The sequence below is a fragment of the Staurois parvus genome, unplaced genomic scaffold, assembly GCF_062004578.1.
Source record: "Staurois parvus isolate SC_StPar_1 unplaced genomic scaffold, SC_StPar_1.0 ptg003520l, whole genome shotgun sequence".
NCBI classification, from domain to species: Eukaryota; Metazoa; Chordata; class Amphibia; order Anura; family Ranidae; genus Staurois; species Staurois parvus.
In genome coordinates, this window is record NW_028321316.1 from 1 (window position 1) to 50,886 (window position 50,886).

General features: G+C 42.9%; 1 protein-coding gene across 1 annotated transcript; it reads right to left on the reverse strand.

The window, feature by feature from the left end:
• Positions 1–13,238: 13,238 nt before the first annotated feature.
• On the reverse strand, positions 13,239–27,743 carry LOC149427753 (tartrate-resistant acid phosphatase type 5-like). Its single transcript, XM_089667703.1, has 4 exons — positions 27,468–27,743; positions 23,291–23,418; positions 19,805–20,150; positions 13,239–15,956 (listed from the first exon to the last, which is right to left on the reverse strand). Exons 1-4 carry the CDS (start codon positions 27,738–27,740, stop codon positions 15,717–15,719), a joined length of 987 nt encoding a protein of 328 aa, XP_089523829.1. The 5' UTR covers positions 27,741–27,743; the 3' UTR covers positions 13,239–15,716.
• Positions 27,744–50,886: the final 23,143 nt, after the last annotated feature.

Below are 50,886 nucleotides of genomic sequence, written 5' to 3' on the forward strand. Positions count from 1 at the left end.
ACGGCGCACCCCCCCCCCCATCCTTGGGAGTCAGCCGGAGGAACGGCGCACCCCCCCCCCCCATCCTTGGGAGTCAGCCGGAGGAACGGCGCACCCCCCCCCCCCATCCTTGGGAGTCAGCCGGAGGAACGGCGCACCCCCCCCCCCCATCCTTGGGAGTCAGCCGGAGGAACGGCGCACCCCCCCCCCCATCCTTGGGAGTCAGCCGGAGGAACGGCGCACCCCCCCCCCATCCTTGGGAGTCAGCCGGAGGAACGGCGCACCCCCCCCCCCATCCTTGGGAGTCAGCCGGAGGAACGGCGCACCCCCCCCCATCCTTGGGAGTCAGCCGGAGAAACGGCGCACCCCCCCCCCCCATCCTTGGGAGTCAGCCGGAGAAACGGCGCACCCCCCCCCCATCCTTGGGAGTCAGCCGGAGGAACGGCGCACCCCCCCCCATCCTTGGGAGTCAGCCGGAGGAACGGCGCACCCCCCCCCCCCATCCTTGGGAGTCAGCCGGAGGAACGGCGCACCCCCCCCCCATCCTTGGGAGTCAGCCGGAGGAACGGCGCACCCCCCCCCCATCCTTGGGAGTCAGCCGGAGGAACATTGTTGAGTCGGTGGGGAGGACATGAATATCAGTGGGAAAAAATAGGTCCTCAAGTTCCAGATAAAAGCTAGCAAAGGGCCACATCTGGCCCTGGGGCCACAGTTTGGAGTCCACCGCATTACATTAAAATGACATTAAAGACATGCCAACCCCAGCGCAGCAAGACTTGAGCCTCCAATACACGACCCCCCACCCACGGAGGTCACGCACACTTACATGTACTGCAATAACCATGAAACTGTACTGGAGACGGCCAGCTTGGCACGGATCACATCTCAGATCCCACCACAATCAGCTCCGCAATGAAACGAGGGCGGCAGGAGGTAAAGAGACAAAGCGACAGGCTCCCATTTCTGTCCAGCTGAAAATGCCAGGAGCCTGGCTGCATCTGCCTTCAGTGCGGAGTCACTGATGGGGAACAAGCATGTGGCCAGTGAAGGCAGAACACCGGCATATTCATTCTGAAGGTCCTGAAGCCATTGGATCAGCAGACAACTAGAGGAGATCAGCACTAGAGGCCTGATCAGGTCATTAATAGGACATAAAGCAGGAGGCTGCCGGTGATCTGGCAGGAAATCCACCATCTGCCCAATGATGACCATTACTACACACAGGGGGGAGGGGAGAGCTGCCATCTCCCTGCTGGATCCAAGGTAGCAGATGGTTGCTATAGGCAACAGCCACTCTTCCCCTCATAGATTAGGCCTCAATGTCCCCCCATGACAGTGATAAGTGGACCCGACACTGAGCGGTCACATCACGGCCTATACAGACCACCTTCTCCCATTACTTACCTTCTTTTTCCCGCCGCACTACCTCCTCCTCGCCGAGCTGCTCGCTGCACCGTGTGACCGGAAATCTCCCCTCTCTCCGCACACACTTCCTGTTTCAGCTCATCCCGCCTCTTCTGTTTTAGGATTGGACAGCCTAGGAGAATAGAATCATTGGTCCCGAAGCGACGCCAATCACAGAAAGAGGGTGGGGCGGGATCTGCAGAGAGGGGATGTGGGGCGGTCGCTGATTGGCTGACCGGGGTTGGGTCCAAAACTCCGGCGTTGCTGGTTGCTAAGGGAGGCCTGGAGAGCGAGGCTGGAGAGAGGAACACGTGTCTGTGTGTGTGGTGGGGGGAGGGGAGGATCATTTATGGATCATACCCATCCTATGGCTGCAGTCATTGTATACTCACTGGGCAGATGTGGAACACATGGAGGCCATCATCTGTGTACGTGTCCTGCTCACTGACTGGCAGGCATTCATAACACACGTCCAACCAAAACATGTTTTTATTTACATTTGTGGATTGAGTGGGGAGGAGACTCAGTGAGAGGAAGGGATGAACCACGGGTGGTGCTTAATGCAGTCTGGGGGGATCTGTCCCTACTTCCTGATGGGCAGGAAAGTACCCATTGGGGAGAATGCCCATAGTTCCTGTCAGGAATGGACGTACCCAATGGGGAGAATGCCCCTCAGTTCCTGTCAGGAATGGACGTACCCAATGGGGAGAATGCCCCTCAGTTCCTGTCAGGAATGGACATACCCAATGGGGAAAATGTCCCTCAGTTCCTGTCAGGAATGGACGTACCCAATGGGGAAAATGCCCTCAGTTCCTGTCAGGAATGGACGTACCCAATGGGGAGAATGCCCCTCAGTCCCTGTCAGGAATGGACGTACCCAATGGGGAGAATGCCCCTCAGTCCCTGTCAGGAATGGATATACCCATTGGGGAGAATGCCACTAGTTCCTGTCAGAAATGGACGTACCCATTGGGGAGAATGCCCCTCAGTTCCTGTCAGGAAGGGACATACCCATTGGGGAGAATTCCCCTCAGTTCCTGTCATTAATAGATGTACTCATTGGGGAGAATTCTCCTCAGTTCCTGTCAGGAATGGACGTACCCATTGGGTAGAATGCCCCTCAGTTTCTGTCAGGAATGGACGTACCCATTGGGGAGAATGCCTCTCAGTTCCTGTCAGGAATGGACGTACCCATTGGGGAGAATGCCTCTCAGTTCCTGTCAGGAATGGACGTACCCATTGGGGAGAATGCCCCCCAGTTCCTGTCAGGAATGGACGTACCCAATGGGGAAAATGTCCCTCAGTTCCTGTCAGGAATGGACGTACCCAATGGGGAAAATGCCCTCAGTTCCTGTCAGGAATGGACGTACCCAATGGGGAGAATGCCCCTCAGTCCCTGTCAGGAATGGACGTACCCAATGGGGAGAATGCCCCTCAGTCCCTGTCAGGAATGGATATACCCATTGGGGAGAATGCCACTAGTTCCTGTCAGAAATGGACGTACCCATTGGGGAGAATGCCCCTAGTTCCTGTCAGGAATGGATGTACCCATTGGGGAGAATGCCCCTCAGTTCCTGTCAGGAATGGACATACCCATTGGGGAGAATTCCCCTCAGTTCCTGTCATTAATAGATGTACTCATTGGGGAGAATTCTCCTCAGTTCCTGTCAGGAATGGACGTACCCATTGGGTAGAATGCCCCTCAGTTTCTGTCAGGAATGGACGTACCCATTGGGGAGAATGCCTCTCAGTTCCTGTCAGGAATGGACGTACCCATTGGGGAGAATGCCTCTCAGTTCCTGTCAGGAATGGACGTACCCATTGGGGAGAATGCCCCCCAGTTCCTGTCAGGAATGGACGTACCCAATGGGGAAAATGTCCCTCAGTTCCTGTCAGGAATGGACGTACCCAATGGGGAAAATGCCCTCAGTTCCTGTCAGGAATGGACGTACCCAATGGGGAGAATGCCCCTCAGTCCCTGTCAGGAATGGACGTACCCAATGGGGAGAATGCCCCTCAGTCCCTGTCAGGAATGGATATACCCATTGGGGAGAATGCCACTAGTTCCTGTCAGAAATGGACGTACCCATTGGGGAGAATGCCCCTCAGTTCCTGTCAGGAATGGATGTACCCATTGGGGAGAATGCCCCTAGTTCCTGTCAGGAATGGATGTACCCATTGGGGAGAATGCCCCTCAGTTCCTGTCAGGAATGGACATACCCATTGGGGAGAATTCCCCTCAGTTCCTGTCATTAATAGATGTACTCATTGGGGAGAATTCTCCTCAGTTCCTGTCAGGAATGGACGTACCCATTGGGTAGAATGCCCCTCAGTTTCTGTCAGGAATGGACGTACCCATTGGGGAGAATGCCTCTCAGTTCCTGTCAGGAATGGACGTACCCATTGGGTAGAATGCCCCTCAGTCCGTGTCAGGAATGGACGTACCCATTGGGGAGAATGCCTCTCAGTTCCTGTCAGGAATGGACGTACCCATTGGGGAGAATGCCTCTCAGTTCCTGTCAGGAATGGACGTACCCATTGGGGAGAATGCCCCCCAGTTCCTGTCAGGAATGGACGTACCCAATGGGGAGAATGCCCCTCAGTCCCTGTCAGGAATGGACGTACCCAATGGGGAGAATGCCCCTCAGTCCCTGTCAGGAATGGATATACCCATTGGGGAGAATGCCACTAGTTCCTGTCAGAAATGGACGTACCCATTGGGGAGAATGCCCCTCAGTTCCTGTCAGGAATGGATGTACCCATTGGGGAGAATGCCCCTAGTTCCTGTCAGGAATGGATGTACCCATTGGGGAGAATGCCCCTCAGTTCCTGTCAGGAATGGACATACCCATTGGGGAGAATTCCCCTCAGTTCCTGTCATTAATAGATGTACTCATTGGGGAGAATTCTCCTCAGTTCCTGTCAGGAATGGACGTACCCATTGGGTAGAATGCCCCTCAGTTTCTGTCAGGAATGGACGTACCCATTGGGGAGAATGCCTCTCAGTTCCTGTCAGGAATGGACGTACCCATTGGGTAGAATGCCCCTCAGTCCGTGTCAGGAATGGACGTACCCATTGGGGAGAATGCCTCTCAGTTCCTGTCAGGAATGGACGTACCCATTGGGGAGAATGCCTCTCAGTTCCTGTCAGGAATGGACGTACCCATTGGGGAGAATGCCCCCCAGTTCCTGTCAGGAATGGACGTACCCATTGGGGAGAATACCTCCACTTCCTCACCAGGCAGGAACGTATCCATTGAGGAGATTTTCTCTCACTTCACATTGGGAAAGAAATTAAGCTACTGGGGAGAATGCCATTGGAGAAAGTCTTCTCAATTCCTTTTGGGAAAGAAAAGTACCCACTGGGGAGATTAACCCTCACTTCCTATCTGGGAAGGAACATACTCACTGGGGAGATTTTCCCTCACTTACCAATTGGAGGGAGGCTTCTAAATTCCTGTTGGAATTCCTGATTTTCCCTCAATTCCGATCTGGGCAGGAAAATACTCACTGGGGAAATTTTCCCACACTTCCTGTCTGGGCAGGAACGTACCCATTGGAGAGAGTCTTCCTAATTCCTGTTGGGGAAGAAAAGTACCCATTGGGTTGATTTTCACTTCCTGTCTGGGAAGGAACATACCCATTGGAGAGAATACCCCTCACTTCCTGTCTGGACAGGAATGTTCCCATTGGAGAGAGTCTTCTCAGTTCCTCTCGGGGAAAAAAGTACCCATTGGGGAGATTTTCTCTCACTTCCTGTCTAGGAAGGAACATACTGAGGAAAATCCCCCTCACTTCCTGTCTGAGCAAGAACGTTCCCATTGAGGAGAATCTTCTCAGTTACTGTTGGAGAAGAAAAGTACCCGTTGGGTAGATTTTCTCTCACTTCCTGTCTGGGAAGGCCCATTGGAGAGAATACCCCTCACTTCCTGTCTGGACAGGAATGTACCTATTGGAGAGAATCTTCTCAGCTCCTGTTAGGGAAGAAAAGTGCCCATTGGGGAGATTTTCCCTCACTTCCTATCTGGGCAGGAACATACTCACTGGGGAGATTTTCTCTAACTTCCTGTCTGGGAAAGAATGTACCCACTGGGGAGAATCTTCTCAGCTCCTGTTGGAGAAGAAAAGTACCCATTGGGGAGATATCCCTTCACTTCCTGTCTGGGCAGGAACATACTCACTGGGGAGATTTTCCCTCACTTCCTGTCTGGGCAAGAATGTACCCACTGGGGAGAATCTTCTCTGTTCCTGTTGAAGACGAAAAGTACTCATTGGGGAGAATACTCCTCACTTCCTGTTTAGGCAGGAATGTATCCATTGGAGAGAGTTTTCTCAGTTCCTGTTGGAGAAGAAAAGTACCCATTGGGTAGATTTTCCCACACTTCCTGTCTGGTAAGGAACATACCCATTGGGGAGAGTACCCCTCACTTCCTGTCTGGGCAAGAATGTACCCATTGGGGAGAATCTTCTCAGTTCCTGTTGAAGAAGAAAATACCCATTGGGGAGATTTTCCCTCACATCCTATCTGGGAAGGAACATACCCATTGGGCAGAGAACCCCTCATTCAGGAAAGGAACATACCAATTGGGCAGAGTACCCCTCACTCGGGAAAGGAACATACCCATTGGGCAGAGTACCCCTCACTCGGGAAAGGAACATACCCATTGGGCAGGAAGGGATAGCACGCCACAGTGGAGTACATACACAGTACACCCACCTGATGACATCATTACATCATACCACCAATGTCATCATGCCGACTTGTTTATCAGGTGACTGCTCTTGGTGGGAGATAAAAGGGGAGAGGTGTACTTATGTACTTTGTCTCTCTCTCTCTCTTTCCCCTGGTAGATGGCTGGCAGAAAGATGGTCCTTTTTAATGGGCCAACCTCATCCTGAGGATGTCTTCTCTGATGCTGAGGAACAGAAGAGATAATTAGAAGGGACGCTGCATGGTACCTGCAGGTGAGATGTTTCACATCCACGGGAAAACAGTCACCTCACTGTAGTGTATGGGAGTGTTCAACTGTTTCATCTCTTTGTTGTAGTGGTCCCCTGTACCAGGTACCCACCCAGGGGTCACTGATACTCTGTTACTGATATCTTACTAAGTAACCCTTTAGGACCCGGTATATGAGGTTTGGAATTTAACCATAGAAGATGGGTAAATAATTTACATGTACTGTATATTTGGAACCAGGGGCGGACTGACCATTTGGAAACTCGGGCACTGCCCGAGGGCCCAGGGTCAGTAGGGGGCCCAATGAGATGCTCCTGGTACCTTTTTCATAGGCTTTTTTGAGTTTGGGCAAGGACACAGGGGCCCCATGATCACCTATTGCCCGGGGGCCCCATGAGTTGTCAGTCCACCCCTGTTTGGAACTTACATGATACACGGTCTCTATTTTTCCATAAGATTATTCCTATCTTCTGAACTATATATATACAGGTGTACCACGGTTTACAAATTTAATGCGTTCTCTGGGGAGTTTCGCATTGCGAAAAATTCGTAAACTGATACGCGGTTTCCCATAAAAATGCATTGAAAACCAATCCATTCCAGAGGTCAGAAAAAAGTTAAAAAAAAAAAGTCTTTTATCTGTTCAAGTCTTTATAGAGTGCACATTAAAGGCATAAATACTGTACAGAGACATCATTAAAAAAAAATTTGTAAATTCATTGAAAACCAATTAATCCGCTACGGAGGTTAGAAAAAAGTAAAAAAAAAAGTCTTATCTGTTCAAAACTCTTTATAAAGTGCACTTTAACCACTTCCTGTCCAGCGCATGTACATAAACGGCCGGACAGGAGAAGTGCAGGAGCGGGTGGCCGTTTATAAACATCCTCTCGCTTCCCTGAACACCAATCCCTGTACGGGACCTCTGTGTGAGGTCTCGATCATGTGATCACTGATTGGCCAGTGATCACATGAATAGTAGTAAGCAAGATGTCACACATCATTGCTTACTATGTGTGAAATCTGTGAATGATCACAAAGGTCACATGGTACAAGGCTATTTCCAACAGCCTTGTACAATGTGACAAGCTGTGACCAATCACAGCTCACATAGTATTTCTCAATGGCTGCAAGAATGCAGCCAGAGAGAAGGAGAAATGATTGCTTTTACAGCCTTTATGGGTGTAAAAGCAATCAGTGTAAAAAAAAAAAAATCTTCATCACCCCCCACAAGTTGTACAGTGTCACTATGGTGACACTGTATTGCTAGGGTAACGGTATGTTAAAAAAAAAACCCATAAATAATAATATTAAAAAAAATAAATTATAATTTTTGGTTATAAACTAATTTGGGTTATTTTTTTTTTTTTACTAAAAAGATAGCTGAATAAATTTTGGCCAATATTTATGAAGAAAGATTATTTATTTGCAAAATGTTATAAGAAAAACACTTTTTTTCAAAGTTTTTGGACTTTTTCATTTATATAGCAAAAAAATAAAAATCCCAGTGGTGAATAAATACCACCAAAATAAAGTTTTATCTGTCTCAAAAAAATGCTAAAAAATTCACATGGGTACAGTGTTGCATTGTCATTCAAAGTGTGATAGCGCTTAAAGCTGAAAATTGGCCTGGACAGGAAGGGGGTGAAAGTGTCTGGACTTGAAGTGGTTAAAGTTCAAATTTTACATGCATAAAAAAACTAAGTCACTTTTATTTATTTGGTGTTAATTATATGCATATCGTAAATTTCTATTTTTCTTAGGCCCCTTTCACACGGGTGTCCCTTATGTCCGTTTTTCATCTGTCCGTATACAGATGAAAAAACGGACACCCATGTACAGTATTTCTATGGCCTAGCGGATGTAAACGGATGGCCATCTGTTTATGTCCACATCCGCTAACATCCGTTTTTTTTTTCAATGGAAAAAACCCCCAATTTTTCTTCCATTACAAAAAAACAGAAGGGATGAAAAATGTATGTAAAAGGACAAAAACGGATATAAACTGATGTGAACTGATTTGTTTTTTTCTTGGAAAAAAACATGACTGAACTGATGAAAAAAAACGGACTGCCCGTGTGAAAAGGGTCTTACTTCTATTGGTGGAATTTGGTCTTTATGAATGGGATATAGAGTGAATATAGAGTACCCAGAGTGAACTATTGCCTTTGAACTTCCAATGAAATTGCTATAACTTATTACCGCTTTTGCAGTCTGTTTTTTTACAGAACATGCGGCTCAAAAACCGCACCAAAAACTTACCATGCGTGTTTGACACATTTTCCATTGATTTCAATGTGGAGGTACGTTTTTGGTGCGCTTTTTACCACACCAAACCGGCACCAAAATTGCATCAAGCAGGATTTTAAAAAAAAGCACCTGACCTGCAACCGATCTGTGTGAAGAGTTCCATAGAAATACATGGCCACACATTTTTCTTCCACTTTTTTTCAAAAGTGGAAGAAAAACAGATCAGTGTGAAAGCAGCCTGAACAAGCTGAAGTTAGAAGCCGATTGGCTGCAATGCACAGTTGCACCAGATTGTAAGGGCTCTAATTTTAGTAAATTTTCCTGTTCAACAGCTTGATGTGCAGTTACTTGTGGACAGCTGCAGCACCTTTCAGCTGTGCAGGCCATACATGGGTCGAATTTCAAACAAATTTTCTTTCGAGAATCGTAACTAAGAATTTTCATTCGAATTTCACACCGTTAATGAGTCACAGCATCAGCCGATTTTCATGTGGCAATCCAATTCGAGTGTTCGGGCATGCTGGAAATTTTTTGAAAAATGAACATATACAATGATGGGAGAATCATGTGAGAAATATAATTGAAAAAGAAATAAGCGCGAGCTGTGATCTGAAAAGAAAAGAAGATTCCCAGCCACAAAAATGTTTTTCTTTAGCAACATGAGGTGAAATTGAAGGCTTGGGTGGTCGAAATTCAAAATCAATGGTGGCACCAATGATTACAAAGTGCATGAAATTTCCGACTTTCTAAAGAAAATTTGTTTAGAATTCGACCCATGTATGGCCGGCATTGGTCATTGGTTTGTACAGGCTTCCTGGCCATGGCTGATCGCAAACATCTGTGATCCAGATATAGATTTACCCCTGGTTCACATATCGCGTTCCTGCATGCTCAAGAGCCCTTTCATTTGAATGGACTCCCGTGCCCCGGGACACGCAGAGAAGAAGTCCCTGCACTTCTTCTAAAAACGCAGCCCACACGGGAGCCTCGGTTCCCAGTCCGGTTGCGATTTCCATACATACATGCATACATATACACACCTCAAAAAAATTAAAGGAACACTTTGAAATCACATCAGATCCCAATGGGGAAATCTCATGCTGGATATCTATATTGATATGGACTGGGTAATGTGTTAGAAACGTAAAGATGCCCCATCGTTAGATGGAAATTAAAATTATCAACCTACAGAATTCAAAGACACCCCGAAAATCAAAGTGAAAAAATGATACAGCAGGCTAGTCCATTTTGCTGAAATTTTATTGCTGCAACTCAGAATGGTCCTCAGTAGTTTGTATGGCCCCATATGCTTGTATGCATGTCTGACAACGTTGGGGGAGGCTCCTAATGAGACCACGGATGGTGTCCTGGGGGATTTCATCCCAGACCTGGACCAGGGCATCACTGAGCTCCTGAACAGTCTGAGGTGCAACCTGGCGGCGTCGGATGGACTGAAACATAACGCAGAGGTGTTCTTTTAGATTTAGGTCAGGGGAGCGTGGGGACAATTTATTGGTATCAATTCCTTCATCCTCCAGGAACTGCCTGCATACTCTCCCCACATGAGGCCAGGCATTGTCATGCACCAGGAGGAACCCAGGACCCATTGCCCAGTGTAGGATCTGACAATGGGTCCAAGGATTACATCCCGATACCTAATGGCAGTCAGGGTGCCATTGTTTAGCCTGTACAGGTCTGTGCTGCCCTCCATGGATATGCCTCCCCAGACCATCACTGACCCACCACCAAAACAGTCATGCTGAACGATGTTACAGGCAGCATAATGTTCTCCACGGCTTCTCCGGACCCTTTCACGTCTGTCACATGTGCTCAGGGTGAACCTGCTCTCATGTGTGAAAAGCACAGGGCGCCAGTGGAGGACCTGCCAATTCTGGTGTCTAGTGGCAAATGTCAATAGAGCTCTATGGTGCCAGGCAGTGATCACAGGGCCCACTAGAGGACGTCGGGCCCTCAGGCCACCCTCATGAAGTCTGTCTCTGATTGTTTGGTCAGAGACATTCACACCAGTGGCCTGCTGGAGGTCATTTTGTAGGGCTCTGGCAGTGCTCATCCTGTTTCTCCTTGCACAAAGGAGCAGATACCGGTCCTGCTGATGGGTTAAGGACCTTCTACGGCCCTGTCCAGCTCTCCTAGAGTAACTGCCTGTCTCCTGGAATCTCCTCCATGCTCTTGAGACTGTGCTGGGAGACACAGCAAACCTTCTGGCAATGGCACGTATTGATGTGCCATCTTGGAGGAGTTGGACTGCCTGTGCAACCTCTGTAGGGTCCAGGTATGGCCTCATGTGACCAGTAGTGACACTGACCCTAGCCAAATGCAAACTAGTGAAAAACAGTCAGAAAAAATGAGTAGGGAAAAAAATGTGAGTGGCCTCCACCTGTAAAACCATGCCTGTTTTGGGTGTCATTGTTGCCCATCTAGTGCAGCTGTTGTTAATTTCATTAACACCAAAGCAGCTGAAACCGATTAACAACCCCTTTTGCTACTTAACCACTTCCCGACCGGCCGTTGCATATAAACGGCCAGGCGGTGGCAGTGCAGGGTCGGGTGGCCATTTATAAACGGCCTCCCCGCACCCTGCTTGTGCGCGCTCCCTCGGAGCGCGCAGCACCGCGATCCGGTGCCCGCTGTGTCCTCCGGACACAGTGAAACACCGATCGTCGGACGGGACCTCTGTACGAGCTCCCGATCATGTGATCACTGATTGGCCAATCAGTGATCACATGCAAAGTAGTAAGCAAGATGTCACTTGTGACATCATTGCTTACTACGTGTGAAATCTGTGAATGATCACAGAGGTCACATGATACAAGGCTATTCACAACAGCCTTGTACCATGTGACAAGCTGTGACCAATCACAGCTCACTCAGTACTTCTCAATGAGTGCAAGAATGCAGCCAGAGAGAAAGAGAAATTATTTCTTTTATATCCTATATGGGTGTAAAAGCAATCAGTGTAAAAAAAAATCATCACCCCCCACACGTAGTACAGTGTCACCATGGTGACACTGTCCTGCTAGGGCGACGGTATGTAAAAAATAAAAAATATAAAAAATTTAAATAAAAATGTAAAAAAAAATGTTTAAAAATTATAATTTTTGGTTATAAACTAATTTGGATTTTTTTTTTACTAAAAAGATAACGCAATAAATTTTGGCAAAGATTTATGATGAAATATTATTTATTTGCAAAATTTTATTAAAAAAAACACTTTTCAAAATTTTGGGATTTTTTCATTTAAATAGCAAAAAAAATAAAAATCCCAGCGGTGAATAAATACCACCAAAATAAAGCTTTATCGGTCTCAAAAAAATGGTAAAAAAAGTAATTTGGGTACAGTGTTGCATGACCGCGCAATTGTCAAAGTGTGATAGCGTTGAAAGCTGAAAATTGCCCTGGTCAGGAAGGGGGTAAAAGTGTCCGGTCTGGAAGTGGTTAACTGACCAGATCAATATCCAAGGAGTTTAATTGACTTGATGCTATACTCTGCTCAAAAAAATTAAAGGAGCACTTTTTAATCAGAGTATAGCATCAAGTCAATTAAACTCCTGGGATATTGATCTGGTCAGTTAACCACTTCTGGACCGGACACTTTTACCCCCTTCCTGACCAGGGCAATTTTCAGCTTTCAGCGCTATCACACTTTGAATGACAATTGCGCGGTCATGCAACACTGTACCCAAATGAAATATATACACACTGCTCAAAAAAATTAAAGGAGCACTTTTTATATATTTTATTTGGGTACAGTGTTGCATGACTGTGCAATTGCCAGTTAAAATAGTACAGTGCTAAATAGCAAAAAATGCCCTGCTCATAAAGGGAGTAAAACCTTCCGAAGGTGAAGTGGTTAAAATACTACGCTATTGAAGACGTTTTTTCCCCTTTATATATTTATGTGAATGATCCAGTTGATAGCAAGAGATGATGGAGGAATTATGTACTTGGAGCACCAGGGACCTATGGATAGACACAAGCGCTTTAGAACAGTCATGTAACGGAGGGGCGGAAGTTTTGGAAGTTACAGTCTGCTGAAAAGGTGTCTCACTTTCCCAAATGATGACATCACAATTATTTAGTGGATTTCTGCTATCATTTTTTTAATATCACAATAGTTGGACTTTTTGTGGACATTAGATTACTGTTTCAAGGAAATTTCTGATTTCTATGTTAGATTTTAGAGTAGCGTCATGATCTAAACTATCAGAGTTGCAGTGGTTTGCACACGTAATTTTATTTGCATTAGTTCCTTGACTGGCTTTTACCCACTTTTTGTAGGTCAATAAATGGACTTTAGTCTGCGGACTTTACCGTGTTGATGGCTTTCCTTTGTTGGAATTTCATTTGAGCCGAGCTTGCAGGAGCTACGAGTCAGAGCACCGCTGGTCATTATTCCTCTGGGGGATGTAGTGCTGCTCATTTTTTCTTTCCTTCTTAGCACCTTAGTGTGGTATGGCAAATATGAAAACCTGGGGGTTGGATTATCTGCTGACAAGGTCACTCTACCCTGATCTTGTTTGGGAAAATAACAGTGACCGTTGCTTGTACCGCATGCAAAAGGTGTTCGGCGCTAACTTGGTTGCAAACACACTATCCTCAAACCAAGCATGAGACACAATTTATAAACTCCGATGTTCTTAAATCCTTTACTTCATTGCTTAATCAACAAAATGAACTAATCATTTACAGACCCATTATTATATTTTAACAAATCTTTCAGATCTGCAAGTTTATTACAAAAAAACATAGAACATCATTTAAAAACAAAAGCCATCAGAGGTTTGCAAAACACACAAAAATAAACAAAAGATTTGCCAGTCAAACAGCCCTTAAAATTGTTATGAAATTAGAATAGCACTTAGGAAAAAAAAACATTAAAAGAATAATTAAAAGCAAAACTTTTTTTTTTTTTTTAAATTTATTTAGCATTGGATATAGTGGAAAGGGATTAGAACCACTGTGTGCCTCTGTTAGGGAGATTCACCCTATCTATCCGGTTTACCATCATCGCTGAGAGTGAAAGTGAAAGAAATTCCCAGATATTGGATTCCCACCAGAACAGGAATAGAGGGGAAAATCTTCCAATGGGGACAGTAGTTTTGATGACCCTGGTCACAACCAGGGAATTCCTCACTTTGAAGGAATTTCCTCTGACTTCCCATTTCAGCTATGGGACAGGAACTGAGGGGAAATCTCCCCAATAGGACACAGATGGGGAAATAGAATCTGACAGGGGTTAAAACCCTCTCTTACAAATCCAATCCATTTTGAAATGAAAACAAAGGTTTTGCCTTTAGTTCTACTTTAAATCTGATTGAAATGTAATAATTTGAAAGTTTAATTTAAGTTTTTAAAAAAGGTATCTATTGCCTGAAGATCATGGAGATGGACATTTATGAGTCAGATGAACAGAAAATGCAGCTATTATATAAACCGAAACTAGCAACAGAAATGTAAGTATGATGGTCTGATGCCCAATAAGGCCACAAGTTCCAAGTGGGCCAACTAACTACATTATTCTGTTGGGAGACATCATATTTTCTAAAATGGATGTCAATACAGCATTGATTCTGTGAACTTGAAAATGGAATCTGCGAGTAAAGAAATATGGGGGCCGTCGTTGCCGAGATACATTTTAAATCCTTAAAAATTTTACAGCATGTTTGTTCCAGGTCTATTACTCAAAAAAGTTGAAGCTAAACTTAGCCATTCAACTAGTATTTTCAGAAATAGGCCATCAATGGCATGCCCCATACTTCTCTCATGATAGTAGAGCTCTGGAAGGAGGAGGGTTTGTGAGGTAGATTCTGCATTTGGTTCTTCAAGCAATGAAGATTTCAGGTTATTGGAGGTCTTCCCAAGTTCTGAAGATGCTTCACTCCACCTTGTTTACATGACAGGATTAGAAGGGCAAGTCAAAACCTTTGCAAACTTAACAGGCTTGCCACCAGTTTTCCGCCATGTTATTCTACATTAACTAGTGCTGGTGTTCCTCCTGCATCATAGAACATTACAGTAGGTGGTAACTAATGTCCCATTAGCTGAACGTTCATGGTAATATACAAATAAGACAAGGCCTAACATCCTAAGGGAACCTTTCAAGAATGCTACTGGAAGAAGGCAGGATATAGTCTATGGCTCCAAAGCATGGAGTTCATATGAAAAGGCAAGCTTAATTCTTCCTGTTGAACTGTGCGGTTCCCAAACTACATGGGTTCATCCAATGTCTCCACCTACTCAAATGTTCACATAATTTTCAGTACATTTGAATTTCCAATAAAAACATTGAATAACATACGATTTCATATACTAAGTGCACCTTGGACTTAAACTGCCCCTGAAGACAAGGAGCCTGCCCCAGGAGCTTAAAATGCACTGTGCCCTTTGTTAAAATGCAAATGCAATACTTGGTAGGCCTTTTCTGTCACCTATGAAGGATGTGTCAAAATACCCACAATGTTTATATTCCTACTTCAAGGCTTATTTATAGGATACGGACTTCAACAAGACGGCCAATGAGCCTTCTTCTTGAGGACAACTAAAGTGATAATCTCTTTAGTTGTCCTCAAAGAAGAAGGCTTGGTGGCCATTTTGTTGTGGTCTATGAGCTAGAAAGGGACTGCAGTGGTGTGAGAATTTCTGTGACAGCAGAAATCGCTCTGCACATGCAGTTTATTTATTGCATTCTGTGATACTGAGTGTGAGCACCCAATGTCTGCCATTTCCTTGAAATAAGCCAGGATTTAATAAGGAATATAAACATTGGGAGTATTTTATGTAGGGTTCATGGGTGACAGTAAAGACCTGCAGGTATGGCATTTACATCTGCAGTATATTTTAAACTATTAGGGTTTGATGTCTGCATGGGCCAATTTATGTAAAAGGTAAATTTAAAAATACAGTATATGATCCATTTAGATTTTTGACACATGCCTAGATTTTTTTTTAACATGAAAAACAGTCTGATCTTCTTGGGATTCGATTGAATCAACATTTGAAAGAAGGGACTCCAAGTAACGCACTCTGCAGTAATGCATACACATAGAATCATTTGATCCAAAAAGAATGCCATTATGTAAACAATGTTTCTCTACAGCAGCTAAGGTTACAGCTTCCGTGGATGGAGGGTGGTTTGGAAAAGACTTTTGCCTCCAGACTGTATGTAGGTTATATTCAATTCTTTAGCGGTAACCTTCATGTAGACAAAACTTCCCAAAGGTTCCTCTTCGCCTTGGAAAAAACGCAAGTAGCCCATGGGAACGGCTTCCTTGTGCTTCCGTGAATTTTCTAAGAAGTTTCCAGCCCCACTCAGCACATATCCAATACCAACGTCATCCTGCAGATACTGAAGCACAAGAACATAGAACAAGAATATAGATATAGTGAAAAGGTTTTGGTGACTTGCTGATCTTATTTAAAAAGTCCTACTCTGGGATCAGTGTAATCCCCATCCCCCTTTCTGCGATTGCTGGAATAAAATATATATATATATATATATATATATATATATATATATATATATATAAACAAATGCATATTTATATATACAGTATCTCACAGAAGTGACTCCACCCCTCACATTTTTGTAAATATTTTATTCTATCTTTTCATGTGACAACACTGAAGAAATGACACTTTGCCGCAATGTAAATTAGTGAGTGTACAGTTTGTATAACATGTAAATTTGCTGTCCCCTCAAAATAACTCAACACACAGCCATTAATGTCTAAACCGCTGGCAACAAAAGGGAGTCCACCCCTAAGTGAAAATGTCCAAATTGGGCCCAATTAGTCATTTTAGTGTTACAAGGTCTCAGGTGTGAATGGGGAGCAGGTATGTTAAATTTGGTGCTATCGCTCTTACTCTCTCATAATGGTCACTGGAAGTTCAACATGACACCTCATGGCAAACAACTCTTTGAGGATCTAAAAAAAAAAAAAGAACTGTTGCTCTACATAAAGATGGTCTAGGCTATAAGAAGATTGCCAAGACCCTGAAACTGAGCTGCAGCATGGTGGCCAAGACCATACAGCGGTTTAACAGGACAGGTTCCACTCAGAACACGCCTCGCCATGGTCGACCAATAAAGTTGAGTGCATGTGCTCAGCGTCATATCCAGAGGTTGTCTTTGGGAAATAGATGTATGAGTACTGCCAGCATTGCTGCAGAGGTTGAAGGGGTGGGGGGGTCAGCCTGTCAGTGCTCAGACCTTACACTGCACACTGCATCAAATTGGTCTGCATGGCTATTGTCTCAGAAGGAAGCCTCTTCTCAAGATGATGCACAACAAAGCCCACAGTTTGCTGAAGACACGCAGACCAAGGACATGGATTACTGGAACCATGTCCTGTGGTCTGATGACTCCAAGATAAACTGATTTGGTTCAGATGGTGTCAGGCGTGTGTGGTGGCAACCAGGTGAGGAGTACAAAGACTTGCCTACAGTCAAGCATGGTGGTGGGAGTGTCAAGGTCTGGGGCTGCATGAGTGCTGCCGGCACGGAGGAGTTACAGTTAATTGAGGGAACCATGAATGCCAACATGCACTGTGACACACTGAAGCAGAGCATGATCCCCTCCCTTCAGAGACTGGGCCGCAGAGCAGTATTCCAACATGATAACGACCCCAAACACACCTCCAAGACAACCACTGCCTTGCTAAAGAAGCTGAGGGTAAAGGTGATGGACTGGCCAAGCATGTCTCCAGACCTAAACCCTATTGAGCATCTGTGGGGCATCCTCAAACAGAAGGTGGAAGAGCACACGGTCTCTAACATCCACCAGCTCCATGATGTCATCATGGAGGAGTAAAAGAGGGCTCCAGTGGCAACCTGTGAAGCTCTGGTGAACTCCATGCCCAAGAGGGTTAAGGCAGTGCTGGAAAATAATGGCAGTCACACAAAATATTGACACTTTGGGCCCAATTTGGACATTTTCACTTAGGAGTGTACTCACTTGTTGCCAGCGGGTTCGACATTAATGGCTGTGTAATTTTGAGGGGACAGCAAATTTACATGTTATACAAGCTGTACACGCACTAATTTACATTGCGGCAAAGTGTTATTTCTTCAGTGTTGTCACATGAAAAGATAGAATAAAATATTTACAAAAATGTGAGGGGTGGACTCACTTCTGTGAGATACTTTATACACACATACCAAGTAAGGTTAATAATATAACTTAGACTACAAAATCTTCAGTTCTACTCAAACTGTTGTGGAGTGTATTCATTTTTGCATCAGCCAAAGTACTACATTTAGTATTTTTTATGACCTCCATGATTTTTACTACAGCACCAAGTCTTCTAGGCATGGAATGAAAAATTTGGCGACATATTGCAACATTATTTTTTTCCCCATTCTTCAAGAACGACCTCTTTTAGAGCCTGGATGCTGGATGAAGGTGATGCTCAACTTGTCTCTTCAGAATTCCCCATAGGTGTTTGATTGGGTTCAGATCAGGAGACATACTTGGCCACTGAATCACTTTCACCATGTTCTTCTTCAGAAATGTAACAGTGGCCTTAGATGTGTGTTTTGGATTATTCACATGTTGGAAAAGTGCACGACGACCAAGGGCACGGAGTGATGCTAACATCTCGTCTTTCAATATAGAGCAGTACATCTGTGAATTCATGATACCATCAATGATATGCAGTTCCCTGGCGCCAGCAGCACTCATGCAGCCCCACAGAAGGACACTGCCACCATGTTTCACTGTAGGCGCCATGCATTTTACTTTGTGCTCCTCAACGCCATACAGTTTTGAAGCCATTAGTTCCACACAGGGGCGGACTGACAACTCATGGGGTCCCCGGGCCATAGGGGATCATGGGGCCCCTGTGTCCTTGCCCAAACGCAAAAAAGCCTATGGAAAAGGTACCAGGGGCATCTCATGGGGCCCCCTATTGACCCCGGGCCCTCGGGCAGTGCCCGAGTTTCCAAATGGTCAGTCCGCCCCTGGTTCCACAAACCTTTATCCTGGTCTCATCACTCCAGAGAACAGAGTCCCAGAGTCTTTTTCAGCATGGGCCCTGGCAAATTCTAGGCGGGCTATTTTGTGCATGGGCTTTAGGAGAGGCTTCCTTCTTGGACGACACCCATGCATGCCATTCCTTTGCAGTGTACGCTGTATTGTGTCATGGGAAACAATCACCCCAGTTTGGCTTTCAACTTCTTTAGCTAACTGCAGTAAACTTGCATGGCGATTTTCTTCAACCCTTCTCATCAGAAGACGCTCCTGTCGAGGTGTTAACTTCCGTGGATGGCCTGGACGTCTCTGTGAGATGGTTGTAGTTCCAACTTTGTTAACGTTTTGTATAACTTTTGTTATAGTATTCTGACTGATAAGTAAAGCTTTGCTGATCTTCTTGTAGCCTTCACCTTTCTTGTGTAAATAAAATTATTTTCTTTCTCAGACCTTGTGAAGTTTCTCTTCCATGTGGTGCCATTGCTGACAGCATGAAATGGGAGGGGTTTTCTTTGTTAAGTAACTCCCTTTTATAATCAACTGTCTGTTGGACGCCTGTTTAATGAATAATTAGACTCACCTGTCGTTGAATTCTTGTTAATTCTGATTTTGTTGCCTAAAATTTAGCTTTGCTCCTAAGCCTTACATTGGGGTGTATTCATTTTTGCAACATGGTCTTGAAATAATTTGTTAGGAAAAATACTTGTGTGCGTGCAAATTAACAAATCTTGCTTGCAATCAATGGCCCATATTTGCGGGAGTATTTTGTAGTATAGGGTCCTATAGAAAATGTTAATTCTGAAAGGAAAGTTGAAGGAATTACTAAAAAGGCAATTAAAAATATGTCTATCATTAGTTTCTCAATATTCTTGGGAAATTAGAGGTGTGAGAGAGCCCCAGGAAATCAGAGTATTTATATTGTAAATCACTGTGCAAACTATTGGCACTATATAAATCCTGTATAGAAATAGAATAATGGCTTGTTAAACAAACAGAACATAACCATGCATCCCCATATCAGCCAAGTACAACCTGCTTATGTCTTGACTTCAGTTGTCTGCGCTAAAGAGGGCAATAAGGTATTTAAATACATATTTTTATTTAAAATCTGGCATCAAAGCTCGGACGTTGTTTATGAAATCTGCACGTTATGTCTTTACTGGAGTATATCTTTAAAATTATAAAAGGGAAGAAATTCTCCTTTTCACACACCCATTTACCCTTACCTGCATGTTATGGTCATGTCCACACAGATAAGCTGTCACGTTGTATTTCCTAAGCAGTGGCTCCACATGGTGCAGAAGGCAGTGGGTAGGGCCATGTTCAGCGATGGACCATACCGGGTAATGCCCCACCACCAGTAAGTACTCCTCCTTGGCTGTCTCCAGTTTCTTTGTGAGCCAAGCAAGCTGTTCATTGGCCAACATTGGGTTTGCAGCACCTAGCGGCTGACCTCCATGGAAGTCATCAGAGTTGCCACACAAGACTATGGTGTCCAGCATTAAGAGACGCACAGACATGTTGGTGGTTGGAATCTTGAAGACTAGGTCATAGTACAAGTCTGGGAATCTCCTGTACAGAGAGAAGGAAAATGTTAATCAATGTATTCGGGAACTGTGAGGGGTGCCGTTTCATTGCAGAGCACTTCTGGACACAAGGGTCAGCCTGTGATACAGTGGCAAAGCTAGACATTCTTTCACCCAGGGCAAAGAATCAGTTTGGCGCCCCCCACCTGAGAGAGTTCTCCATCCACACACACCCAGCCCTCTACGCAGAGATTGAAGATCATGTGTAATAAATAAATAAATACATAAATAAGTCCTAAGATGATAATAATAATACACAAAGTTTTGGTAATAGTGACTCGCTGCACATGTAGCATAGAGACCTACATAATCGCCATATAGGTCAGGTTTGAATTATTATTATTACATCGAGTTTATATAGCGCCAAAGGGTTTGCTCAGCGCTCTACAATATAGGGGGGACAATACATGGCACAGTACAATAATAACAAACAACGTACGAGGGGTAAGAGGGCCCTACTCTTTCGAGCTTACAATCTAGGAGGGAGGGGGTAGTGGTACAGTAGGAAGTGGCTGAGGGGAATGAAGTGGTGGGAGGAATGAGGGAGAATGGCCGTTAGGTGAGGGTGGGGTAGGCTTCCCTGAAGAGATGGGTTTTGAGGGAGCGCCTGAATGTGAGGAGGGAAGGCGACAGTCTGATGGATTGGGGCAGTGAGTTCCAGAGGATGGGGGAGGACCTGGAGAAGTCTTGCAGTCGTGCATGGGAGGAGGAGACCAGGGAGCAGGATAGAAGGAGGTCCTGTGAGAATGATGCCACTTTAAGCCTTACATCCATAGGAGAGGCACCACCTGAAAAATAAGTGAGCCAAGAAATGGGTTTTAACCACATCATATGACGTCCTTGGGTTGAAGTGGTTATACCGGGAGGATGCCTGCTGCAGGCATCCTCTCAGTATCAAAATTTTTTGCCACAGATTTCCTGTTAGGCAGAAGTGATCAAAGTGGCCGAACAGCCCCTTGATCACTTCTGCAGGTGGCAGAATGGTGTCCCTCCCGCCACCACCTTTCCCAAGCTTTCCCGTCTGATTGCAGAGCTCAGGACTGCTGTGTCCAGTGGTGATGGTGGAACTAATGTTGTTCCTCCCTCTCTGTGGTCCTGGAAACTGTTAGCAATGAGCCTTTAATCACTTCCGGTTTTGGTTATTTGTTTACTTGCCTGTTAGTGGCCAGGTAAGCAGTTGATCAGACATTGGAGACCAGAGGAAGAGATATGGGGTCTAACAGACAAATACTGTGTGACAAAGAATTGCAAATTGCACCACCTTTATTCTCTAGGACCTCTGCCAAAAATAAATAAAATACTAATAAATATATATATGTAATATGTTTGGGGGTTCTGCGTAGTTTTCTACCAAAATACATGTTTTTACATGTAGGAAAGAAATGTCAGAATTGGCCTGGTGGAGAACTGGTTAATGAGGCCTGCTTCTGTGTGTTGTTGTTCTTTCATGGCGGCACCCCTCCTAATCCGTTGTGGAGGTGCGGCTTGAAATAGCCTTACTGTACAGTCACGGTTGGCTTATTAAAGGCCCGGTGGGCTTTTTTTCTTTTGTGGCGGTGCTGCTTCTAATCTGCCACAGAGGTGAGGAATAAATGAAGAGATTTCAAGCCTCACTTCTGGCTCAGATTAGGAGGGGCACTGCCGGGTAAGAAAAAGTGAATTATTAAAGTCCCGAGCTGGGCTCTCCTCTTTTGTAGCATTCGCCGCCCCTCCTAATCCACTGCAGAGGTGAGGCTTGAAATCACTTAGGATTGTAAAAGACTTGGCAGACCTTTTGGTGCCCCAAAGACAGAAATAATGTGCCATGTTTAGTGCACCGCGGTGAACAATGGGTGTGACCAAACTGTGTTAACAGTGGGACTTAAAGGGGCATGGTGAAATAAAACAAAGCATTCTTATACCAATAAAATATGCTAAAATGAATAAAACAAAATGTCCTTGCAAAAATATGAACTTAGCCTGCCTTAATGGTGCACGGTGTCAGTAGGGCAGAGGAATGTGTCAGTAGGGCAGAGGACGGTGTCAGTAGGGCAGAGGACGGTGTCAGTAGGGCAGAGGACGGTGTCAGTAGGGCAGAGGACGGTGTCAGTAGGGCAGAGGACGGTGTCAGTAGGGCAGAGGACGGTGTCAGTAGGGCAGAGGACGGTGTCAGTAGGGCAGAGGACGGTGTCAGTAGGGCAGAGGACGGTGTCAGTAGGGCAGAGGACGGTGTCAGTAGGGCAGAGGACGGTGACAGTAGTTTATTTTTTTACATTTTTTTTTTTTCTTTTTAAACTACCGTATGTTTAGAAGCCCTTTTTGGGGGCTTTGGGGAAATATCAGGGATCTAAAAACAGACCAATGATGTCTCACTTTTGATTCAGAGAAAAAGTGACTGGGGACAGAGATTACCCAGTCCCCTCCTCTGCAGCCTTAGATGCACTGGACAGTGAATAGGAAAAGTGCTCTATGCTGAGCGGCTTCCCATTCATTCACAAACTGAACCATAGTAAACAGTGTTTACTATGCTTCGGTTATGAAGGAACACAATGAGTGATCGGTACTAATTACTCTCTATGTTCATTCAGAAAAGGATGGGGCCAATAAATGAAACATTTACCAGCCCCTTCCCCCGCTCTCCATTCTGAAAACCCCCCCGCAGCAGCCGGTGGGAGATCTGGGGGGGGGGGCACCTGCACTGTGGGGGGTGGCAGAAAGAGGAGAGGAGGGGCGGTTTACTAGAACCAGCTGTATTTTTCTCCTGCAGAAGCTGAATGCTGGCTTTCAGCAGCTGCAGGAAGAAAACAACCTATCAGTTCTCGTAAATGCCGCCCCTCCTGTCCTGGTGTGCCAGGGAGGCCGCATGGGTCCCCTGGAGCATGGGTATGATGGCACCCCTCTCGATGTGGCGCCTAGGACACATGCCCCCATAGTGTCGGCCCTGCTGTGACACCAGACTTTATTAACAGATGGTGCTGCACTCATAGTCTGAAACTACACCCTTGGAAATGTTCTCTCATAAAAGTGACAAATCTAAGAAGATAAGACACATACCACTATCTACAACAACCCCATCCTTACAATTCTCACTGCCATGTATACATATCAGATCCCTACCCAAAAACTGCACCATACAGTGGGCATTACCATCGAGAAGATATTTTGGAGTACGCCAACTGAGCCGTGATGTTCCCATAGTGGTCATGGTTTCCAGCGACAACATACCAGGGGACGTTGCGTAGGGACTCTGCATCAAACACCGACTCAAAGCTGGTCTGTAAAACAGAACATAGGGAGCTGAGAGGCCCACTGGACAAAACACAAACAATGCACTGACTACAATGCAAACCACTTACAGTGTATCCCCAGTCATTTTGTAGGCTGGTTTTAGATGAGGTTGCATCAAGTAAACAAATTCCAAACTTTCCATGTTTTACAAGTGCATGCGTCCGCGATAATTGCCAAAAACTACAGTGCCCAAAAATTCCCATGGGCAACACTTTAAAAGCTTTTGCAGCTCATCGTTTGAGTTGACTAGGAGCTCTTGTGCTAGAGTTATTGTTCTCACTCTGACGTTCATGGCGATAGTCACACGTGTGGTTTGACGGCGGTTTACATATGTGTGCACACCCTGGGCTAACGTTGGCATTTGCACAGGTGTGCAGGACAACGGGGTTACAACTATATATTTATTTTAATATATTATAATTTTATTTTTTTAAAGTTTTTTCATTTTAAGTTTTTTATTTTTACTTGATTGTAATCCCATACGTGATAGCATTGGGCAGGTGACAGGTACTCTTTATGGAGACATTAGGGGTCTAATAGACCCCAATGTCTCCCCATACCTCTCACCATCTAATGAAGCACAGATCAGCTTGGTTAGATGTGTCATCTAGTTGTACTGCACAGGAAATGGTGTATCTGAAATCAGAAGCGATATCACTTCTGGTTTCTCTGTTTGCTGTGAGACCAAGGCACATCCATGTCTTGATCCCACATGCACTGTCCCTTCCCTAACCGGTGGGGGGGGTACTGCGCTGCCGGCTCTGTGAAAGTGATCAGTGGCTATGGAGTTGCAGCCATCAGCTTGTACTTAAAAGGTTCACTCTTTGGACGTATGTAGTATGTCCAAAGAGCTGAACCGGTCATGGTAAAAAACAATCCTTCTGCTTTTAGATCCACTTTACGATTGGGAAACTCATTAACCAGTTGCCGCTTGTCCCTCCTGGTGGACACCACATGGCTTCCTTTCAGGAACACGCATTGCGCATGCCCGGAGGGCCGCGCTGTGGCTCGATCTGTCACCAGCCGTGTACCTTGGACACGGTCGATGACAGATCTGTATACTGGCCCCGTTTCCAGTACCATGTGACCTGCTGTGACCAATCACAGCAGGTCACATGACAGTTGTATACAATGGATGGCTTCCTTCCATGCCATCCATTGTATACAAGTGTGTCTAGCTGTGAATGGTCACAGCGATCACATGCACAAGCTGGGCCAATCACAGCCCAGCTGTGTCACGTGATTAGCAGTGGCCAAATCACAGCTAAGCACAAAAAAAAAAAAACCTGAATGAATCGATTTCATTCAGGTAAATGCTTGCTTATAGCAAAGTAATTACTTGCTACTGGTATAAGCAAATTGTGTAAAAAAAAAAAATACTGATCACTTCCCCAAAGTAGTACAATGTTACTATGGTAACATTATACTACTTTGGTCATAGTGAAATATGAAAATATATATATATATATATATATATATATATATATATATATATATATATATATATATATATATATATATATATATCTCTATCTTAGAAAAAAAGAGAAAAAAAAAATCAATAAAAAATTAAAAATAATAAAAAAAAAATCTATTTTTTATTTTCGTACTGTCACCAGTGTCCCTGACCACCTCCATGCCAGTTATATGATGATGCTGTACTGCACTGGTGACAGTATGTAAAAAAAAAAAAAAAAAAAAAGTGAAAATCGTTTTTTTAATTTCTTCATTTTCCAACAGAACCAATTGAGTACTGACGTGATACTTTTTTTATTTGCAGGAACACTTAATTTTCCAAAAAATGACAAAAAAAAAAAAAAAAGGGGACAACTCCAAAAAAAACTCGCCATGCCTGTTATGAAATATGTTGGACTGTCTACTTTGACATATGCCATATGGCGTCCACCCGGAAAGCTGATGACATTTGCCGGCCGCCATTCAGCCATAGGGCGGGCGGCAAATGGTTTACCATGTCCCTTTACAGTAATTTATGCCTTTAATGTGCACTTTATAACATATTAAAAGACTTTTTTTTTTTTTTTTTTTACTTTTTTATGACCTCCGGAACGGATTAATTGGTTTTCAATGCATTCCTTTGCAATACGAAAATTCGTAAACCGAGGTACGCCTGTATAGCCAAAACTTTATTGTTTTGGATATAGTAGAACATGTTAACTCCTACCAGGTCATTTATTTGTGGTTTGTGTACCATTTTGGAAAGTTCTGTTCATTTATTGTCTCAGAGACACAATACGAAATTAGAAATTCTTTCCCAAAGTGAAGGAATTCCCCCTCTTGCACATTTGTCTCTGAAACAGGTTTCTACATTGGAAGATTTCCCCTTCCCTCTTGTTCTGGGGACAACTCTGGGAGTGATCCTTTTCCTTCCATTCACAGCTTTGAGCAGCTTTGGGGACAACTCTGGGTTTCCCCTCACTTTCTTTCAGGTGACAGTGATCACCAATACACGGAGAGGTATAACACTTTCCATAGGAGACACAGACAGCAAAACAATATGACAGGTATAGCTAAAGGCAAAACCTTTTTTTCTTATTTTTTGATAGAATGGACAAGTATTAAGACCCCTGTCAGGTTTTATTGCTGTCTGCACCCCTATTCACCTTCTCTAGTTGTCCTGTTTGCCATTATCATCGAACGTTTTTTTAAAAATCCTAAATTTTGGGTTGTCCCTGGAAGAGTAGCAGTGGGGAAATCCTCCAATGGGGACACTAGTTCTGGTGCCAGCCAGGGTTCTACTCACTTTGGAGAGATTTCCTATTGCTTCTTGTTTTGGCTATGGGACAGGAAGTGAAGAGAAATCTCCCCAATAGAACACAATGGCAAAAAAACAAACAAAAAAAAACCACAACCTGACCAGGGTTATAACCCTCCCTTACACTATGCAAAATAAAAAATAAAAAAAGTTTTGCCATACATTCTTTATTATATTTGGCTGGAGAGTGAGAGGAAGAAGCACTACACGGAACCAATCAATTAATGGGCTTACCAGCATCATGTTGAAAGGAGGAGAGAGCAGAGTGACAGAGAAATGACCTAATCACGGTGCTGCTGCTCCTTTCACAGTCCAGTCACAGGTTGTGTGCAGGTCCAGGGCGACCTGGGCTCAGAAGAAGTGTATTGAATGATGCTGGCCTACAGACAGAGGTTATCTAGTGGCAGATAAAAAATTACTGTGGGGGAAATCTAGGATTAAAAAAGGTGAACGTTGCAGCAAACACTGGTTTCATTATTATATCTTTTAAAGCAGAATTCCAAGCAGAAGTAGAAGCTCCGCTTATCTGCCTCTTCCCCCCTCCACTAATACAAGTGAAGGGATAGACAATTGGAATTGTCGAATGTTCTAAGAATGGCCAGAACAGTGGCTGAGGCCATTTCCCAACATTGGACTAGGGTCGGTTAAGCAGCATCCATCCCTTCACTAGTATTGGCTGACACTGGAATCGCTCGGACTCATGCTCCCCCCTTCTCACTTGCCAGTGGAGTGATCCTTTTCCTTCCATTCACAGCTTTGAGCGGCGCCATAAAAAAGGTATACTTTTCACTCCCCCCTCCGCTGCCACATTTGCCACTTTTTTGGGGGGCAGCAGGTTTTCGAAAGGTACCCACTCCTGCTGCGGTGAACTGAGCCAGAAGTTCACCCCCCCCCCCCAGTTCTCTAGGATACTTCACAGGTCACGGAAGACTGCGGTCCATTCACAAAGCCGCAAGGCTTCACTGCCGGTTTCCCTTAGTCAAGATGGAGGCGCCACCGCCCAATAGCCGGTTGAAGAATCGGCTCGTGGTAGGGACAGGGTAGGGACAGAGCTGGATCCCTGGCCAGGTGAATGCCCTAATATCACAAGCCAGCAGCTACAGTATTTGTAATTTTTGGGAAGAGGGGGGGGGGGGGGGGTGCAACTCTGCTTTAATCATGTAAAAAAAAAAATATCCATTAGTTCCTTGGGCCACAGTTTTAATTGCCACCGTGTCACAGAACCCCACCACCACCCTATTACACATGAATTTTGTTTCTCACCTTAAACCTATCTGAGGTGACATCCTTCACACCTTCATAGTAGAAGTTGTCTCCAACAGACACGATGAAGTCGGCTCCCCATTTTGCCACAGTTTTGCCTAGCTCAGCTGCGACCAAGGTCTCCTGCTTGGTGTAGTATGGAGGGAGGGGTAGACCGCCCCAGTCACCAATCACTGCGAAGCGTAGAGAGGAATTGGACTCTGTTGGAGGGTTTGAGATGGTCTTTGGTGCCACACATGGCAGGATGGCCAACAGAAACACAAACTTCTCCATTGTGAACCTGGGTGTGGAAAAGATACACAATGTTATGGTACCAATTTAGTAAACAGGTGGAAAGTATGGAACACTGGAACCTTCAAGACTGGCAGGTTCCAGACCTTTGGGCAATGCCTGGAAAGCTATGATCTTAAAAATAAGTGGGTTTATCCAATAAGACGAATAGGCTAAATTCACCAAGACGGAGGAGTTATTTTACCACCACTACATATTTTTTCAGCCTAAAAATTTCTGCTAAGAAAATGTCCAATGCCCAGTCTCATACAGCCTACCACCTGTGCATCCAGGCCATTTTGGACACACCCTTCATCCTGTATTTGGGGCTTCTAAGAGAATGCTGCCTGGTACTTCATCATTAAAGCGGAATTTAGCCCTGAAATGTAAAACTTACTAGCAGGATGGACATTTATTGCAGAAGAGATATATTATCCACTTAAAGATTTTCTGGCACTTTTGGTTTACAAATTTAAAATCAGTATTTTTTACTAGAAAATTGCAAAGAGACCCTACAGAGTAAAATGTCGATCGTTGCAATTTTTTAGGTCACATGGTATTTGGGATGTGGTTTTTCAAACAATTTTTTGGGAAAAAAATACACTTTTATGAATAAAAAAAAACAAAAAAAAAACACAATATATACCACATGTTGTTTGTTAAATATGAAAGATGATGTTACGGTGAGTAAATTGATACCAAACATGTCACGCTTTAAAATTGTGCACGCTTGTGGAATGGCGACAAACTATGGTACTTAAAAATCTCCATAGGTGAAGCTTTAAAATTTTTTGCAGGTTACCTGTTTAGAGGTACACAGGAGGTCTAGTACTAGAATTATTGCTCTTGCTCTAACCTTCACGGTGATATCTCACATGTGTATTGTAAACACCATTTAAATAGTTGTGCGCAACATATGTCTGCGCTCATTTCTGTGCGCGAGCATGGAGGGATGGGGGTGCTTTAAAATTCTCTTTTTTTTTTTGTTTACAATGTCTCTTTATTTTAAATTTTGTAATCACTTTTGTTCTTATTATAAGTAATGAAAACATCCCTTGTAATAGAAATAATGATGGCAGGGCCTCTTTAAAAATATCTGGGGTCAAAAAGACCTCAAATCTCTCTTTTACCTTTAAAAGCAGAAGATTTAAATTAAAAAAAAAAATTGTTTACATCTGCCCCAGACTGGAAGTGACGTCATGACGTCACACTGGTCCTCCAAGGCCATAGAGGCGATCAGAGACGATAGAGTCTCTCATCACCTCTGTGACCAGCCGACCACATTGTTGGATCATTTCTCAGACATGCCAGTTGAAACAGTAAGTCTGAGAAACACCGGCGAGCGGTGGGAGGAGACATTCCCCTCCCGAAGTCCTCTACTGAGAGCGATCCAGTGGCTAATGAGCCGCTCGGACCACTTTCATGAGAAAGACGGCAACCGACTGAACGAGGAAAAAAAAAAAAAAAAAAAAAGTTATTGGGGTTATGGCCGATATCTTCAGTCATAACCTTGGTAAACCACTTGCATACCGCAACGTATATACACGTATTACAGCCGGCAGGTGGTTAAGTCTCTTCTGCCATAAAAAGCTTTGAACCTTTCTCCTATCAAGAAGCTTTAGAAAGTAGACCAAGGTGCACATGCACAACTCTGTGTACATTCTTGGCATGCCTGGGTACCAAGATGAACAAACTCCCATATTCATACACAGGAGTTATGTCAACTCGGCCAATCAAAATGGCCAAAGACCACAAAGCCAGGCAGAAGATGGCATGGATGCCAATGGAGCTAGCGGATGCCACATTCCTGGTGGAGGTGAGTGTTAATGGGTTTTGTTACACTTTATGGACCACACAAGCTGCAAGGAGATGAAGGTAACTGGATGGAATTCCCCTGAAGTTAAAGCTGTCCCTACACTAGCAGAACTTTCTCCAAAATTTTTAGTTTTAAGAATGCTCGTTCAATTACACTGTTCAACAGGTAAAAAGTTTTGGGCATAAAATTAGCTAATCTTACATAATTTTGGGGTGCTGAAAACGAAAATGACCCTAAAAAATGTTGATTGGCTCTAGTTTCCATGATATATTCACCCATCTAATGACGTAAGCCATTCAAAATTATGATGCAACTTCAGCTGCATATTGCGCAATTGATACTGGTGACCAATAGAAAATTGCATGTATACTGAGATGATGCAATATTAGCCTTTAATTGCATCACTTCACTGCATAAAAGCTGCAGTATCTGTAGCTGATTGTAGTTCGTCTTTACATTTCGTTTTATGCTTATATAGGCTACTCAGTAATGCCTCGAACTTGTGTGAATAAAGCAGATAATTTCTGCTATATCTGCGGTGAAATAACTTTTATCTCACAAAAAAGGAGGATAACAGGAATGATTAAGAAAGCCTACAACTTGTATTTTGGCTGCAAGATAGGAGACCAGGACAAGAGCTGGGCACCACATATATGCTGCAATTCTTGTGGGACGGCACTGGAGCAATGGTTGAATGGAAAAAAGGCATCTATGCCTTTCGCTGTGCCAATGATTTGGAGAGAGCCAACAGATCATGTTAGTAATTGTTACTTTTGTATGGTGCCTCCAATTGTAAAAGGGCTAAATAAGAAGAAAAAGTTATCTGTGCACTATCCAAATATTCCATCGGCAATACTTCCAGTTCCTCATGGAGAGGGGCTACCAATTCCTAAAGCACCAGAATCCTTCGTGGTTGAGTCAAGTGAGGAAGAACCTGAAGCGTGTAGTCACGTTCAGTTGTAAGAGATAGCCCTTTCCTCGAATACAAGAGAAAAGCCAAGAGAAGCAAAACCGACACAAACTGAAGACAAAACTAGTGAGAATCCTAAGTATTAAAATGATTCAACTTCGCTTATGGCTATAATTTTTCTTGGTAATCCTATGCAATATATTATGCCATTTAGGCTTTGTTATGTAGTCAATATCACTTGCTTTATATTTGTGGAAAGACATCTATCTATATAATTATTGTGCATTATGTAGTCATTACGCCTATAGTAGAAAACTTTCCGTTTACAGAAAAACTAGAGCCAATTGACAAATTTCATTGTTATATTTGAACTCAGAATGTGAAATTCATTAAGAAATGGATCCTTTTGTTTCCAAAACTGGCAAAAAATAAAAATTTGTTGAACAGTGTTATTGAATTGTTTGTGTGTTCTCTTCTGTACCAGTAAAGTCCGACCAAACATTTACCAGAATCTCTGCAACTTCTGGTGACCTTTGGCTGCCATTTTGGTGTGGGACCTTATAAATTAGGGTGCCCTCATCATTCCTTTGCAACGATTTCTACTAACCCATATCAATATACAAGACAAAATCGCAACATTCAAAACTGTGTATGTGTGGTCTCTCCCTGACTGGGTTCCCTGGGACCAAGGCCTCACCTACATGTATTATATACAAATCATTATAGATCACTAATCGTGTGGGCTCTAAACCAGCTGCTATTGTTCAAGGTTCCATGGGGGTTATACTATCACAGGCCAACTTCACAGAAGATTGTCAACTTATGATAAGGCTGAAAAGTGGCAGTAAACAAATCTGCATTGTTTAAAAAAAAGATAAAAGAGCAAATCATTAGAAACAAACAATGGCAGATGGCTAACTAAATATCCAATAGCAAATATCAAAGTGGTTGTAAAGCCAGCCATGGACAGTTCGAATCTCAGCCGGTTCAGCAGGGGCTGGCTGAAATTCTAACCGTGTATGGGCAGGCTGAATGTACCCAAGCTGATCGATCAACTTGGGTACAACCAGCCTGTCAGATTTTACATGTGATTATTGCTATCAGCTATTATAGCCACCAGCAGTAATCGCTGTGTTCTCACGGTAGGACGGCTCCCCCCTTCCGCCCTCCAGGAGAACATGGATTGAATCTTCGCCTGTCCCTGCTGAACCAGCCAAGATTTGAACAGTCTATGGCTTAAAGTGGAGTTCCACTCGACCTATCAAAAAATAAAAGTCAGCAGCTACAAAAACTGTAGCACCTGACTCTTAAAAAAACAGCCACTTACCTGTCCCTCGGTCCCGCGGTGTGTCCCCCGCAGCTCGTTTCACCGGCCGTCCTGTATTCCAGGAGGCCGGCATCTTCAGTGTGCTTCACAGCCGGGTACCCACTGCACATGCGCGAGTAGCGCTGCGCTTCGTGAATGGTCCTGTAGTCTTCTGGAACCTGTCACGTGTCCCAAAAGACTACAGGGAGGAAGGACACCTTCCGCTTCTGATCACCTAGGCGATTGGACCGGAAGTGGGAGCGATTTGGGTACCCACTCCCCAAAAGGTGCCAATCCTTAATGGGGAGCAGGGGAGCAGTCCTTAAAGTGGAACTTCCCCTTTTGGGTGGAGCTCCGCTTTAATGCATTCTATGCTCTGAGCCCCCCACCCCAAATACTTACCCGAACCTAAATTTCAGTGCTGGTCCGAGCTGCACTGTGTGTGTCAATAGATTGAGCCCACACAAGTGCCCCATAGCAAGTGGCCAGCTATGGGGTCATTCAAAAAAAAAAAAAAAAAGGAGGTGGAGCCTGGAGCAGTGGCAGGGGACCCCAGAAGAGGGTCAAAACCATTGTACAGAGCTGGGAAGTATAACATGTATGCGATTTAAAAAAAAAAAAAAAAATGTATGTATATATATAACTTTACAAACACTTTAAGCTCGGTACACACTAGTACAAATTCGTTTGACATTTTTCGCTGTGAGAATGTTTGTTTTTCTATTCATGTAAGGCAGGGCTCGACAAATCCCAGGCACCAGGTCGCCATTAGAAATCGCATCCTGGTGCCTGGGTTCACACACTGCCTCTCATTGACTCCAATACAAAAACACCTCCCATTGACTTAAAATTTTTATTTACTACAGGTACTGCGCATGCTCAGAAATGAAATACATTAACCCCTTGCCCTCCAGAGAATTTCCCCCCCCTTCCTGACCAGCCATTTTTTGCGTTATGGCGCTGCGTTACTTTAACTGACAATTGCGCGGTCATGCAACACTGCACCCAAATCAAATTTATGTCCTTTTTCCCCCCACAATTTTAGCTTTCTTTTGGTGGTAGTTGATCGCCTGGGCGGTTTTTTAGTTTTTGTGCTATAATAAAAAAAAAAAAAAAAAAAGCTACAATTTTGAGAAAAAAAAAAAGAAAAAAAATATTTTGACTTTTTGCTATTAAACATGTCCAGTAACAAAAATGTTAAAAAATCAAGTAATAAATTTAGGCCAAAATGTATTCTGCTCCATGTCTTTGCTAAAAAAAAAAATCCCAATATGTGTAAATTAATTAGTTTACGTGAAAGTTATAGCGTTTACAAATGGCGGTATATATACTGGAATATTTGTTTTTTATTATTTTTACTAGTAACAGCGGCGATCAGTGACTTATAGCGGGACTGTAGCAGGCATTCTGACACTAACTGACTTGGTGTCACTGACATCCCCAGTGACACCAATACAGTGATCAGTGCTAAAAAAAAAAAAGCACTGACACTGTACTAAGGGCACCGGGCAGGAAGGGGCTAACATGAGGGGTGATCAAAGGGTTAACTGTGTGCTGTTTTACTTGTGTCTGTGTGCTTCACACACTGCTTTGTGCACAGCCATCCAAAGCAGTGTGCACGAGCTGAAAGGGAGAACTGTATTGTTTACATACAGTTCTTCCCCCTTTGGAGATGCTCGCCAATCACAGGGCGCCGGCGAGTAATCATCGCCCGGGACAGGTAATTGACAGCTGCGGATGGTGGTGCGGGTATGGTGCACGTGCGTGCCCCCTATCCGGAAATGCAAAATCACGTTTATATACGTTATTTTTGCACCGCTGCTGCCCTGTAGCAGTATATCTGCTATAGGGCAGTCAGGAAGCAGTTAAAGCCTTTTACGCATGTTGACAATATCAGACGAAAAATACCGCTTTTGGAGCAATCGTCCAATAATCTGATCGTTAGTACACAGCTTTCGAGAGCCGATCACGACAGTTCATGCAAATTTAAATGAATGAATGGAAATTTGTCTCTTAGGATAACAGAACGAACGATTTTCATTCAATCAGTACCAGTATCCATGTGTAAAAAAATAGAGCGACCAAGACTGCGCATGCTCAGAAATGAAAGAATACATTACATCTAGAGATGAGCGAATTATTCAAAAATTCGATTCGGCTGATTCGCCGAATTTGCGGAAGAAATTCGATTCGATGCGAATTTAACTTATTAAAAGGGTTTCTAGGCTTCAGAGAGCCTTTATATTAGTGCAGAACACTGTACCTTTAATTTAAATGCCCTTGGAGTCTGCTGGGGAAGAGAAATAATACTGTCAGTCAGTATGACATGCAGATGAGTGCCGTCGATCTTAGAATCACCGCACACTTCACTCATTTGGGCAGTCACGGGGGAAGAAGAAGAAGAAGGAGAAGGAGAAGGAGAAGGAGAAGAAGAATGAAAAGAAGAAGAATGAAAAGAAGAAGAAGAAGAAGAAGGAAAAGAAGAAGAAGAAGAAGAAGAAGAAGGAAAAGAAGAAGAAGAAGAAGAAGAAGAAGGAAAAGAAGAAGAAGAAGAAGAATGAAAAGAAGAAGAAGAATGAAAAGAAGAAGAAGAAGGAAAAGAGGAAGAAGAAGGAAAAGAGGAAGAAGGAAAAGAAGAAGAAGGAAAAGAAGAAGAAGAAGAAGAAGGAAAAGAAGAAGAAGAAGGAAAAGAAGAAGAAGAAGGAAAAGAAGAAGAAGAAGAAGGAAAAGAAGAATGAAAAGAATGAAAAGAAGAAGAAGAATGAAAAGAAGAATGAAAAGAATGAAAAGAAGAAGAAGAATGAAAAGAAGAAGAAGAAGGAAAAGAAGAATGAAAAGAAGAAGAAGAATGAAAAGAAGAAGAAGAATGAAAAGAAGAATGAAAAGAAGAAGAAGAAGAATGAAAAGAAGAATGAAAAGAATGAAAAGAAGAAGAAGAAGAAGAAGAAGAATGAAAAGAAGAAGAAGAAGAATGAAAAGAAGAAGAAGAAGAATGAAAAGAAGAAGAAGAATGAAAAAAAGAAGAAGAAGAAGAAGAATGAAAAGAAGAAGAAGAAGAAGGAAAAGAAGAATGAAAAGAAGAAGAAGAATGAAAAGAAGAATGAAAAGAAGAAGAAGAAGAATGAAAAGAAGAAGAAGAATGAAAAGAAGAAGAAGAATGAAAAGAAGAAGAAGAATGAAAAGAAGAAGAAGAATGAAAAGAAGAAGAAGAATGAAAAGAAGAAGAAGAATGAAAAGAAGAAGAAGAATGAAAAGAAGAAGAAGAATGAAAAGAAGAAGAAGAAGAAGAATGAAAAGATGAAAAGAAGAAGAAGAATGAAAAGATGAAAAGAAGAAGAAGAATGAAAAGATGAAAAGAAGAAGAAGAATGAAAAGAAGAAGAATTCCAGTACAGCAAAAAGTGTATCTGCAGAGAGCTCCGCTATTTCTGACAGTTCTCTGACAGTTCCTTCACATTTACAGCGGTTGAAACATTGTATCTATTTGTTTCCGAATAAAAAATCTGTATCCTAAATGGAAACAAATAGATACAATGTTTCAACCGCTGTAAATGTGAAGGAACTGTCAGAGAACTGTCAGAAATAGCGGAGCTCTCTGCAGGGACACTTTTTGCCGGCTGTAGAAGGGATGAAAATCGGCCGATCGGGAAAAATTCGATTCACGCATCCGAAGTTTGCTAATATTCGGATTCGGTGCGAATCGAATTTTTCCTAATATTCGTAACGAATTCCACTTCGCCAAGTTCGACTTGCTCATCTCTAATTACATCACTTACAAAGTTGTATTTTTGTCTTATGAGAATTTTCATAACTTTAGTAACTTCATTTTCGATAGGAGACTAGCATGAAAAAAAAACAAAAACAGATGATCATTCATTCCATATTCTCATCGTGTGTACGAGGCTTAAGAAGGAATTATTTTATGTCTCCGGAGGGGTAGAAACTTGAGTTGGGCTTAACTGTTTAAAGCTGTCAAAACAGTCTCATACATCGTTGTTATCACCACCACCAGCTCTTTGTCCTGCTTTCCTGTGTAGGCCGAAACCCAGCATCCTTCTACAAAGTGTAGTAATCTACATCGATTGTATCATAAGGACTGAGAACTAGAAAAGCTACAATTTCTGGGGAAATTGTGTGAAGTGTTCTTTCCTCCACCAGTCTACAACTGGAGTGGGCGGAGTAACTGGGTAGAGTGGCTTGAGTAACTGTGAAAAGGTTGGACTAAAACTATCAGGACTATGGCTTAGCCGTGGACATTTTTAGTGGCAGCAGGGATAGCTGAACGTTTTGATATAAGATTTGTGTAGGTGGGCTTGAAAATGAGGGAGTGATGGCAGTTTAGAAATGGCGGCCGCAAAAAAGCACTAGCTTTTCGGGTGGACGCCATTTGGCGTCCTCCCGCACATGCACAGTTTTCGCGCTTGCAGAGCCACGCAGCGGCGCGATCTGTCACTGGCCATGTACCTCGGACACGGCCGATGACAGATCTGAGTATCGGCCCCGTTGCCTGTACCATGTGACCTGCTGTGACCAATCACAGCAGGTCACATGACAGTTGTATACAGTATACATATACAGTGTCTAGCTGTAAATGGTCACAGCGATCTCATGCACATGTCATGTGATTAGCTGTGGCCAAATCACAGCTAAGCAAAAAAAAAAAAGAAAAAAAAAATCGATACCATTCAGGTAAATGCTTGCTTATAGCAAAGTAATTCTATGCTATAAGCAAATTGTGTAAAAAAAAAAAAAAATACAAAATACTGATCACTTCCCCAAAGTAGTACGTTACTATGGTAACATTGTACTACTTTGGTCATAGTAAAATATGAAAAAAAAATCTTAAAAAAAATAAAAAGAAATGTAATAGAAAAAAAAAAATTATATAATTTTTTTTTTTTTCATACTGTCACCAGTCAGTGTCCCTGATCACCGCCATGCCAGTTATAGGATGACGCTGTACTGCACTGGTGACAGTATGAAAAAAAAAAAAAAAAATAGTGAAAATAATTTTTTAATTTTCCAAAAAATTATGACAAAAAAAATACAACTTCAAAAAACTCGCCATTCCTCTTATGAAGTACATCGGACTGTCTACTTTACAAAAAGGGGTCATTTGGGGATATCTGTACTGTTCTGACATTCTTGGACCTCAAGAAATTAGATTGGCTGTCAGTACTTCAGGATTGATCAATATTCAGATGTATACCATAGTTTGTGAACTCTATAACTTTCCTACAAACTAAATAATACATCCTAATTTGGGTTATTTTCACCAAAGACATGTAGCAGAATACATCTCGGCCTAAATTTATGAAGAACAATTATTTATTTGTAAACTTTTATAACAGAAACAAAGAAAAATGTGTTTTTTCAAAATTTTTGGTCTTTTTTTGTTAATTTAGCAAAAAATAAAAACCCCGGCGGTGATTAAATACCACCAAAAGAAAGCTCTAGTTGTGTGAAGAAAATGATAAAATTTTAGTTTGGGTACAATGTTGTATGACCGCGCAATTGTCATTCAAAGTGTGAGAGTTCTGAAACCTGAAAACTGGCCTGGGCAGGAAGGTGTAAAATTACACGGTATTGAAATGGTTAAAGTGGCTGTGAAGCTTCAGCCCTGACCCTTGGGACTCCTGGCCCCTCCCACATGCCAAGTGCTGGCCAGAACAAGCTGCTTGCTCTGGGGGCACTCATGCATGCTTTCTCCCGAGCCAACCCTGTATGTCCACAAGATGTAGAGAGCATGGCTCTGCCCCACCCCCTGCTCCCTCTTCACTGGTTGTGATTGACAGCAGCGGCAACCAATGAGGAGAGAGACCTGGGAGAGTCAAGGCTCTCATGCACATCGCTGGATTGTGATCAGAGCAAAGTATTGGGTGGGGGAGGGCTGAGGGGGGAGCTGCACACTGAATGCATGAAGGTAAAAAAAAAGCCGTCAGCCTTTAGAACCACGTTAAAGTTACACCAAACTCTGGTTTAAAAAATTATATTCCAGTATGTATTCTTAATTTACAAAGGTCAGCCTCCAAATTTCCAAATTCCTTTTTTTTTTTTGCTGCTGTGATGCGACTTCCTGTTAGAGGGTGGCTATGCTTGTTCTCCATGCTCCCACTGTACCTGAAAAATGGCCTGGGCAGGAAGGTGTAAAATTGCCCGGTATGGAAGTGGTTAATAACACCAACTGTGTTGTAATAGAAATAATAAAAAAAAAAAAATCACGACTTATGTAAGGCTGGCCATTCATTATACAATATTCATTTAGCATTCCTTTGTATGCAATCAGGCAGGCCCTGGCACTACATAGTTTAAGGTCAATCTAAAAAGGGAATTGAAGAAGGAAATGGTAGAAGGTATGGCCAGCTTTGGCCACACAAGGCTTTTTCTTCTGTTCATTTTGCAGGCTAAAGGTGAGAAAAATCATTCAGTTCCTCCATCCTCACTAAGCAGCATGGGATGGAGGAATCGCCACTGCCGGCTATTGTATTCAACATCCATGACATCTGCAACTGCCTGAATACAATGGCGCTGCCAAACAGCAACTGCATCTGATAGGATGCACGAAGGGCTCATGTACACTGCAGCTGATAAACTGACGTTTAGGAGCCGTTCTGCTTTTTTTTTCAGCAGCCCCTGAACTCTCCCTAATGTTTTTCTATGTGTCAATGTACACATCTTCATTTACAGGCAGTTGAGTTTACAGTCGTTTTTTTTAATGGACCAAACTTGTGTTGAGGAGTAGATTTTACCGGCGTTCCAAACATTTGTAAATGCGTGTAAAGGTGGTTAACCGTTTATAAGTGTTTGCGTTTATAAGCGTTTAACTGTTCCATGCCCAGAGCCTTTTTTCATCATCAGAAATGCATGCAAAGCGTTTTCCATGTATTCAAATGGACCCGGTACACCAGCGCAGTAAGTTCAGTTCCAGGTTTTGCGTGAAGGGAACAATGGTAGAACGTGCCGCATTATGCTCATAATGGGATCCATAGTGAATACAACCAGAAAAGACAGGTCATCCCAACACATACTGCTCTCTCTGCTTCTGCTCTATTTCTCTCAAAATGTATGAAATAGTTATTTACCAATTTTCAGTGCATTCTGGGCATTTGGGAAGGTCTCTAGTGGATTTGAAAAACGCTTGCAAACACATATAAACGCGGTATGCAAACGCGGCTAAACTGACATTTTTTAACCTACGTTTTCCAGCAGTCAGTTTCCATCGTTCAGCAGAGTTTTCCAAACGCCCCGTGTACATGAGCCATAAGGCTCCATTCACACCTATACAGATTGCTTTTTGTCCATCTTGCAGTGTTTTTCACAGTTCGTTTTTGACATGTTTTTACCGCGTCTTGTTTTTTTTTTTTTTTGTGGAATTTTATTTTGGCTGGGCAGAATAAAAGTTCAAAAAGCGTCAAAAATGCACTATCATGCATTTCAGCAGATTTTCCATTAACTCTATTGTAGCAAAAACATTGCTTTTTTGCTTTTAATCACCTCCCGACCGGCCGTTGTATATAAATGGCCGGATGGTGGCAATGCAGGGTTTGGTGGCCATTTATAAAACGGCCTCCCTGCACCCTGCTTGTGTACGCTCCCTGGGAGCATGCAGCACCGCGATCCGGTGCCCGCTGTATCTCCGGACACGGTGGAACACCGATCGTCGTACGGGACCCCTCTGCGAGGACCTGATCATGTGATCACTGATTGGCCAATCAGTGATCACATGAAGAGTAGTAAGCAAGATATCACTTCTGACATCATTGCTTACTACGTGTGAAATCTGTGAATGATCACAGAGGTCACATGGTACAAGACTATTCACAGCCTTGTACCATGTGACAAGCTGTGACCAATCACAGATCACACAGTAGTTCTCAATGGCTGCAAGATGCAGCCAGAGAGAAGGAGAAATGATTGCTTTTACAGCCTTTATGGGTGTAAAAGCAATCAGTGCAAAAAAAAAAAAAATCTTCATCACCCCACACAGTAGTACAGTATGTAAAAAAAAAAAAAATATAAAAAAAAAATAAAAGTTTAAAAATGATAATTTTTTGGTTATAAACTAATTTGGTTTTTTTTTTTTTTACTAAAAAGATAGCGGAATAAATTTTGGCCAAGGATTTATGATGAAATATTATTCCTTTGCAAAATTGTATAAGAAAAAACACTTTTTAAAAAATTTTTTGGACTTTTAATTTACATAGCAAAAAAAAAAATAAAAATCCCAGTGGTGAATAAATATCACCAAATAAAGCTTTATCTGTCTCAAAAAAAATGCTAAAAAATTCATATTGGGTACAGTGTTGCATGACCGCGCAATTGTCCATTCAAAGTGTGATAGCGCTGAAAGCTGAAAATTGGCCTGGACAGGAAGGGGTGAAAGTGTCGACTTGAAGTGGTTAAAAAAAGTCCCTGACCCTTACCAAAAATGCAGCAGCATCATAGAAGTGAACATGCTCCATAGGAACCATGTTAAATGGACTGTAGTACGTTTCTGCAAAAAGCACTAAAAAACGCATTGTGTGAATGGAGTCTGTTGGCTGACATTTTCCACTCGCCTGGTTGTCAAGCTTGGTGGTGCTTGCATGGCTACTCACAGCTTGAATTGTATTTCAGTTGTCTATGGCCAGCTTTACAGAGCAGGTTAAGGTTGGTCAGACACTAACCTTTTTTTTTTTTTTTTTTTCCTTTTTCAACCTGTATGCTGAACGAACTAAAAAACAACAAAACTTAAATTTCCCATCCACACATTCTACAAGGTGGTGTCAAAAAGTTTTGAGACTAGTTTTTTTTTTTTTTTAACAGGCAACAGGTGGCAGCACAAGGTTGTATGCACAGTTGCAGGAAACACCAAACTTCATAAGTCAGTGAGCCAAAGACATCATCCTGTGTACATCGGGAGCTGCAACTGGTGCTGTTCTAACCACGTGCATTATACCACATCTGCTATTTCATCATAGGCAGCAAGTTAGAACAAAGAGCAAGACCCAAGTTTCATCATCGGCAATGATCTCGGCCAAGAAGGACGGGTCATCCACGGCAGTTTTTTTGTAGACTTCAAATCTTTTTTCAATGAATTTCTGCTGCATTTTCCATTGAAATCTTTGGAACTAAAAATGCAACCTGCTGTGGGCAAAAAAGTCTCTGACCTTTTCTAAACAACACACCAGCTGATAACACACAGATGGGAACGTGTCCCATAAGAAATCATGTTTAATGTACTATAGTGTGTTCTGCAAAAACACATAGGTGTGAACCAGGCCATAAAAGGGCCTTTCCACTTTTGCAGTCAAATTTGAGAAAACTCCCATGATAGGTTTAGGCCCCATTCACACCTGAGCATTTTGTAGCTCGAAGCTCCAAAACGCTTACGGAGCAAAAATCAACTATTCTCAATTCACCTGAAGCCAAATGCCTGAAGCTCAAGCAAGTTCTAGAGTTTTTTTTGCAGCTCAAATCAGGCAAATTTTTTAATTTTTATTCCCATGGAAACGTGCGATTTGTGTCACGCATTTTTGCACGATTTTCTGCTCAAATGGAAATATGTAAAAAAAAAAAAATTTAATTGCAAGGGAAAAAAAAAAAGGAATATATGAATCATTAAAAAAATGCAAAAGTGCACAAATAAAAATAATCATAAATAAATTCATAATAAACAATGACCCCCTAACCTTAAAAAATAATTAAAACCTAAACAAAAAATTATTATTATTATTATTATTAATAATTCTGTTAGGTTGTTTATTATTAGTAGTATTTTTTTAAGGGTTAGAGGTTAATAATTATGTATTATTACATAGTATTAAATTATTGTGTTTATTATTTATGATTGTGTATTTATTTTACATTTATTTATTCACTAAATAGTAGTAGTGGTATGAACACCCTAACAAAAATAAATACATAATAAGACCTACCCCAATTCTAACCTTAACCCTAAAAAAAAAAAAAAAAAAGGGAAGAAGAAGAAGAAGAAGAAGAAGAAGAAGAAGAAGAAGAAGAGAAGAAGAAGAAGAAGAAGAAGAAGAAGAAAAAAGAAGAAAAGAAGAAGAAGAAGAAGAAGAAGAAGAAGAAGAAGAAGAAGAAGAAGAAGAAGAAGAAGAAGAAGAAGAAAAGAAGAAGAAGAAGAAGAAGAAGAAGAAGAAGAAAGAAGAAGAAGAAGAAGAAGAAAAGAAGAAGAAGAAGAAGAAGAGAAGAAGAAGAAGAAGAAGAAGAAGAAGAAGAAGAAGAAGAAGAAGAAGAAGAAGAAGAAGAAGAAGAAGAAAGAAGAAGAAGAAGAAAGAAGAAGAAGAAGAAGAAGAAGAAGAAGAAGAAGAAGAAGAAGAAGAAGAAGAAGAAGAAGAAGAAGAAGAAGAAGAAGAAGAAGAAGAAGAAGAAGAAGAAGAAGAAGAAGAAGAAGAAGAAGAAGAAGAAGAAGAAGAAGAAGAAAGAAGAAGAAGAAGAAGAAGAAGAAGAAGAAGAAGAAGAAGAAGAAGAAGAAGAAGAAGAAGAAGAAAAGAAGAAGAAGAAGAAGAAGAAGAAGAAGAAGAAGAAGAAGAAAGAAGAAGAAGGAAGAAGAAGAAGAAGAAAAGAAGAGAAGAAGAAGAAGAAGAAGAAGAAGAAGAAGAAGAAGAAGAAGAAGAAGAAGAAGAAGAAGAAGAAGATAATAATAATCACAAAAATAAAAGCGGATGGAAAAGCTAAAAATGCTGAAAAACCTAGCAACAAATGATGCAACACATGATATTTTTCTCTATTGGCTAATTAAAAAAGGCAAAGTGCAAAAATGCCCAAAAAAGCTGTATGAAAATCTGCAAAAACCGAATCAAATCAAATTTGCTATGCTCAAGTGTGAATGCAGCCTTTTTAGGTGTTCCTATTTACACAGCATAGCTAAAAATGGTTTGTAAAAAATATTTCTTACCTTTAACATGTTTCTAAGAATGTGTCCTGGTCCATGCTAGGAATTTGTGGACAGTCCCCACACACAGGGAACTATACCTCATTAACATACATTTCAGGAGGGTGTTTTCTAAATGTTTAACCCCTTGTTAGGACTGACAGTGCTCAAACCCAGGTTACAACAGACAAGGAAGAACTTCAAACACATTACAGACCAGGGGCGGACTGACAACTCATGGGGCCCCCGGGCAATAGGGGGATCATGGGGCCCCTGTGTCCTTGCCCAAACTCAAAAAAGCCTATGAAAAAGGTACCAGGGGCATCTCATGGGGCCCCCTACTGACCCCGGGCCCTCGGCAGTGCCCGAGTTTCCAAATGGTCAGTCCGCCCCTGTTACAGACAGAGATCATTATGCTAAACATCACTCCACAGCCCCCATCATAAGGCAAGCCATAGATTCGATTTTCTTTTCTTGGGTGGAAAGAAAGAAAATTGATTGATTCCCCTATCAAGACAGTCCGTGTTGACGGGGGAAATCCCTCCCACAGCGCTATTGTGTTCTGCAACAGGCAGAACATTACGATTACTGCTAGCGGCTATAGCTGCCGGCAGTAATCGCATGGTAAAGAAAGCTGACTGGCTGGTTGTACCCAAGTCGACCGATGGATGGACTTCATACAACCAGCCTGCCCATAGTTGGATTCTCAGCCGGTCCTTGCTGAACGGGTTGAGATTCGATCCATCTATGGCTGGCCTAACATTAAAAAGCAGGGAGAGCATGGAAGGATTTGAATCAGGTAAAAAGCACTTCACAAAATGTAGCCAGTATTTATTATTTATTGTGTTAGGTTTATGCTGTATTACTGGCTGCAAAGTGAGACCTGCTTTTGCACTCCTTAATTTGTGATGGCTGCAGAGTATTACTCGGGGTGAAACTCTCCAATATACACGGCTCAAAAAAGGAACACTTTGGAAACACATCAGATCTCAATGGGGAAAAATCTCCTTGTGGACCTCTATACTGACATGGACGGGGTAATGTGTTAGGAACGTAAGGATGGCCCATCATTTGATGGAAATGAAAATTATCAACCTACAGAGGACTGAATTCAAAGACACCCCGAAAATCAAAGTGATAAAATGATGCAGCAGGCGAGTCCATTTTGCAGAAATTTCATTGCAGCAACTCAGAATGGTCCTCAGTAGTTTCTATGGCCCCACGTGCTTGTATGCATGCCTGACAAAGTTGGGACGAGACGATGGATGGTGTCCTGGGGTATTTCCTCCCAGATCTGGACCAGGGGTGTCACTGAGCTCCTAGACAATCTGAGGTGTATCCTGGTGACATTGGATGGACCGATACATGATATCCCAGAGGTGTTCTATTGGATTTAGGTCAGGTGAGCGTGGGGGCCATTCAATGGTATCAATTCCTTCATTCTCCAGGGAACTGCCTGCATACTCTCCCCACATGAGGCTGGGCATTGTCGTGCACCAGGAGGAACCCAGGACCCCACTGCACCAGAGTAGGGTCTGACAATGGGTCCAAGGCTTTCATCCCGATACCTAATGACAGTCAGGGTGCCATTGTCTAGCCTGTAGAGGTCTGTGAGTCCCTCCATGGATATGTCTCCCCAGACCATCACTGACCCACCACCAAAATTGGCATACTGAACGATGTTACAGGCAGCATAACGTTCTCCACGCCTTCTCCAGACCCTTTCATGTCTGTCACATGTGCTCAGGGTGAACCTGCTCTCATCTGTGAAAAGCACAGGGTGCCAGTGGGGGACCTGCCAATTCTGGTGTTCAATGGCAAATGCCAATCAAGCTCTATGGTGTTGGGCAGTGAGCACAGGGCCCACTACAGGACGTCGGGCCCTCAGGCCTCCCTCATGAAGTCTGTTTCTGATTGTTTGGTCAGAGACATTCACACCAGTGGCCTGCTGGAGGTCATTTTGTAGGGCTCTGGCAGTGCTCCTCCTGTTCCTCCTTGCACAAAGGAGCAGATACCGGTCCTGCTGATGGGTTAAGGACCTTCTACAGCCCTGTCCAGCTCTCCTAGAGTAACTGCCTGTCTCCTGGAATCTCCTCCATGCTCTTGAGACTGTGCTGGGAGACACAGCAAACCTTCTGGCAATGGCATGTATTAATCTGCCATCCTGGAGGAGTTGGACTGCCTGTGCAACCTCTGTAGGGTCCAGGTATGGCCTCATGTGACCAGTAAAGACACTGACCCTAGCCAAATGCAAAACTAGTGAAAAACACTCAGAAAAGATGCTACTTAACTGACCAGACCAATATCCCAGGAGTTAACTGACTTGATGCTATACTCTGATCAAAAAGTGTTCCTTTCATTTTTTTTTAGCAGTGTACTATAACATAAATCCAGATTTAGGAAGACTCAGCGGAAATGTTACCTTCTCCAATTAGCACACCAACGCCATGTCCAGGTATTCCTATGGTATGAAATCCTCCGATATGCTCCGAGACAATGCAGAGTAATGTGTTATTCTACTTCTGCTGTGTCAGGCTATGACGCCATCAGAGTTTGTCACCTAACACGGTCACATGACTCAGAGTCACATGAATTGTTATCAGTGAGCTTTACAAACACTGAAATGTGACTCCCACATACCTCTGATCACATCATCCAACCTGCCCAGATGTATTGTGTTACCGAGTGAACACGAAGTATAGAGTCCCAAAACTTCCCGGACTTTGAACCGCTCTGCCTTAATTCACTGAGTGCTAAACCTGATCATTTCCACTCCACTATCGGGATTCAGAAGAGAGGTTATTAAATTAGGGGTTTTTTTTTAACCACTTGCCCTTCTGAGGATTTACCCCCCCTTCCGGACCAGGCCATTTTTTGCATTGCGGCGCTCCGTTACTTTAACTGACAATTGCGCGGTCATGCAACACTGCACCCAAATGAAATTTACTCCTTTTTCCCCAGGAATTGAGCTTTGTTTTGGCGGTATTTGATCGCCTGTGCGGTTTTTATTTTTTGTGCTATATAAAAAATGACCGACAATTTTGAAAAAAAATATATATATTTTTGAATTTTTGCTATTAAACATGTCCAGTAAAAAAATAAAAAAAAAATCTATTTTGTCATAAATTTAGGCCAAAATGTATTCTGCGACATGTCTTTGCTAAAAAAAAATACCAATACTTTTAAATTAATTTGTTTACGTGAAAGTTATAGCCTTTACAAATGGCGGTATAGATAATGGAATTTTTTTTTCAACTAGTAATGGCGGTGATCAGCGACTTATAGCGGGACTGCAAGACTGAGGCAGAGATTCTGATACTGGGGGAACTGACTTGGTGTCGCTGACATCCCCAGTTTGGTGTTTGGTGCTATAACCTGGACAGCAATCTGTTTCTGAGCTAAAGCTGCAATACCTGTCAATGTGGTAAGGATTTAGGTTGACAGATGTCACATTTAATGTCATATCACTTGTGTTACTTGATCACTTGCGGATGATTGTTGGAGCACGGATTCACATTACATGAAGGATAACTGACTCCATGGTGTCAGGAGGATCCTGGAGCAAGAGAGTCTGTTTATAATACAGTCTGCACTACCTGTCTATCTGGTAAGGTATGTTGATTGACAGGTGTCACATGATTTGATTGCACTACTTGAACACTTACTCACACCACATGGAGACGTGTTGGTTCCTACTTCGTTTGGAGAAAAGCAGGAACCCCCCCCCAATCACTGGATTTATTTGCGATCACTGGTCACGGGTTGTGTGAAGATTTAGACACACACGCACCTTGTATTATTGTGTTTCAGGATAATGCACTATGTTTAGTTTTTTGGTTTTTTTTGAGGTACTAATGCAGGCCACAGACGGGGCAAAAACCGTCCGGTTTGATTTTTTTAAAAAACGAAAAATCGGTCGTTCAATCAGCCGACGTTACCAACATAGGGGAAAAAAAAAAAAAAATCAGCTGATTTTCATCCTGTCTACGGCCGGCAAATATAATAGCGGTGTTCCTGCAGAGAGCTCCGCTATTATATTTGACATTTAAAAGTATAGCAAAGTTGCAACATTGTATCCATTTCGGATACAGATGTTTCTATTTGGATACAAATAGATACAATGTTGCAACCGCAATACTTTTAAATGTCAAATATAATAGTGGAGCTCTCTGCAGGGACACTCCACTATTATTTTTGACATTTAAAAGTATTGCGGTTGCAACATTGTACCTATTTGTATCCAAATAGAAACATCTGTATCTGAAATGGATACAAATAGATACAGATGTTCTTTTTTGTCTTCATCTTCTTTTCCTTCTTCTTGCAGGTCACGGCTCATGCGCATTTTTTTTTAATCGGTAAAAAGATCGGCCGATTTGCCCATCATTGCCGTGAAAATTGGCCGATCGACAAAATCAGATGTTTTTTTCCCAACATAACCGATTAAAAAAAAAGTGTCAAAATCACGAAAAACGGCCAACAAATTCACCCACTAACGATCCGAAAATTGTCCGATTATTCTTTTGGACGCGTTTTTGGCCGATTTTCGACCCATCTATGGCCTGCATAAGGTAGAACAACACTTATTTCTCTGAGGAAATTTAAGGATCTCTAAGAACTGGTGGACTTAAAGAAGACTTTATCCGGGTATACGGAGGACTTTGGAAGGATTCTCATTTATTATATATTATTTCGTTTGGTTGGACACTGACTATTTGACAAACCATCTTTAGCTATGCTGTGTGAATAGGAATGTATAAAAAGGCTGCATTCACACTGGAGCATAACAAACGTGATTTGATTTTTGTGTGATTTTTGCAGATTTTCATTCAGCGTTTAAAGGTGTTTTTGCACTTTGCCTTTTTTATTAGCCAATAGAGAAAATATCATCTGTTGCATCATTTGTTGCTAGGTTTTTCAGCATTTTAGCTTTTCCATCAGCTTTTATTTTTGTTGGTATAATAATAATAATATATTTCTTTTTTTTGTTAGAGTTAAGGTTAGGTTGGGGTTAGAATTAGGGGTTGAGGTTAAGGTTAGGGTAGGTCTTATTATTTATTTATTTTTCTTAGGGTGCCGTTACTACTACTACGAGAAGTCTGGACCTCACCCAAAATGGCACTTACACCACATGGAGAAGTGTTGGTTCCTACTTAGTTTGGATAAAAGCATGAACCCCAATCACTGGATTTATTTGTGATCACTGGTCACGGGTTGTGTGAATATTTGGAAGCACACACACCATGTATTACCCCGGTTCACAGCTATGTAGCCGTGCGGGCCGCGTTTTGCATGGGCACAAGAGTCCATTCATTTGAATGGACTCCTGTGACACGCAGGGAAGAAGTCCTTGCACTTCTTTGGAAAATGCAGCCCACACAGGAACCTCGGTTCCCAGTACAGTTGCGTTTTCTAGTGTGGGCGGCGTGCCATTAGAAGTAATGGCACCCGCCCACGGGTTCGCATTTCTCTGTACAGGTGGTGCGGTCGCACGGATTTTCATGCGGATCCACAGCGGCACCACCCGCACAGATGTGAACCTAGGGTTATTGTGTTTAAGGATAATGCACTATGTTTATTTTTTTTTGAGGTACTAAAGGTAGAAGAACACTTATTTCTCCGAGGAATTTTGGAAATTTAAGGATCACTAAGAACTGGTGGATTTAAAGAAGACTTTATCTGGGTATACGGGGGACTTTGGAAGGACTCAATTATTATAGATTTATTTCATTTGGTTGGACACTATTTGTGAATTTAGTGACCTTTTTGCCTTTTCCTAAATTTGGAGGGCTGGCCCAATACTTTTGGCAATATAGTGTATACACATTGTAATGGTAGAAGTACAATTCCCCAGCATGCATGCAGATTGTGGCTTTGTGATAAGGACACACACTAGGAAGGAATGGGGGAGGGGGTAAGGTCTCCAATGTGCTTGTATTGTCATGTTTATGTGTGTGTATGGGGGGGTGTAGGTGAGAGCTATAATGGGATGCCCTATACAACCACTGTTCCAGCATGGAGGTTTATGTTGGGACACATGGCAGAGGTCTCTATCCACATCACCTTTCCAAACCGAATAATAGTTACATACACATCAAGACCACAATGCAATCTACATCCTGCACAAGTATCAGTGAAGCTACTTCCGCCTGTCAAACCGAAAAAGAGAAACAGCCTGATCTCTACAGTGAGCCTAGATCCGCTTCATAGAAAACTGGCCATCAATTTACTCGATTTTCAAGAATTTGATCTGTTGGGTCATCAGCATGTTAAACCTAGAGGAACGGAATACTAAAGCGGACCATACACATATGATCTGATTGTACAATCTGCTTTAGATTCACTATACATGTTACAATCTGTCCAAAGAATCTTTGTACAATCAACTCTGGATTTTAGGAGGACCTGCCTAATCTATCCAATTGGGCAGACCCTGGTACTATACAGTTATTATATCTGAAGGAGCTTGTATTATCAGATTGCAATGCAAGTGGTCCTTGATTGGATATAGGCTTCTTTCATGCAAGCAGCTGGGGGGGGGGGTAAAACCTACCCCCCCCTGAACATGCTGCTTCTCACTCGGGGTTATACACGTACCACAACAAATTTAGATGTTGCATTTGGCGTCAGTCTCAACCAATACAAGACTATGATGGAGCAGTGTTTTCAGGGTTAAATCAGGTACATGTGGAGGTGAAAACTGGTCTCCTCACAGCTTGTCAAACTCCCTCTGAAAAGTGATCCCCTGTGGATTTCTTTTCAGAGGGATGCCACATATACAAATAAGCCTATAAACCGATTGGATTCTTTAGGTAGGTCCTCACATTACATGGCTTTAGTAAAAGGATTGGTGCACTTACCCTTCTTGCCCCCCTCCCCAGGTGCACACTTACCTGGATCTGAGGGCCGCAGTTCATTTGTATCCAGTACTGTAAGTCTTTGCTGCCCTGACCACACCTGTGCATTACAGCCTGCCCTTTAAATTATTTATAGAGCTACTGGGCTCCCCTGAAAAAATAGGGGTGCTCTGACACCCAAACAGTGACCCCACCTCTCCCCCCATAACATGATGAGAGAAAGTATGGGACTGGCCAGAGTCTATGAATATACCTGATGGCTGCTGTTTGTATGTCTGAGGACCCTGTATTTCTGGGGTCCCAGACTGTAATTCTTTACATCAACAAGCACCCTCAAGCTATATAACCAGCCGTCTGGTTTATAGGTCTGGAAGAAAGGACGGAAATCTTGGTGAAAGTTTTGGGGAGCTCATCCTGATTATGGCTTCTTTAGTAAAATGTTTAGTAAACTGACTTGGAAAAGCATGCACACAGTGAAGTCAAAAACCTTTGCACTCCTGTTCAGGTCAGTTCCTCTGCAGTCAGTCTATCATTAAGAGGACAGCACCAGCAATGGCGGCTCCCTATTTCTATCCTTATAGGTTCACTCTAAGCTGGTTGGTGAATATGTTCCATGGGTGGAGGAGCCTTGCTGGATCCAGAAAGGAGATTTCAGTCTGATCACAATAAATGACTTATCTAGGCAAGATTCAACAATTCAACCTCTAAACAGAGATCCCAGTTATTGGTAATTATTCCCCATCCAGGGAAGTGTCATGGCTGCTAATGAGAGAAGTCTGCCAGGTGACCTCTAGAGACATTCCACAACCTGGAGCTTTAACAGCTGCTGGGAGCAACAAAACCAGCATGACCTCATCTCCAATACAACCATTCCCCATAGAGACCAGCCTGCGCTGGAGGCGAGATCTCAGGAAGGGGAATACAACTCATGAAAAGTTACTGAACTTCTCCTGTCCTGGGAGCCCATAGAGATCAGTGATCCTGGATGAGTCTTACCTTCTCCTCGTTCTTCTCAGCACTGCACACAGACAGCCCCTCACCCTCATTATAGGACACTGCCCCCCCCCTCTCATATTACAAGGGCCACTTCCTCTACACAGGGGCCACACCACCCCCTCCTCCACACTGATCACCGCCTGACTCTTCCCTATACACTGATCTCGCAGCACTGAGAGCCCATCATGCACACTGTGATCACTGACAGCCAGACATGTGCACCGGGAGGGAGCCGCATTCCGGATCGGTGCTGGACAGAGAGACATTATCAACCGACATGATGGAACAATTTACTGTATAAGAAATCATTTTCTCTCTGTACTCCTCCACCGACCTCTTCATCTCCACCTGACTCTGGATTTTCACCCCCCTCCCTCTCTTTTGCA

Coding starts and splice junctions, on each gene's coding strand:
- LOC149427753 (XM_089667703.1), bottom strand. CDS start 27,740: ATGGAGAAGTTTGTGTTTCTGTTGGCCATCCTGCCATGTGTGGCACCA. Junction 23,419..27,467: donor TCACCTCAGATAGGTTTAAG/GTGAGAAACAAA, acceptor TCTGTTTTACAG/ACCAGCTTTGAGTCGGTGTT. Junction 15,957..19,804: donor GACATGACCATAACATGCAG/GTAAGGGTAAAT, acceptor CTTGTGCTTCAG/TATCTGCAGGATGACGTTGG.